Source organism: Saccostrea cucullata, unplaced genomic scaffold (genome assembly GCF_032062105.1).
Source record: "Saccostrea cucullata isolate Sc308-1 unplaced genomic scaffold, CSIRO_AGI_Scuc_v1 ctg388, whole genome shotgun sequence".
Classification (NCBI taxonomy): domain Eukaryota; kingdom Metazoa; phylum Mollusca; class Bivalvia; order Ostreida; family Ostreidae; genus Saccostrea; species Saccostrea cuccullata.
Genome location: NW_026928889.1, coordinates 233,621 through 294,430, shown reverse-complemented (window position 1 = coordinate 294,430; position 60,810 = coordinate 233,621). Strand labels below are relative to the sequence as shown.

The window sequence follows — 60,810 nt, the reverse complement described above, 5'->3', positions numbered from 1 at the left end:
CATATATTAAATTTTTTTTCTGTGTCCATGACCTTGAATTTATAACATTAAAAAAATTTAGCCGGTAAAAAAAAAATGTCAGATGTTTCAGCTCTTTACCACAGGATTTATTGATATTCAAATTTTTGGTTTTTATTTATCTGTGTTATTCACGATATATAGAAGCAAGTAACGGAAAATATTTTTAATATATATACCTTTCCTCTACGTGAAGCAAAAATATCCTAATGAACAAAACTTCCAGTTGCTCACTAAACTGATTTCTGGAATAATAAAAAAAAAGTCCAAAACATGATTGTCTTTCAAAGGTAAATGTTTAAATTCTACATCTACATGAGAGTTTGAAACTTAGACTTAAAAAAGTTTTCATTTATTCAAAGCTGTTGCTGATTCAGTTGTATCTAAGACTAAGCCCTTCATATCGGTATCCATGTGCATGGTGCCAAAATTGTTTTTCGATGTCGGGAATCGAACCTGGGCCGCCTGGGTGAAAACCAGGAATCTTAACCACTAGACCACATTCGAAATTATAAAATATTGTTATAATCCAAGAATTGCCATTCAAACATCATTGAATAATTGAAATTGATGCTGAAAATGCTGAAAGAGCATTCTCTTCCTCTTGACTCGGTAATGAACGACACTTTGAATGGGAGGTTGGAATTAGAGAAGACACATAAAAACTTCATACATTTAAATAAATTGTTAATAAATTTATAAATTATTTCCAAATACATTTATTGGAAGATAAAAAGAATTATTTTCAGTCTGACTAAAGCCAGTCCCTACTATTAGACTTGTGAAATAGCAGGGGCTGGCTTTAGTCAGACTGATTTTTTTTTAATGTCTCATTATCAAAAATGACACTAATACTGTATCAGACACGTAGTAAGCGCTTTTAAAATTCTGTTTTGCTTGTTAATGCAGGTTAATTATTGTACATTTTAAAATGTTAATAAAAATATTTTCATTATAAGGTAATTTCTGACCCAAATTATACTCAGTCTCGGCATTTCAAATCGGTATCCAAAATTGTTTTTCGATGCCGGGAATCGAACCCGGGCCGCCTGGGTGAAAACCAGGAATCCTAACCACTAGACCACATCGGAAGTTGTCGACAACACAAACAAAGCACGTGTTACCATTCGAACATCACTGAATAATTGGAAAGTGATGCTGAAAACGGATTAGAGAAAACACTACCTAAAGAAAGTGCTAGTATATAAAATTATTTGTTCCTAAAATACATGTATTCAGATAAGGATTTATCAAATTTATTACTTTTAAAAATATAACACTGAATAATTGTGGAGGAGAATGTTTCATTTCTTTGATAATTTAAAATCATGTCATGATGTCATAGTTGGCAGCATGTGATGCATTTTGTTCAAGTTCTTGATAAGGCTAGCGAAAATAGTTATTGAATGATCCAAGCATTCCAAGACTATGTCTCAAGCGAGGTAATTCATTTTACACATAGAAAAAACAGATGATTTTTTTGTCAGCAAGTAAATTTACAGTTGTCATCAACTCACTGATTGAGGTGTTTCCTTAAAGTATCGTGCCTCATCCTTTTTGTTGATGTTATATAGATCCTGCGGCTTACTTATTATTGAATTAGAAATCGAGTACACGTATACTCATTTAAACTCCAGCTGAGTAGTTATAAAAGAATATACATGTATACAAATTCAGCTAGCTTAAATGAAAAGCAACAGAAGAATAAAAACAAGCCCCCCCCCCCCCAAAAAAAAAAAAAAAAAACACAAAAAAAAGCGTGTATTCAAAAAGGTATGGAATTCCATATACGACAGCAAACTGCTTACTGCCAACTGTCAGCTGCTTACTGCCAACTGCCACACATATTTGAATAAATTTTATATAAATATTGATATCTATGTGAATTTTCAAAAAACAAAAAAAAAGCCCAGATCCAGGAATTTTTCCAAGACGGTCACCCTGGTAAAAAAAAAAAATCCAACCCAGAAATGTTTTATTTCTTGACAGGAGAAAAAAAAACGTAAAGTCCTTTCCTAAACGTGAAAAACGGACGAGGGCGGGGCTTCTTATGCTTCATATCTATCACATTTTTCATACCAGCTTAACACGGATTTGCGTTTTCGGGAGGGGGGGGGGGGTCCAAGGTCCCTAATAGTTGCTTTAGTTTATACATTAAATAACTTTTAGTTGGTTTAGTTTGTACATTAAATAACTTAACACATTTCAGAGGGGTGGTTCGGACGCCCCCTTCTGTCTCTAGATCTGTGCTGCATGTAAAACATAACTTATTTGGAAAAAGAAAGAGATATAAATCTTTAATTTGAGAAGTGTTCACTATAGAAATTTACAGAAATTTGAAATTTATTTTCAAAATGCCCCCCCCCCCCCCCCGACACAACAACAAATCCCTTTTCCAGTTTTTATTCTTTTAAAAGGTTTTGTTATCTCATGTGGGGGTGGGGGTGGGTGTTAAAGATTAAAAAAGGAAAATAGTCATTTTAAAACCAATTGCAAATAGGATAACTTTATCAGTTATCTCATACGTTGAATATAACATAAATTAAAACATACGGTGAGATTAAGGAGTCGTTTAAATCCATTTTCATGAGTATTTGAAAATCTGATGATGTGTTCATCCTGATTTCAATAGATAATGTTTACCCTATTATGAAATTTGAAAAAAATACCCCCTTATTAAAGGAGTTGTAAGTAAGAACACCCCCCCGGAAATAATTTTAGGAAAGGAGTTTACGTTTTTTTTCATGTCAAGAAAATTTCTGGGTTGGATTTTTTTTACTGGGGTGGACCCCCCCCCCCTTTCCATCCCTACCGGAAAAAAATCCTGGATCCGCGCCTGGTTTATTGACAATTCATATAATTATCAATATAGATATGAAAATTTATTCAAATACGTATGGCAGTTGGTAGGAAGCAGTCAACAGTTGGCAGTAAGCAGTCAGCAGTTGGCTGTCGTATATGGAATTCCATAAAAAGGCGACTTACAGGAGTATTCAATATCAAAGCAAGGAGCTTGGAGATATTATAACTTATTTTTATTTCCAAGATGCGATGTATTTGTATTGGGTAGGGTATAATTATTATTTTTTTTTCCAAACACAACCGTTTAGTATATTTTACAGTTGTAAAGGTTCATCCTCCATGGGTAATTGTGTCTATGAAACATCCTCTTATGAATGAATCTGAATTAATTATTATATTTATTACTAATTATGCGTATATAAAATCATGCCAAATATCAAATTTAAAAAAAAATTCTCAAGGAATATCCAGTGACACGGTGATGCACTGTCTTGAAGGATTTCTCAACCTCTCATTAGGAATTTGCAGGGAATCGAAGCCTGGCCGCCTGGGTGAAAACCAGGAATCCTAACCACTTACAGTGCATGAGCAGTCAGTTTTGTTAAAAGACTTGGTCATATCCAGTACATTAAGAAATATTTTATTATCAAATTAGTAAGTTTATATACCACACTAGCCAATTTTTACATTTTTATCGGGGGTGGGGGTGTTCCCCTTCCACTTTTTTCTATTGTAATGTCCATTGAAAGACTGGTGTGGTGTCCCCTTCCCCTATTTTTGTTGTATTATACTGAGTTGAGGCTATCAACTACCAAAAATTCCATGTGAAGTAAAAGGTCATCAGACGTTATAATTGAAGGGGCACAAGTATATATATGTATGGTAGCCTCTTTTCTCTAGATACATTTGTACATTTTCATATTAAGTGTTCTTCATAGGTTTATATATACTATATAATTATTCCTAGTTTATGTTTTAAAAAGATACGTTTTAAATAGGGTGTCGCTCTTACTGTATAATTATCTGAATTAGCAATCGATAATATCGACAAAATACTTTAAAATAAAGTTATACCCCGGTATTTTGTTGCTGTAATGCACTTTTGGGGATAGAGAAAACAGTGAAAAAACAAATGAACTTTCTTGTTTAACTAATAAACAAAGATTTTGAGAATCAATCATACAATGCTCCGATTTAAAATGTAGAGCAATCAAACGCACATTTTATACTGATTTGAATGTAGCAGTATTTGTTTGGTGAATTAAACTCACAATAAATCCAAACTTTAGACGTAATATTACCGTTAGTCACTCTGTCTTTATCACTTGATCTTACTGGACATGAGTCTCTGATTAGTCTTTTATAGTTTACAAATTTGCCGCCTGTTAGCATTGACTGAACATTTGCATAATGTAAAGCAGAGCGCAAAGATCGTTTTATCAACGTTGTTGAAAGGGCCATAATTTCAGTTATCGAACTTTGTCACAAACGTACATTATGCAAATTTTACTACTTATAATCAGTCGCAATGGAAAAATGTATATTTATGCTATTTTTCGGAGCGTGGATGGTGGGGGGGATATTACCAACAAGTTAATTAATTGTGCTTGTTAATTATACTGTCATTGAATGATACTACACTCTGCTGCAATACAATGCAACACATTGTAATGTCTTGCAAATTGACCAATCAAAATAAACTTAAGCAATTTGTTTCGTCATTGAATTCCAAATATGAATGGAAATCCACACTATTTCTATTTCGTCTTCAGGAAAATGGTTTTCTGTTTTTAATCCACGTTTTCTTTAATACTAATATTTGTTCTCCTTGATAGGAATCAAAATTAACTACCAGTAATTGGGTTGAAAGACTTTTCGAGAAAGTTACGTACAATGTATTGACGATTTTTTATTAACCGACAAGTTTCGGTATGCGCAAAACACCCAGTCGAAAAGAAGGCTTGTCTTTAACTGATGAATGATATTTTTAACTTGTTCATCTTAATGAGAATTTAACTGCACTCATTGGACTAGAATGCAATTATCAATCAAAAGAAATTAAGTCCAATTCAATTAAGATATGATTGAAAAATCAACACTTTTTAAAAAAAAAATATTTTCTATTCTGGAAAAATTTTTTTTACTAAAAAAGACTGGATAGGAATTTCTTTTTGATTCACAATTCTTAACTATTTGTTTTCTTTAATATGAATCAAAATTTACAATCAAAATTATATCATAGGACTTTTCGATAAAGTTACATATTACTATTTTTTTAATCGAACAACTAGTTTGGGTATGTAAAAACCTCCAGAAGAAATGAAGTCGGATAAATGATTAGTTTAGGTCAGTATTAAGATAGAATTCTCGTATTTGACAGATGAGTAGAAATCTTGAGAATGGTGTAGATATGCAGCAGGAAGGATAAAGAAATTTCGTCTGATAACAGTAATTAGAGCTGAGTTCTCATCAACACAACAGTTACTTTTGTTGGGTTTTTTAATACCGAAAACTTATTGGGTACCGGTATATGCGAAACACCCAGAGGAAATTTTGTGTTGAGTGAATTTCTTTTAATTGCAAGCTAATTCAATCTGCTTTAAAATAAAGATATAACTGCACTGCATTGCATTATACTGCTGGACCTACTGTGAACTACTGTCAATTCAAAACATACTTGGTCAATATTAGTTTGAGTATGATTTAATGAAGAATAAGTTGAAAATGTAATCATTGTCATATTAAGTGTTATATGATTATTCCTAAGTTTATTATAATTCTTAGATACATTTTAATAGGGTGTCGCTCTTACCGTTTATCTGAATTAGCAATTGATAATATCGATAACATACTTTAAAATAAAGTTATATTTTGTTACTGTGATGGACTTGTTGGGACAGTGGAAAAAAATACAGATGAACTTTCTTGTTTGACTAATTAACAAAGATTTTGAGACTCATGCAATCAATTTGCAAACAAAGGGCCGATTTAAATTGTAGACCAATCAAACGTACATTTTAAACTGATTTGAATGTAGCAGTATTTGTTTGGTGAATTAAACTCACAGTAAATCCAAACTTTAGACGTATTATTACCGCTAGTCACTCTGTCTATATCACTTGATCTTACTGGAAATGAGTCTCTGATAAGTCTTATATAGTTTACAAATTTGCCGCCTGTTAGCATTAAGTGAACATTTGCATAATGTATAGCAGAGAGCAAAAGATCGTTTTATCAACGTTGTTCAAAGGGCCATAATTTCAGTTATCGAACTTTGTCACAAACGTACATTATGCAAATTTTACTACTTATAATCAGTCGCAATGGAAAAATGTATATAAAGGCTGTTTTTCGGAGCGTGGATGGTGGGGGGGATATTACCAACAAGTTAATTAATTGTGCTTGTTAATTATACTGTCATTGAATGATACTACACTCTGCTGCAATACAATGCAACACATTGTAATGTCTTGCAAATTGACCAATCAAAATAAACTTAAGCAATTTGTTTCGTCATTGAATTCCAAATATGAATGGAAATCCACACTATTTCTATTTCGTCTTCAGGAAAATGGTTTTCTGTTTTTAATCCACGTTTTCTTTAATACTAATATTTGTTCTCCTTGATAGGAATCAAAATTAACTACCAGTAATTGGGTTGAAAGACTTTTCGAGAAAGTTACGTACAATGTATTGACGATTTTTTATTAACCGACAAGTTTCGGTATGCGCAAAACACCCAGTCGAAAAGAAGGCTTGTCTTTAACTGATGAATGATATTTTTAACTTGTTCATCTTAATGAGAATTTAACTGCACTCATTGGACTAGAATGCAAGTATCAATCAAAAGAAATTAAGTCCAATTCAATTAAGATATGATTGAAAAATCAACACTTTTTAAAATAATATTTTCTATTCTGGAAAAAAAAAATTTTTACTAAAAAAGACTGGATAGGAATTTCCTTTTGATTCACAATTCTTAACTATTTGTTTTCTTTAATATGAATCAAAATTTAAAATCAAAATTATATCATAGGACTTTTCGATAAAGTTACATATTACTATTTTTTTAATCGAACAACTAGTTTGGGTATGCGAAAACCTCCAGAAGAAATGAAGTCGGACAAATGACTAGTTTAGGTCAGTATTAAGATAGAATTCTCGTGTTTGAAAGATGAGTAGAAATCTTGAGAATGGTGTAGATATGCAGCAGGAAGGATAAAGAAATTTCGTCTGATAACAGTAATTAGAGCTGAGTTCTCATCAACACAACAGTTACTTTTGTTGGGTTTTTTAATACCGAAAACTTATTGGGTACCGGTATATGCGAAACACCCAGAGGAAATTTTGTGTTGAGTGAATTTCTTTTAATTGCAAGCTAATTCAATCTGCTTTAAAATAAAGATATAACTGCACTGCATTGCATTATACTGCTGGACCTACTGTGAACTACTGTCAATTCAAAACATACTTGGTCAATATTAGTTTGAGTATGATTTAATGAAGAATAAGTTGAAAATGTAATCATTGTCATATTAAGTGTTATATGATTATTCCTAAGTTTATTATAATTCTTAGATACATTTTAATAGGGTGTCGCTCTTACCGTTTATCTGAATTAGCAATTGATAATATCGATAACATACTTTAAAATAAAGTTATATTTTGTTACTGTGATGGACTTGTTGGGACAGTGGAAAAAATACAGATGAACTTTCTTGTTTGACTAATTAACAAAGATTTTGAGACTCATGCAATCAATTTGCAAACAAAGGGCCGATTTAAATTGTAGACCAATCAAACGTACATTTTAAACTGATTTGAATGTAGCAGTATTTGTTTGGTGAATTAAACTCACAGTAAATCCAAACTTTAGACGTATTATTACCGCTAGTCACTCTGTCTATATCACTTGATCTTACTGGAAATGAGTCTCTGATAAGTCTTATATAGTTTACAAATTTGCCGCCTGTTAGCATTAAGTGAACATTTGCATAATGTATAGCAGAGAGCAAAAGATCGTTTTATCAACGTTGTTCAAAGGGCCATAATTTCAGTTATCGAACTTTGTCACAAACGTACATTATGCAAATTTTACTACTTATAATCAGTCGCAATGGAAAAATGTATATAAAGGCTGTTTTTCGGAGGGTGGATGGTGGGGGAATATTACCAACAAGTAAACTAATTCTGCTTGTTAATTATACTGTCATTGAATGATACTACACTCTGCTGCAATACAATGTAACACATTGTAATGTCTTGCAAATTGACCAATCAAGATAAACTTAGCAATTTGTTTCGTCATTGAATTCCAAATATGATTGGAAATCCACACTATTTCTATTTCGTCTTCAGGAAAAGGGTTTTCTGTTTTTAATCCACGTTTTCTTTAATACTAATATTTGTTCTCCTTGATAGGAATCAAAATTAACTATCAGTAATTGGGTTGAAAGACTTTTCGAGAAAGTTACGTACAATGTATTGACGATTTTTTATTAACCGACAAGTTTCGGTATGCGCAAATCACCCAATCGAAAAGAAGGCTTGTCTTTAACTGATGAATGATATTTTTAACTTGTTCATCTTAATGAGCATTTAACTGCACTCATTGGACTAGAATGCAATTATCAATCAAAAGAAATTAAGTCCAATTCAATTAAGATATGATTGAAAAATCAACACTTTTTAAAAAAATATTTTCTATTCTGGAAAAAAAAAAATTTTTACTAAAAAAGACCGGATAGGAATTTCCTTTTGATTCACAATTCTTAACTATTTGTTTTCTTTAATATGAATCAAAATTTAAAATCAAAATTATATCATAGGACTTTTCGATAAAGTTACATATTACTATTTTTTTAATCGAACAACTAGTTTGGGTATGCGAAAACCTCCAGAAGAAATGAAGTCGGACAAATGACTAGTTTAGGTCAGTATTAAGATAGAATTCTCGTGTTTGACAGATGAGTAGAAATGTAGATATGCAGCAGGAAGGATAAAGAAATTTCGTCTGATAACAGTACTTAGCGCTGAGTTCTCATCAACACAACAGTTACTTTTGTTGGGTTTTTTAATATCGAAAACTTATTGGGTACCGGTATATGCGAAACACCCAGAGGAAATTTTGTGTTGAGTGAATTTCTTTCAATTGCAAGCTAATTCAATCTGCTTTTAAATAAAGATATAACTGCACTGCATTGCATTATACTGCTGGACCTATTGTCAATTCAAAACATACTTGGTCAATATTAGTTTGAGTATGATTTAATGAAGAATAAGTTGAAAATGTAACCATTGTCATATTAAGTGTTATATGATTATTCCTAAGTTTATTATAATTCTTAGATACATTTTAATAGGGTGTCGCTCTTACCGTTTATCTGAATTAGCAATTGATAATATCGATAACATACTTTAAAATAAAGTTATATTTTGTTACTGTGATGGACTTGTTGGGACAGTGGGAAAAAAATACAGATGAACTTTCTTGTTTGACTAATGAACAAAGATTTTGAGACTCATGCAATCAATTTGCAAACAAAGGGCCGATTTAAAATGTTGACCAATCAAACGCACATTTTATACTGATTTGGATGTAGCAGTAATTGTTTGGTGAAATAAACTCACACTAAATCCAAAGGTTCATTCTCTATAAGGCCATTTTCCGGCCTACGATAAAATCACTTTATAATGTGATTTTATATAACTATAATCATTCTAGTTCATGATTTTGATGTTTGTTTTTCAACATCGATCATCTAAGTCACATGATTTAGAGATAAAAAATGGCTGTCAGTTGAAGAAAAATTGAGGGTATGTCTATTTAAATCGAGTTTCTATGCATGTTTTTGAATGTAAATGATCAAAAATTGTTTAATTATGTCGGAAATACATCAGACCCAAGTAATAAATTCGAAGATTTTTTAAATTTAAGGTTTAAGATATTTTTTATGACAAGAATTCTAATGCATCCATATTTTGCATATTTTGAACGTAAATCTTTACGAAATCCACACTGTATGGTGCTGAAAAAGTTTGATTTGCAATTTATTGAAAAGTATTATATTATATATGATTATATTGTAATTGTTTATCATTTCTATAGATGTGGTACTTATTTTACGCATAAAATAACCATGTTAGAAATGATGTTTCTAAGTTTCTATTGAACTCTAAAAGTTATGTATCAAATGTTGAAAGCACTGAATGGATTTTGATTGTGATTAAAACTGAAGTAGTAATTAAGAAAAGAAATTCAACAGTTGCAAAAAAATAAAGAATTAACAGCATAAGAATATCAATGCAAGGTCATGATGACTATCCATATACATGTAAATAGTCAATACATATAACTCAGAGCGGTTGCATTAAGATATACATCTTTAAGTAAAATGAAATAGCGTCGTAAAATGGCTTTGCTTTTATTCAATTACTCGTGCTGCACGATATATTCAATTTCTTTACCTGGTTGAAAAATCCTTAAATGGGGTAAAGCAACATTCATTTATAAATCACATAATACATTTAGGAATCCCCCTCCACTTTACCAGTTTATTTTCTAAGACAGGATTAATGTTATCGTAACTTATGTCGATGAGTCCTCTCAATATTAAGACCCAGTTAACAAAATATGGATCAAATGATACTCGGACGGAAGTGTCCATATAAAAATTTTGTGTATACCCATAGGAAAAAAGTCAATAATACAAATAATAAATGCATGTTACCACTTCAACAAAGATTGTTTTCATCATTTCTAGAGCATATACCGTACTCATAAGGAAATGCAAAGAATATTTGCAGAACTCATAACGAAGTTCAAAGAAGTAGCATATATACATGTAGATATACTAAACTATCATTATAAATATAAAAGGTAACTCATATTCACACCTTATATTCGATAAAATGTTCTTATTTCTTAATTTTTATTAGACATTTCAAAGAAACGTCTCCACATGTAATTTCATGACATCTAGTCTTCTCAGTCTGATTTTTAGATTTTCAAGTAAACAGTTCACTTTTTTTAGTAAATATGCATGGCTGATATAAACCTTAGTAAATCAACAGAAAATTGTAATATAACCAAAAGTTAATAAAATGAAATAATTTACATAGCTGATATCCTTCATTATGAGTAGTTAGCTTTTTCTGCAAATATCATAAAAATGAAGTGAAAAGTTTTTATTTAGATGTCATAACCACCTTTAACCAAATTCATAATTTGGTAGTCACTTTTTATGTTTATAAGAAATTTACATGCAAATTTTGGTGTTGGTTAAAGGTGGTTATGACATGCGTAGGAGTTATCTAACACAGCCAACCTCTTGAGTTTTCCCATTACTCTAATGCGAATACGGGCCGATAGTACCTTACTTTGTGACCCTATATCATTAAAATTACTATTGTATCATTAACCAACCAATATTTAGCATTAAATTGGAACAGAAGCCTAGTGATTCATGCAATTTTTAAGCAAAAAAATACTATCTGAAAATTTGAAGTCATTGTAGGCCGGAAAACGGCCTTATAGAGAATGATCCTTTAGACGTAACATTACCGTTAGTCACTCGTCTTCATCACTTGATCTTACTGGAAATGAGTCTCTGATTAGTCTTATATAGTTTACAAATTTGCCGCCTGTTAGCATTGACTGAACATTTGCATAATGTAGAGCAGAGAGCAAAGATCTTTTTATCAAAGTTGTTCAAAGGGCCATAATTTCAGTTATCGAACTTTGTCACAAACGTACATTATGCAAAATCAGTCGCAAGGGAAAAAAGTATATAAAGGCTGTTTATCGGAGGGTGATAATACCAACAAGTCAAGACATTGTGCTTGTTTAAATAATAGTATCACTGAATGATATTGCACTCTGCTGCAATACAATGCAACACATTGTAATGTCTTGCAAATTGACCATTCAAAAGAAACTTAGGCAATTTGTTTTGTCATTGAATTCCAATTTGAAATAGGCAAAATTAAACCCCCACTTGCCCCCCCCCCCCCCCCCGGTTTCTACGACCATGCATGCATGTTACATGTTGGTGTTGTGTATTAAAAAAAAAGGTTGAAAATAAAGAAAGAAGCAAAACATCTACACACAAAATAGGATTTTCGAATTTGGAGCACAGGTACTTGTGGACAGGACCCCCCCCCCCATTACCTCTGGTATTATAAAATATGTAAAGTATGTCAATTATATATGTTGTAATCCCCGACTGCTGTATCATCATTAATCTTTTGTTAGTTGCTACTATCAATTTTGAATTTCTTCTTGTATGTTTTTCTCATTACTTTTATGCCCTGATGGGCCCCAAATTGGTAATAATAAAATCTTATCTATCTCATCTTATAAAATAGAGTATATCATAATACCAGGGGTATGACTTTTTTTTAGTAAGTCGTTAAATCTATTTTTTTTTTTTTGATTTTTCATATGGAATACGTTGTAAATAAGTACTAGAAACATAATTCATGAGAAAAAAAAACTTTAATCCAAGGGGGAGGGGGTCCTGTCCACAGTACCTGTGATTTGGAGACAGTTTTTCTTTTCTTTTGGCAACTCACTTTTTAAAGGTGAGTGGATTTTTTTCCTGGTCCCTTCTATTGGAACGCTGCTGAATGTATACCCCGGTTTTAACCACTACAAAATAGGTCATTCCCTGCAATCCTGTATAATAAAAAAAAGTACTGCACATTTCTATACATGTGACTTTGATGGCAAAATTGAATAGTTTGAGAAATATAGGTCCCTTACATGTAGGAGGTCAAGAGGAGTTATTCAGAGAAATGGTGTACCCTTTAAGAAATTCTTTGTAATAATTGTAGAAAAGTAATGTATCCATTTTGGCAGGTGCCAATTTTCACCATTTCATTTGCCCCATTTATCTACCCCCCCCCCCCTTAAAATATATTTATCGGCTCATCGTGCTTATCGCATTTCCTTTTATATAACAAAGTGTTGTTTCTTTTGTTTTTTTTTTAAAGAGAAATCCTGCGTGGTACCTTTTTTGTGTGTATTTTTCTCTAACAATAATATTTTCAGTAATGTTTATATGCTCTTGATTAAGGTCTAACGTATTAACTGAGCAGAATTTTCCATTAAATTGTTGGCTTTGTACTCAGTATGAATTTAGTACAGAGGACACTATGCTACTAAATAAAGTGCCCCGCCACAGCATGATACGCCCGTCAAATATTGTTCAATAATCATAAATTGGTTAGGATGCAAGAAAATCAGGTAGCCTTGATTAACAGATTGACACAGATTTCAATGATCTAATTTCCATTTCTTATCATACATCTCTAAGAGACTAGCAGTGTAGGGATTGATTATAACAAATCATCATATAACTCAAAACTGGTTGTGTTAGAGCATAACAAATATCCATCTGCAGCTTACTTAAACTTAAATTGTTTATTGCATATTTTATGTAATAATAGAAATGCTACAGTTTAATAAAAAAAATCAAACATAAATTATAATTTCTTCAGACTATAAAATTCTACGTGAGACATGACTGCAATTTGTTGCAAATATATAAAAATTGAAATATATTTTTTTTCCTATGAATACACGTATAATTAGTTTTAATTATATTATACAATACTAATTTAGTTTTAATCATACACTAAAACATAAATTTGTTTTAATTACATTACACCAGTTGGAAGATCTTTATCTGGACTAGCCATCAAGAACTCTTAAATAACACAAGCAACTATGAGGCCATTTCTTTTTGCCCAACTCCCAAGAGATAAATTAAGATAACAGCTGCATCAGATCTAGAGATGCTCTTAGCTCCTGACAATAAACTCATTAATTTCTCTCTAATTTGACATGCAAGTTTCTGCTATCAAAATTCTTCTTGACCAGTGCTTGATAATTATGCCCATGGGACAAACTGAATTCCTCTCAAAGCATAAACATTTGTTACAGATTGCTGTTAAAGTATATAATGAAAAAATAAGTTTTTACTTAATTTAACATTTTTTAATAAGGATACAACCATATTTTTACATTTTTTAGGATTATGAAATTTAAAATTTAAAATACTTAGTTTTTTAAAAAAAATCACTTAAATTAAAGGTCACAGTGACCTTGAAATAGGCCGCGACACACCTTCTACTTTAGCTGTATACTTTTGCCAAGTTTGAAAGCTCTAGGTCTCAAAGTTTTCTAGTTATGAGCCGGACAGGATTTTTCCATATTTGGCTATAGCATCTTTACTAAAGGTCAGAGTGACCTACTTTTTGTACGCGACACACCTTCTACCCAAGATGTATCAGCTGAAAAAGTTTGATAACTCTAGGCCTTATAGTATTAAAGTTATGAGCCGGACACAAGAAAAGCTAACAGACAGACAGACGGACGGACACGAAGCCCATAACATAATACGTCCCGTCTTAAGACGGGCATATAAAAACAAGAGGCCCATGGGCCACATCGCTCACCTGAGAAGCTTTGACCATTCTGTTCTTTACCAGATTTCACCCTTGTTATACATAATGCATCCCCACCCTACCCCACTGATCATAATTTAGACATTTTGAAATCTACACTACCCCATGATCCTTCCATGGGCACATATGTTTCAGCTTTTTTGGCCCAGTGGTTCCTGAGAAGAAGATTTTCAAAGTTTTTTCCTATATATTTCTATGTAAAACTTTGATTCCCTATAATGGCCCCGCCCTTCGACGGGGGTCATGATTCCTACAATTTAGAATTAACACTACCCCAGAATGCTTCCACATAAGTTTCAGCTTTTCTGGCCCAGTGGTTCTTGAGAAGAAGATTTTCAAAGATTTTTCCTATATATTTCTATATAAAACTTTGATTCCCCATTATGGCCCCACCCATCCCCCGGGGGTCATTATTTGAACAATTTAGAATCTACATTATATCAGGATGCTTCCACATAAGTTTCAGCTTTTCTGGCCCAGTGGTTCTTGAGAAGAAGATTTTCAAAGATTTTTCCTATATATTTCAATGTAAAACTTTGATTCCCCATTGTGGCCCCGCCCTTCCCCTGGGGGTCATGATTTGAACAATTTAGAATCTACATTATACCAGGATGCTTCCACATAAGTTTCAGCTTTTCTGGCCCAGTGGTTCTTGAGAAGAAGATTTTCAAAGATTTTTCCTATATATTTCTATATAAAACTTTGATTCCCCATTATGGCCCCACCCATCCCCCGGGGGTCATTATTTGAACAATTTAGAATCTACATTATATCAGGATGCTTCCACATAAGTTTCAGCTTTTCTGGCCCTGTGGTTCTTGAGAAGAAGATTTTCAAAGATTTTTCCTATATATTTCTATGTAAAACTTTGATTCCCCATTGTGGCCCCGCTCTTCCCCCGGGGGTCATGATTTGAACAATTTAGAATCTACATTATATCAGGATGCTTCCATATAAGTTTCAGCTTTTCTGGCCCAGTGGTTCTTGAGAAGAAGATTTTCAAAGATTTTTCCTATAAATTTCTATGTAAAACTTTGATTCCCCATTGTGGCCCCGCCCTTCCCCCGGGGGTCATGATTTGAACAATTTAGAATCTACACTGTACCAGGATGCTTCCATATAAGTTTTAGCTTTTCTGGCCCAGTGGTTCTTGAGAAGAAGATTTTCAAAGATTTTTCCTATATATTTCTATATAAAACTTTGATTCCCCATTGTGGCCCCACCCATCCCCCGGGGGTCTTTATTTGAACAATTTAGAATCTACATTATATCAGGATGCTTCCACATAAGTTTCAGCTTTTCTGGCCCAGTGGTTCTTGAGAAGAAGATTTTCAAAGATTTTTCCTATAAATTTCTATGTAAAACTTTGATTCCCCATTGTGGCCCCGCCCTTCCCCCGGGGTTCATGATTTGAACAATTTAGAATCTACACTATACCAGGATGCTTCCATATAAGTTTCAGCTTTTCTGGCCAAGTGGTTCTTGAGAAGAAGATTTTCAAAGATTTTTCCTATATATTTCTATGTAAAACTTTGATTCCCCATTGTGGCCCCGCCCTTCCCCCGGGGGTCATGATTTGAACAATTTAGAATCTACACTACCCCAGGATGCTTCAACATAAGTTTCAGCTTTTCTGGCCCAGTGGTTCTTGAGAAGAAGATTTTTTAATGACCCCACCCTATTTTTGTCTTTTCTTGATTATCTCCCCTTGCGAGGGGATATGTCCCTTCATTTTAACAATTTAAATTCCCCTTTACCCAAGGATGCTTTGTACCAAGTTTGGTCAAAATTGGCCCAGTGGTTCTTGAGAAGAAGTCGAAAATGTGAAAAGTTTACAGACGGACAGACAGACGGACAGACGGACGGATGACGGACAAAATGTGATCAGAAAAGCTCACTTGAGCCTTCGGCTCAGGTGAGCTAACAATTTTGGAAGAAAGGTGAATGTAATGCCTGAGAGCACAGGTCTTTTTTATTTAATTACAGGAATGCAAAAAAAATATAATTCTATCTGTATCTGTTAATTCAAATTTTTCCACATAATCTCTCTAGTCTTCACTAGTTCTTGAGGTAGTTTGGCTTTTTAAGTTATTTTGTAGTTTTAATTGAAAAAATTTACTTATATATCTAAAATCCTTCAATAAGACTTTATAGAAGAAACGAGTACACAGGCTGTGCTATAATTACAAGGTTTCAATCTTACCCACCAGTACCACACACATTGAAATATCACAGCATTAGTCTAACACTCCCAGAAATATTTTTACTTTAACCAAAGGAAAATAAAAACAATGTCTATATCAGACATGTAGCTAAATACTGATTACTCTGGCTCATACATCTTCATTCATATCATTTTATTTCTACAAAATATTAAGAGAACATATATTTTCAACTTTCAATACAAGCCCAATGCTTGGATAATGGCTGGGACTTACTCCTCATTCATATATAATAATGTACAACTAAAAAACATTTTAAAAAAAGATACATGTAACTTTCCATCAAATATATACTTTCTATCAACCATACATGTATAATATGAAAAATGTTGATGACTTCACACTTAATGATTTAAATTTATCTTTTGGAATCCACAAACAATTAATTGATGTAAAAATGTCAGATAAATGTTATCATTTTCATCATCATGTACATAAAAGTAAGTTCTCATATTCTAGATTACCATTTAATTAAATCTAAATTTTAACATCAACCATGTTATTAGAAATTATTCAAATGAAGAAATTCTTTTTCATGTCCCTTGTACACAGTTATAATTAAACATTAAAAAATAATTCTTTGAACAGTACTGCATGGGAATGTTCCTCTCTGATATTAAAATGATGAAAAAAAAAAGATGAAGATTATGAGTGATGATGGAATAATAAGCCTTCAGGTTGCCAAAGGCTCAAATGTTTGGTACGGCAATGCATGATTTAAATGATGTGGGGACTCTTGTCTTCAGTGTGTCACGGCATTGAGTGGTTCTGCCTTGATGCTGTTGAAGTCTAATCCATTGTCTGTGTCATCATCAATTTCTCCTATCACAGCTCTGTCAAGAGAAAACGAAGCATATTGAACACATAGGATTCTCTCTCTTTTTCTATTACAGAGTATAATATTCCAAAATACAAGTTAGCCAGTAACAATTTGATACAGCTATAGATAGAAGATTTATATTTGTTTCAATGTAAATGTAAGGAAACCGATAAATAAAATATCAATATTTAATTTTAAGCAGATATTTAAATATCTAAAGAAAATTGTATGCCTTTCTTCTAATTCCAATTCATCTCTCTTGATTTTGAACTTAACGCTTAAGATGGACACACAGGGCCTTACTGCAATGGCAAGTTGAAAATGTAAAATGACTTTAATTCACATAACTGCCCAGATGATGTACAATCCCAGTGTATGACTTGTTCCACCCTCTGTGATGTACCGTATAAGTGAAAATTTTAGCGAGATGCAAATTTAGCGGTTTGTCCTTAAAATATGGTAATTTAATTTTAGCGAGAAGTAATTTTAGTGATTTTAAAATGCTCACTAATGAAGCTAATTAATACAAATTAAACATAGTTTATTTTTAACGATATTTAATTTTAGTGATCTCAGAAATCTCGCTAATAATGCCAAAATCAAATCCTCGCTAAAAATTCTGCTTATACGGTATTTACATATTACACAATCCAGACTTAGTATGACTTGTCTTATCCCCCGTTATGTGTTTACATATTACACAATCCAGACTTAGTATGACTTGTCTTATCCCCCGTTATGTGTTTACATATTACACAATCCAGACTAAGTATGACTTGTTCCACCCTCTGTGATTGACTGTGAATCACTTACATGTTATCTCCCTTGATTAATCCCAGTGTGACTTGCTCCACCCATTGTGACCTACTTTCTACACATTATCTCCAAAAATGGTGTAAAATTCCAAAAGTTTCAAAAATTCCAAATTCCATTACTGACTTGTTTTACCCTCTTTTATGTACTTACACATTATCCCCCCTGATGATGTATAATCCCAGTATGACTTGCTCCACTCCTTGTGATGTGCTGTAAACTCTTTCATGGCTCTCATCAAGAATTAAGTTGATGGTCTGATCAAAACCTTTCAACGTTCCCTGTAAAGAAACAACAAATTTTAGACCAGATCTTTTATATGACAAGATCAAACTCTTAACTCCCGGGAACAGTAAATAAAATGAATTTGGAAAATTTGAAGCTGGAAAAGCTTATTCACTACTGAATGTGTGTTTGTAAAATGACATTTAATAAAAAAAATGTGATAAAGCTGAGGTACCTTAATTATCTTTTCATTTGATGAATTTAATATTTTATAAATTTATTTATTGAGTAATATTCCATATGCGTCACTGAATACAGTCTTTTTATAATAATTATGGACTACTTTTGATTTGATGCAATTATCAAACAAAAGGTAAATATACTTACTACAATTATTCTTCCATCAGCTGTTACTATGGAAACTGTCCCTAGTTAATTAGTTAAGGGCATAATTCAGAATTCTTACTCAATAATACACAACGTGAGAACTACATGTACACTGAAACGCAGTAGTCTGTTATATTTTGACATGGTACCTGGTAAAAGATCCAGGAGTACTCAGCCTCAGGTACTTTGGTCTTGCTTTATTTTATATATGTTTGTGTAAAAAGAGTAAATTAACATACATGTGTGACGGTTGATATCTTTAGTTGAATATGGATTAATTTCAGTTAAGTGTGTAGTTTTGCTTTACATCACAACCTATGAGCTGTGCTCAAGGTAAATAGTACACGCCTCCTAACTGCAACCTTTTTGACTGGAAGTTTCTCCTAATACCTGATTGGTTGCTCATGCAACAGACTATTTCCGTGTCAATGTTGATAATATGAGTTGACCAATCATGTTTACGCTGGATGCATCTGTTGAAAGAGATCGTGACGTAATGCAAAACTTAACACTTAACTGTAATTAATAATAATTAATATTCCAGTAATTGAGTATTACTTGTGTACATTAAATTGACTGATATTAAATTAGCATAAGTCTATATTTATTATGTACATAAATATACCTATTAACATATTGTTAACATAATACTCATTGTTATATTGATTGTGCATCACGTACAGTACGTCCCGGTCCGGGTTAGCCTGATGGTGTTATTACTACATATGTATATATGACTGTTGTAATTTTTAATGGACAGTGTTGATTTTCATACTGAAGACAGTTGACGTATTTTTAGGAGAGAAAGTGGTCTCCATTTGACCTGTTAGCATTAAATTGTTTATCATGAATGTTTTGTTAAATTGTTGTAATCAATAAATGCTTAAAACTGAAATCGATTTCTGTCAATTGATTCGGGACTTTTCAGGGCAACCTTCTGTTACACATGTATGGTAAAGGAAAGATGTCTAGCTGCTTGTGTACATGACAGTTGACTTGTTTTCTTCTTTTTTTAATTAGTGACATTGCTATAATTCACTTAGTCAGTGCACCAGACTTCTCGAAACATCAACATTTTATTGTAAATTGCTGTCTTCACATTGTACAAATATTCATACATTCTAGAGGCATTCCGGTATATTTTACATGTACATGTAACGTCAGTTATCTCAGAACATTTTTTTTTTATTTCCCCCCTTACCAAAGTAAAATTATTGCAGCAATATTGCTGCTATATTGCGGCAACATTGCGGCAACACATTTTTGTCACCAGAAACAAGCTTTTTGGGTTAGTGAAATATCACCGCTAGCGGCAACAACTTCTGGTGACATTCCGGCAATACTGTGAGAAAAAATGAAATATCACCGCTAGCTGCAACAACTTCCGGTGACATTCTGGCAATACTGCCAGAAAAAACTTTCTGGCAACATCTAGGATTACCCATGAACCATTTGTTGAGCATGCTCAGTCATTTACTTCCTCTTTTTAAATAAAGTGGAGGGAATTCAAAGGCAAGCATGTTTTGCTTCATTACTGACTTGTATCAAGTTGATTAGAGTTGTTAATTGTGTACAGTGGGATTAGTCAAGATGAGTAGTAAGACTGCATTATGTGGACTGACTAGAAAAAAGAATTTAAGCAGAATTATAGGAATATGTATACTCTAGCTGTTTCCATATCATCAGACTTGGTGAGTCAAAACCAATATTCTTTTTGAGATGTCAATGATTCAATGGAGATAAAAATTGGAAAAATTATATGTGTTTCAATTAGTGCTTGTGATGCATGCATACTAGACTTGTATGTCTATATATCCTAGAGTAGCAGGAAAAGATGAATTAAAGCATGTTATTTGAAAATAAATGCAGAGTTGCTGGACATTTTCACAGTGGCATATTAATATTGTTTCTATAAACATTTTTATACCTGTCTCGATAGATCGGGGGTACATATTGTTTTTGTTCTGTCTGTCTGTTTGTAAACTTGAACCTTCACCATTACTTTTGAACCAATGAGAGATAAAGATTTCATATTTGGTATGTCTACTCCACTAATTATGTTCTTTCAAATGACATCAAGGTCAATGACCTTGTGACCTTGACTGTGACCTATATGATAAAAATAGCTTTTTCGAATATTCGTCATAACTTAAAATTAATGAAAGATAGAGACTTTATATTTAGTATGCATAATTCACTAATTAAGCTTTTTCAAAAAATACCTGAAGCTGAATGACCTTGAGACCTTGGCTGTGACCCACATCCTTAAAATAGATTTTTTGAATCTTGGACATAAATCTTGAGCAATAAAAGACAGAGAACTTGTATTATGTATACACACTTCATTAATTAACCTCTTTCAAATAACACCAAGGTCAATGACCTTGGGACCTTGACTGTGACCATATACTTAAAATAGATTTTTTGAAACTTCGACATAACTTTTGAGTCATAAAAGATGGAGAATTCATATTTGATATGCACCCTTCACTAATTAAACTCTTTCAAGTAACACCAAGGTCAATGACAATTTGACCTTTACTGTGACCCCTATGCTAGAAATAGCTATTTTGATCCTCTGCCATAAATTTTGAACTATAAGAGATAGAGACTTCATATTTAGTATGCATACTCCCCTTCAATTAAGTTCTTTCAAATGACACCAAGATCAATGATCTTGTGACCTTGACTGTGACCCATATGCTATAAATAGCTTTTTCAAACTTTATTGCCACAAGGCGCATAGTGTTTCACAAACATATCTTGATTTTCATTATGATGATCAATATAATTTTCTATCTGTTCAAAGAATAGCAGAAGTAGCTATTTCTTATTGACCCTGTGGCTTGCTATTGTTTAAATTGTTATATTCCTCAGCACAGTTTGTTAATTGTTAGATTGATAGATCATTATTTCCATTAAATACCAATTAATATCTTAACTTACATACGAAAAACGATATAGCCGCAATATTGTGGCAATAATGCCGGAAGATGTTGGCAGAAGATCAATATTTTGGTCATGATTTGCAGCAATATTGCCGCAACCCTTTTCTGGCAATATTGCTGCAAAACTAATTAACATACGAAAAACGATATAGCCGCAATATTGCGGCAATAATGCCGGAAGATGTTGCCAGAAGATCAATATTTGGGTCATGATTTGCAGCAATATTGCCGCAACCCCTTTCTGGCAATATTGCCGCAAAACTAATTTACATACGAAAAACGATATAGCCGCAATATTGCGGCAATGTATTGCCAGAATGTTGCTGCAATATTGCGGCAATAAAGCCAGAAGATGTTGCCAGAAGGTCAATATTTTGGTAAGGGCCTTGAATTCTTTTTGATGTCTCAAAAATTTATTAAAATTTAAGCATGTTAAGCATAGCAATGTTTTGTTTTGTTTCAGTTTGGACTAGTATTTTAGTGAAAGACTGGTGAATTATACAAGCTTTATAGTTCTTGAATGTTTAGAGAAAATTTAAACTCTTGTCTCTATACCAGGGCTAAGCCTAATGAAAGGACTCAGTGTATTGACCATCACAGTGAAGAATCAACACTGATAACCACAGATAAAGGATTCAATCACTCCATTTTTAAAATGGCATTAATAATGATCATGGAAAAATTGTGATTCATAAATAAATTACTTAATCAAACAAATCAAAAGGATACGGTTAACATAAGACTCCAGCGCCGAGGACATACTGCTTTGCTGGAAACGCTTTCAAAACGAATACAATAGTACGAGTTATCTTCTCCTTTTCTGAGGAGGGAGAAGCAAATATTGATCAATCAAGGGACCTTTAATCTACACAAAAATAACACTTATTTTTGGCATAGATGGAAATGAAAATGCTTTTAAAATGTAAAACATATGATTCTTAATTAGCTATATTAATGAAACGAGAAAATTTTAATGTATATTTTACATTATGACTGTGTAACAATTAGAAAAAATTAAAAGCAATAACACACCCCTTCACTGCACATGCGCGAGAGAAAGAAAAATGTCTGCGCCCTTGAAAATGTGAGCCTACTCAGAGTTCTGCTAGAAAATAAGAAATACTGGAAGCCAGTGGAAGGAACAACATGGCAGCGTTGTTTCTCAAACAGACATCATGTTTACTGAATGCAGTCAGTGAAAATCTTAAAAGCATAATGTGTTGCTCAGAAAGGTAAATAGCGGTGCGTCGATTTACCCAAAAGGACCCAAAAGGACCCAAAAGAACCCAAAAGGACCCAAAAGGAACCCAAAAGGACCCAAAAGGAACCCAAAAGGACCCAAAAGGAAATTAAGAACGACCCAAAAGGACTTGAAATAAAGAGATTAAATGGATATATAATGAATACTTTCATATTTTATTAAAACTAAAACTAGTTTTTTGAGGGTAAAGTGCGTGTTTGGGTTGAGGTGGGAGCCCCCCCCCCCTCCTCCACCCCCACCCATCCCCGATACCATATGCCTAGAACATGTCATTAAATAAACTTATTTCTTTATTTATCAAATATCATATAATAAGATATAATAAAACAGAAGGAGAAATAGAATAATACAGTGCACTTTGTTAAATTCAGCTAAAAGAAATCAAAGCATATTTGACCAGATTTAATGATTGATGTGTTATAAAAGTCGTATGTTATTTCTTTAAGAAAAGTTGCAACAATATAAATGTATGTTTTTGCCAATTTTTAGGTAAATTTATAATATAATATTCATAATTTAATTCAAATTATTAATTTTCAATGTATTATAATATATTAATTCGAGTCCTTCTGATTTCCTTTTGGGTCCTTTTGGGTTCCTTTTGATTCCTTTTGGGTCCTTTTGGGTTCCTTTTGGGTCCTTTTGGGTCCTTTTGGGTAAATCGACGCACCCGTAAATAGAAGTGAATATTTAATAATTTATTCAACCAATTTTGGCAGGTCCAGTCCAAAGACTATTTCTACCTACGTAGCTATTAATAGCTACCTAGGTATTTAAAGCTACCAAAAGTAGCTATTTCTACCTACTTTATATAATTTCTGGGTTTTGCGAACAAAATACAAAACGGCGCAACATGGTGAATACCATATTTTTTGATACGGTCACACTAATGATGAATACGACAAAATTTTGGCCAAAAAATGATTACTTCCTGAATCGGCAATTTTACATTAGTTTCTATGCAAAATTGATAATATGCGAAGTTTTCATTTTTTGGCCAAATTTTTGTCATATTCATCATCAGTGTGACTGTATCAAGAAATTTTGTGCTCACCATGTTGCGCCGTTCCTGCATTTGGCCACAAAATGCAAGTAAAGCAGAAAGTAGGTAAAAATAGCTACTTTGGGTAGCTTTAAATACCTAGGTAGCTATTAATACCTACGTAGGTAGAAATAGTCTTTGGACTGGACCTGTTTGGCCCACAGTGGAGCATGATATGATGCACAGAATCAAAAATTACAGTAATTGAGTAAATCTAATAATTAATTGAAAGCAAAACAATAACAATGAATCTTTGACCAATGATGTGATTACATGAGAAAATCATGGGCGCTTGGTTTCAGAATGGAGTATTTTGTGAATTGTGTGTGTTTCTATGTCTGTCTAAAACCATTCATTAAAATAAAAATAAACTAAAGAAATCACTGAAATAAGCATTTAAAAAAATCTTGTATCTGTATGTAAAAAACAACACCTGACTTGGCAGTTGACATCTTGAATTCCAGAGGTTGCTCAGCTCTGCTGCTCACAATTTTTTTTCAACATATATTACTCTTTTCCAACTGATGTTGATGTGGATACCCTAAGATCTACCTTAAAAAATGATTGAATGACTCTATTTTATCATTGGCTAGGGCTGGGTATTGGCAAGAAATTTCGTATTGCGATATTTATAACCGTATTGCGACATGTATTGCAATATTTTCAACGATCGTAATTAAAATGGCATTATCTCATTATATTAACTTCAATTTACATGCAGAATGTACATACATGTAACTATGATAAGTAACCAAAAGGGAAAAGAATCAAGTTAATTAATTAAACTTATATATTGAAATACACCCATGCAAAAGCTTCTGTCTTAATCTTTTGCTAAAATCATGTTAATCACAAACCTTTCTGACAACTTTTCTTAATAAATGATAGAATTCTAGTCAAAACATTCTCCTGGTTTATATATAGGTATTACAAAAACGTCTTGCAATACAAAATTTTTAACACTATTGAAATATTGATATTTTTGCCCAGCCTTATCATTTGCCAATTTATGTTTGCCCTATAATCATGATAATAATAAATAAAACATGAAGTAAACCTAAACATCCTCAATACCTAGAATTAGAATGTTGAAAGCAACAGAAATGACAATTTCTATGTATTAAAAGTGTAGAGGTTTCCTGAAATTGCATGGAAACTAAGTTTAAGCACAATAAAAAAAACAACTCCTGGTCATCCTAATACTAATTGAACAACTGTTGACCGTTCTTCTCGAGGTATTGGACCCATCTTAGACAGACATTCTTTATGTTTCAGCTCCAGACTTTAACTAAAGAATACATTATATCTACTACAACAAAAACTATGGCATCCAAAAGAAAACAATTTAAAATTCCAACTGCTGCTGAAGTAACAGATAATCCCAATACTTCATCAGTGAGCTCGTTCAGCAAATTTCAAAAAATGAAGAAAGAAGGAAAAGTGACTGATGCATGTGACCTTGATAAATCATTAAGAGCTGACAAGAAATCTGAATCAAACTTAGTTCAACCAAAACCTAAACCTGCAATGTCTGTCATCCAAAGTAGGAATGAGTTGCCACAGAGTTCAAAACCTGTGTTCAAAAGTGTGAAAGAGCAACCACAGAGTTCAAAACCTGTGGTCCAGATTGGGAAAGAGTTGCCACAAAGTTCTTCAGAACCAAGCTCTTCAAAATCTGTGATTGAGACTGATATACCATCAACATCCACTGCTGCCACTGAAACAGGCATACCAACAGCTGTTAAATCATTGAATTCTAACAGTATCATTGTTAATTCAAGACAAAGAGGAAATCCAATACTTAAGTTTATCCGCAGCATTCCCTACGAGTTTGGAGAAATAATTCCGGACTATGAAATGGGAAAAACTGCTTGTGCCTTGTTTCTTAGTCTTCGTTATCACCAACTTAATCCAAACTACATTCATGAACGCTTGAAACAATTACGCAGGTACTATGAGCTCAGAGTGCTATTGGTGCAGGTCGATATCAAGGAACCCCATCATCTCGTAAAAGAATTAGCAAAAATTTGTATCTTGGCTGACTGTACCCTAATTTTAGCATTCTCACCAGAGGAGGCAGGGCGCTATTTGGAAACTTACAAAGTTTACGAGCACAAACCACCAGAGGCCATCATGGAAAAAACGGAAAAGGACTACATGTCAAAGGTCACAGAGTGTTTGACCTCTGTAAGGTCAGTTAACAAGACAGATGCCATGACCTTGTTGAACACGTTTCACACGATGGAGGGCGTGCTGAAGGCAACCCAGGAAGACCTGAGCTTTTGTCCGGGATTCGGTCCACAGAAAGCCAAAAGAGCTTTTGACCTATTCAATGAACCTTTCCTTAAATCTAAGAAAAAGAAATGAAGGCATGAAATTTATATGTATACCTATTTTTAAAAAATGTACATTTCATATGATTTGTTTCGTACATGATCAGCTCTGAATGAATGAAATGTATAATATACTGTATACAGGGTTTATTTTCGCCCTTTCACACTGTAAAACAAATTTGCTCCGTTTAAATTCGCCTAATGGTAGTTTTGTTTAAGAAATTATACTGAAATTTTTGAATTCGCCCCGTTTTAAATTCACCCAAATGAGGTAAGGTCGAATGAAATGTATAATATACATCAGTGAACATTGCTTACTGAATTTTGTATTGTCATGTAAAAATGTAAAGATATTTTGGTATCATCATTCTTGTATCTAGTATTTATGCATGCAGCTATATCCTGAATAAATATTCTCTTTGAAATAGTATATGTTTGTTTGTTTCAGAATTAAATTTGAATACATGTGTATATTGTAAGGTTATATCTTTTGCTGAACAACGTACAATGAAGATATAGAATGAAAGAAATATGTTTGAACTGAATCAGACAATTATTTTTTTTTATTTAGATACATGTATTTAAAAGTCATGGTAAAAGAATTGCTTTAATTAGATACAATTTTCATATAAATTGCTGAAATTGACTTTAAATGTTGAAATTTCATATGCAAACATTGTCTGCAATTTATCCATGAGAAAAAAACAACAACATAAAAACCAAAAATTGTATTAGCACCTTCTGATTTATTCCAAGGTGTTCAACAACAACCCCCCCCCCCCCCAACTTGAAATATAATTATATTTTTGCTCTTTGATTGAAGTTTGAATTTTCTGAAGTATGATTTTGTTCATTATTACCTGGTAGTTATCACCTAAATTTTTAATACCAGAAATGTGCATTATTTCACAAAACTGTAAATGTCCTGAATAGTTTTCTTAAAAATATGTATTTTCTTTATTTTTATTGTAGATCATTTAGACTTTACACATACAGACCTAAGAGGAGGTTCAAGACATTAAGGAGACCACATTATTATGTCCCTATGGGGCGCCCCATTCTACCATCTGATGGAAAGTACACCACTGAACCACTACCATTTATCCGGAGTGGTGGAAGAGATCTTAATGGTATTAAATTGTTACAATTAATTTGAAATATTCATTTTCAAAGTTAGATCTGATCGCATTATATTTGATAAAATAAATGTTTCAAGGAAAAAAAGATCATCCACTATCATCTGTCCCCCAATTGAATCAGGAGACATGCATTTTTTTTTGAGTGGCATTTTATCTGTTTAATGGTTGCACGTCCAGTTTATTAAAAGAGTTCTCTCTCTTGTCCTGTAAAAGAAATATGTGTTCATTTCATGAATTAATGTTTACACAGGAAAAACTGTTAATGCCAAAATTGGAGGAGGACCGAAAGTGAACTGGTACATGAGGGATGACAGGTACCCGGACACAAAGGGAGATCAACCCCTGGAGGAGAGGGTGCTGCGTATCCAGCCTGACCCGGTCAGGACGGCTCACCTAGCCCTCGTGGGAAGTGGTAACCATAAGCGATACATCATCGCCACCCAGAACATGAAAGAGGGGGACCTGGTCAAAATCAGCAAGGAAATACCTACCATCTCAGGTACAAAGATTCTTTAAATGAATGGAAGGATTGGCATTCAATAATATATGTTGATGGAAAGCTTCATTGCACAGATATTGAGATAATTAAAACAAGAATCATCCCAAATTAAAGAATGATCCCATTAAATATATTTTTCTGTTTGATAAAAATTTAATGTTCTGAGGAAAATTTTACTTACAATAACCCTGTAACCTTTCTTCCTCCACACGTATGAATAATAAATGGTTGATGTCATAGAATGCATTTTCTGTTGGATAAAAAATGCTTTATTTGTCTTTCAGTGCGAGCCATGGAGGGAAATTCACATCCACTAGGTGCTCTTCCTATGGGAACAATTGTTCACAACATAGAAAAGATACCTGGTCAAGGGGGGATGATTTGTAGAGCTGGGGGTTCAAGTGCCCAACTACTCAGAAAAGTTGGTGAAAGTGTTGTATTAAGAATGCCATCAAAGCATGAAATAGTTCTGGACCCCAAATGTATGGCAACAGTAGGACAAGTGTCTAATGCTGGACATGATGACATTCCGTGGAAGGGGGTGGGGGAGAAAATGCGGTCAGGATACAGGCCGCGGACAGGGTGGAGGCACCGTAAAACTGGGTATCACGGGAGGAAGATAAAACCTAAAAAGACATTTACTGTGAAGCCCAAAGTGCCAGATTATGACACTTACAAAATGTCGGGGGTGTGATTTGTGAAATGCCATTATAGTAAAAGCTTGTTTGCAGGTTTTGTTGAAAATAATAAATATGATACATATAAGTAATTATTGTATTCTTATTAATGATATGATCCTTTATTAATTGAGGAGAGATATTATCAAGATATAATTTATGGCTAATGAACCACCATACTCACCTGAGTCACCTGGTCCTGCTCCTGCTATTCTGAAAAAGATTATATACCCTTATTTGGCCACTAAGACATCCAGGAATCATGATTTGAATTTGTAACTGCTCTGTCTGGGAATAACTGCATATTTATGAATGCATCTTATAAAAGCCTTGTCCTTTTTTTGCACATATATACGTTTTATAGATTTTTCCCCATCTACACACTGTGATTACTTGTAAAAAATTGTTTTCCTTATTTTTTTAATGCAGTACTATCAACAAAGTTGAATTTTCACTATAAGTATTTATGTTGGAAATTTTCAGATAAATACAAGTTCATATTGTTATTTGAACATCAAGGGTCTAAAGTCTCCTTAGAGATATCTTTTTATTTTCAGTTTAAGAGGAGCCATCGGTCCTTAAACGATAGGATAAGTTTTATTTTTTTTCAGAAGAATTACTTTTTTATAGTACAGTATTAATGCAACTTTTAATATCAAATAAAAACTACGCCTTTCTCAAGCCGTCTCTAAGAGACATTTTGATATCTGGAAAGACACGAGTTTTCACGCAGTAAAGTGTTCAGGTAAAGGATGTATTCGCTTAACAAAAGAATTGACCTATAGGAGAGAACAATTTCTCGGAAAAAGTGACATTTAAAAATCAATCTTTATTTGTTGTTTTCTACCGTATATATGTCTAGATTTTTTAAATTTGTATTTTTTACCTAAAATTTATTATTTACAACTTTACAATAAACTTCCAAAGTTGATCGATACACCATTTTGTCCTTTAAAGCGTTGATTTTTGCATGAATTTTGGCCTTGAAGTCCATCAGGGCAGGCTTGCCCCTAAATAAAATTGTGATATTTTGATAGATTAGGATGTAAGGAATAATTTATTTTGAAAAAACCTACAAAAAATTAAGGAAACCAGATTTTCATAATCTGCTTTAAATTTATGCCATATTTCCTTATAGTCAGACTAGCTCAGTTGATATATGCGCAAACTTTTAAACCTTGGATACTCTCTTTTTAAAGTCGGGGGATCGAATCCACCTGGTACAACACTTATAAAGTTCTTAATTTCGCCTTTTCAAAGACTATTCAAATTTTTTTTTACAAACTTATGTATTTTTCCTTCGATTTTCTATGCCTTATGCATGCCCATTCTTGATATAAGGAACACTAAAGAGATATTAAATCGTAACAATCCAATATACAGTTGTCAGTCAGGTGGAACGAACCCCAGTATAAGCACACTTTCTCCGAGGACAAGAATAACTCACTGTGTGTTACTCAATAGGGTATTCTTGGCAGCATTGAGCTGCGATGAATTTCAATTGTATGTATTCCTTAGAATTTAATCACATTGATTTTGGCTACATATTTCAGTAATTGCACCCCTTGGATTTCATTTAAGCCTTCATAATTTGAACGTATTAATGACAAGTTTTTATCATATCCACGGATAAATAGCCTAGGCATAAAGAATAGAATTGCAGAGACGGTAGACATTACCTTTATGCACAATGAGATGTAATATATATTACATTTGGAGATAACAAACTCAGAAAATCAATAAAAAGGGTTCCTCTTATCTCTATTCACTGAAATAAAGATTTGGGAAAAACAAATTGTTATATGTATTCAGCCTAATGTCATTAATCAGAACGGAAATCGACAAGCTTTTTGTAGAGAATAAAACCAAGCCCGGTCCTATAGGTCAGATCCCTATTTATAATGAAGTGATCCTTTAAACAGGAATGAATTAAAAAAAATCAAAACTTTTTGTCATTTGAGTGATTAATATTCTACAGATGCCAAAAAAAAAAAAAAAAAAAATCAACCGTGCCAAGAGTCGAGTCTAGTTAGTAGAGTATGCCAGGGTATCAGCGAATATTAATATATGCACAGCTTAACAAAAGAGAGTATGATGAATATGCGTGATAGATAACGTATAATGGATGTATCCAATTGGAAGTATCAAAGGATTTTGAATCAAAGAGGAGCTGTCGTCTTATTTTTGAAAAAAAAAACTCTAATAGTTCCAAACAGTCTTGTACTGGTTTTCAACTTAACCAACAGGTCAAATAAAAAAAAAAGTAAAAATATTCAAAACTGAAATATGATTTTGAGGAATTTCTTCCTTAGAACGGAAACTATGAATATAGACCTAAGTTGGATTACACATTGTCTTCGTTTGTAAGGTTCATTATATAAATTGTATGTTATGTTTAAGATCTCAAACAATTAAAATAAATTTGAATTACCATACCTGTATTGGATTCTGAAACTCCATAAAAATCCTTACAACCAAAGATACATATAGCGGGTTCCATGCTCATGCAACCAAGCCTCTTTCTTTACTCCTCACTTAGATATTAACAGTGGTGAAGGAGAAACTTCAAGAGTACTTTGCAACAAGATATTCGAGGAGTGGTGTAAATCAGACGTGGATACTTAAAAATTTCAAAGAACTTTTGGAAAATTTCAAATCACAAGATTTTACCAAAATTTACAGCTTAAAAACATGAGTTTTCAACTTTATACAACACCATTTCCCGACGATAAATTACAGTCCAGGCTTTTTGATAACATTAACATGACACATTGTTCTACCAAAATTTACAGCTTAAAAACATGACTTTTCAACTTTATACAACACCATTTCCCGACGATAAATTACAGTCCAGGTCTTCCAACAATCTATTGGAATTCCCATGGTACCAATTGCACCCCGTTATTAGCAGACCTATTTTTGTATTCATATGAAGCAGAATTTATCTAAAATCTTATACGTGAAAAGAAGAAAACGCTTGCTGTGGCCTTCAACTCCACATTAAGATACATGTATATCGACGGCGTATTGTCAATTAACAATAATTATTTCCATTCTTATATCGATACGATGTATCCCGCTGAGCTTGAGGTAAAAGATACCCCCGTCTCTGACACATTTGTTTCATATTAGGATATTTTACTTGAAAAAGACATTAATGTTAATCTAATAACCAAGCGCTTTGATAAACGTGATGTCAAACTTTTCAATCGTCAACTTCCCTTACTTTTGCAGCAATATTACCAGGTAATACCTTTATCACCTGCATACGGAGTTTATATCTCTCACTTGATTCGATGCTCAAGAGCTTGCTCTACGTATGTACAATTTCTAAAACGATGTAAATTATTGACAAACAAGTTGATGAAATAGAATATCAGCAGTCAGGTTTAAAAACATAATTTCGTAAGTTCTTTAGTCGATACAATGACCTTGTCAGTAAATACAAATTATCATTGAGTCAAATGCTGACTGACGTTTTTCATACTAAACCATTATTTACACTGAACTGAGATTTTTCTGTTATTTTCCGATCATGACAAGCAGCACACGGCGGGTGTGACGGGTCAGCAGGGAATGCTCAGTGTTCAATGGCACCTGATCCCACCTCTGATACTGGTATTTCGGAGGTCCGTGTTTGCTCTGCTCCTATTTTGTATTGTTTATTAGACTTTTTAACCTGAAAAGTGATCGTTTTCTCCATATATTTCATTCGAATTTAATGTACAGTTGATCTCAAGCTATAGCTGACAAGGCTACTGTAAATAAGCTTGGAGATGTAAAAGAAATTTTGATGAAAAGAACGTTTACAGAGCTTAGCCATCCTCTGTGTTTGCTAGGTTATTTAAAAATCTTCAGAATCTATAAAAGATAGCTATGCCCTCGGATAAGTACTTGTAACCATTAGATCTCTTGTTAATTTTACTCATTAATAACATTTATTTAGCTTTGTAACTGCTTGAAATGAACATACAATTTGTGAATCATTAATATTTCTGATTATATACTTAATTAAAATATGGATTTGGTTAAAAAAAGGTAGGATGATTTGTTTTGAATTCATTACAAAGTATACATATATATATACGGTTTTATGGTAATTTGGGTAATTCATTTTGTAACATTAATGAGAACAAAAATTACTCTAAAATAAAAATCTTTACACACTTCATTATGTGTTAATAACATCAGGTGATGAATTAAAATTCTGTTTTTTTCTTTAATGACGCACGTGGATTATATTTATGCATCGCCTATACTACAGCAATTAAGGTAAATGATATCAAATTATATTTTTCTCTCTCTTCACACTTCAGGATTCACAGAAATTTGTATAATGTATGGGCATAAGCTCCAGAGAAATAATATATGAATGTTCTTTTACGCGTAATAGTAACCGTATGTGTTTGAATTCTTGCTCTGGCATATGTACATGTATATCATCTCGATATATTACAGTGAAATCGACTTTAAGGACATTGCAAATTCTCAATATATAATACTTAGTATTCCACAATCATAATTATGCAATTGTTTTACAAAACTGATTCAATATAAAACAAGTTGTAAGTATGATTAAGCATCAAACAAAAGCAGGTTACTGACAAATACGTTGGTGTTTCCAACATCTCGTTTTAAGTCAGCATATCTCAATTCTTATATTCCTTTAAATGAAACATATGAAAGTAATGAACAGTGCTAAAGCCCAAAAGTACATGAAACAATGCAAAATTTGAGCAGAGCAAACACAGACCTCCAAAATATTATAGGTGCATGGTATCAAGCGTCATTTAAAATAATTGCAAATTCAAACTATCAATGGGTCCCTTTGACCTAATTCCACTTTTAGTGTTTCCAAAGTGTTTGATCTATTCATGTTAATTTTGTGTCTTTACTTGATTTATGACATTAATCACTGTTCGTTATCCTTTTTTTAAAAGTTGAAACACTCCCTTCCATTGACAATTTATACCTTCAATAATCAAATTAAAGATGTCATTAATTTCAGCTATAAAATGTCATAAAAATGCGATATCAGAATATTCCTTCGAAACAAGAAATCAAATTTTTGTCGCATTATTTGTGAGGCATTTTTTTTCACATGTACAATGTCAGTTAATATAAATGTTGCCAAAACTTAGCTCCAAAAGAACTACTAAAGCTCAAACAATTAGATTCATTGCTGAGTTAAATTCCCGAGAAACCAGAAAACTGACAAGTACTAGACTAAATGAAATCCTGAAAATTTGGCTACTGGTTTTTTAGTCGAAAGCTAAAATGCATATATCAGCAGTATACATGTATCTAAAGCATGATTAAAATTAATTCAAATTTGAGAGAGAAATTTTTTTTTTAGAAAAAAGCTGTTAACTGTAGATGTAAATTTAAGAGATGAATTTATGAATAAATTTTAACTCTGGGGCTGTGAACATTAATTCTATTCTACTGTAAAATGAAGATGTTGTTTTAGCTCTGATTTAAGATGATTGGAAACATATCGATCAGTAGGAAGTTTACAAATAACGATACCAACAAAACTTAAAACAATCTTTGTTATTAACCTCCTGAAAATGTTTCCTTCGTTTACAATTTGTATTAGTTCTAGTTCACGAGATATACAAATTTTATCTGTTAATCATCTACAGACATGTTCTACTTTCAGACTGATAATTTAAGACAAGCACAGATCTATACGTATACACCTGTTTATCAATGTTTCCTAAATTCTTAATTTTTTGTGCTGTTATATATATGTCATCTGTCTGCTGTGTTGCAGCGCCACAATGGGACATTTATGATTTACTTGATAAACTCGGATTAAAAAGTTTCAGCGGATTATTAGAAGCCACTGGATTTATGTATAAACTGTCCGAAAACTCGTCTGGTTTGTAGCTATTTTCATCCCGAATATTTTTTCCTTGCATGAATAGAAATTCCTTATTATTGTCGTCTAGAAGAAGAAGACCTTTTGTAACCACAAAGAAATCCTAACAAAACAATAGGTTCATGCAGTCCTAGGCTTATTTTTCATGTTGATTAGGACTGACGAAGCTACAGGTGCAATGCGTTTGTTGACAGAAAACATATCTTTTCAGAATACGTTAATAATTGGTGTTTACGTGTGAAAGGCTGAGGCACGCACACATTGCTGACAATGCCAAACCTTAAGGGTTATTTTATCGCTTTTGTATTAAACATGCTTGAAATAGGCTCAACTTAACATAGAGCAAACCTGATTGAATCCATTCAATAATGAAACATGTGTAGGAATGTAATAATGAAAATAAAAAACAAACTCTAATTGTTTTAGGTAACCCCTTCGGTCAATAAAAAATATGAAAAAAAATTATTGTGAATTTTGACAGTTGAAAATTGACAACTGATATTAGAGTAGAAGGGAAAAACATATAGAAAATTTAGACTTTAAAAACCCCAAAGATATGGGTACACCACAACACAAATTAAAGAAAAATACATTTCAATTCTAATGCTTCTGTTAACCTTAGAAGAGTGTAAATTAAACATACACATCTTATTTAAAAGATATTTTGTCTCCAAGGTCCCTTCACGGTGTATGTGCCAAATGAGGACGCCTTCAGCAATCTCCCGCCATCAGTGGTGAAGAAACTCCAAAATGACGGAAACTGGCAACTTTTGTATGACATCACTTCCTATCATATTACACGAGGGAATCTCTCTTTTACCAACTGGACGAACAACAGGTTGATCCCAACTTTACAAGGAGGTTCTTCAATACGCCTAAACATCTACAAAAATAAAACTGGAGAGGTTAGTGTAAGATTTACAAATAAGAGAAAAGCCATCAAAGTTCATCCATATATTTGTCATTGTCTTATTTCTGTTTGATTTTTAAAATCAAATCTCGGAAAGTTGTATGCATGTTTCAATCACATTCTTTGAAATTGATCAAACGTTTTTCAACGAATAATATATAATATATCTCGGAAAGTTGTATGCATGTTTCAATCACACTCTTTGAAACTGATGAAACGTTTTTCAACGAATAATATGTCACAGCGCAACATAAACAAAAAGATTACAGTTAATCGTATAACATAAAGTCACACCCTTATTTTATGAAAACACAGGCTAAGTAAAATAGATATATCAAGTAAAAATATAGATATACAGATGTACCCAGTTAGCTACCTTTTAAATGCAAAAAAATTCTCTCTGTCAAAAAACATTTGAATCAAATGAAGCTGTGCGTATCTGAAAAAGACATATATGCCGAATTCACGTTTCTGTGTACACGCTTAATTAGCAAAGAACTTTTTTTTTTTTTTTTTTTACATATTATGCACATATCGTAAAACAATCAGGAAGCTGTAGGACAAAGTACTTCTCAGTGAAAGATATATGCTTATACTAATTCATTTGAATGACAGCTTATTCTAATAATACCTACTAATTGATTTAGAGGAAGATTTTTTTTTTGAAAAAACATTGACAGCCATCTTTGATGTCAGCTTCCGGTGCAACTTTGATCAAGGCAGACCAAGTAGCAACGAACGGCATCGTTCAAGTAATAGACAAAGTACTGTATAACCTCCCAATAGACTTGGCATCCAATTACATCCAGGGCAATAGCAGAATGAGGAAATTAGCCATGTTATTGCAGATCAGTGGCTATCAGGACCAGTTAAACAGTGCGTATGGCAAAACATTAGATTGACATTCGGTAATACTGGTTCAGATTTAGAAAGATAAATAAATTAGATAACATATTAAAACATTAATGAATAAATTGTATATAAACAAGAAATAACTTCTTAATAACCAAATGTATACCTTATAAGAATTTTTTTTTGAAAATACCCTGACAATTTAGCAATTAAGAACTGGTGCAGATCTCAAACTTCTTAAAAATAAAGTTAATTTGTGAAAAGACCGTGAAGATGTTTCCTTGGACACTTCAAATATGAATGAAACATATGGAGATAACGAACAGTATTCCAGATCAAAATTCCATAAAACAATACAAAATAGGAGCAAAGCAAACACGGACAATAAAGTGCCAATGACCAGAAATTATTTCAAAATGATGACTTTGAAAGAGATTGTTGAAGTCAATTTATTTAAGGAATCACTGTCTAGTTAGGAGGGTATGTCAGGGCATCAACAATAGTGGGAAACATGGGATAATTTGCATAACGGGCGAAGCCCGTTATGATAATTTATCCTTGTTTCCCACTATTGTTGATGTCCCTGACATACCCTTTTAACTAAACAGTGATTCCTTATATTTTCATTTCATTGTGAAATAAAATTGTAGATTTAGACTTTAAAAATGTAGATAAATAGATTTAAATCACATGATGACTTCCATGCCAATTTCAATAGACCTCGCCAACCGACGTCAAACACAAAGGCAGCCGCACGAGATTTACATGCATATTTGGCCTCCTTAGCATCAGACACAGAGGCAGATGCGCACGAGAATTGCATGCGTATTAGGCCTCCTTAGCTCCTGACCTATCGACCTGCCTAATTTACATTCCGACAGAATTATCAAGAAATAAATTCCGACAACTTTCAAAGAGTTATCACAGAGAAAAAAAAATTAGAAATGGAAATATTTATTAGTAGCCTGCCTCTGTTAAAAAAAAATGATTGTACTTGGAACAATCTCTTGTTTAATCATTAACTTAAGAGGCATAAACAAGTTAGGCATATGATATACATGTAGTGCAATATATTACTATGTAACCATCGAAGCCATCTCGTTTGTTACACAGTTTTGTTGTTAGGTGATCATTATTGACTACAGTGAAACACCAAATTATGAAACTGATGTACCAACTTTTTGTTAGATATAAAATGCTGTATCTTATACTACTTAAACTCAATTGGTACCCCTACTTAGAGGAATAAAGACATGTTGCAAATGTGGCATAAATATGAAAGCCAAATAATCTCTTGAAAAATTTTCATAGGCCTTCATTATTCGAGGAGTATTCTATTTTGTCGGTAATCTAATTTTTTGAACTATTTGAAACATAGAGCGATTTCTTTATAAAATGTAGATCATTATCTTACAAATGAAAGGTATACATGTTTTCACTTCTATCTCTACTACGTTTACTAGAGACATAAACCGTTATAGTATACAATAATTGAATACTATGTCACCCTGCCACCTATTTATATTAGTATTATCAATATAATTGTAATCATTGCACAGGTTAATAAAGAGGACTGCAAGTAAATCAATTCCAATGAGGAGAAAATCTGCTCTTGAATGTCTGAATACAAGTATTATCTGTAAGCCTTTGGAACCCGTGGTTTTTGTTAATATTTGTCATCATTGTTAGATGTTGTCACAATTGATTATTGCGAGTTGTTTTCTTTTAGGACAGAACTTAACACTTTTTCTTCCATCGGATAATGCTTTTGTTGAAACAGGAATGAACTTTACAAAGTTCCTCACAAATGTTACACTAACTGAAGGTAAAGCTTTTGGTTGTAATTTTTTGGGTATTCCATAAATTTGATGAAAAGTATTTCTAGGCATATTTGTGTTAAAACCTCACTTTTATTCTTAGGCGTCTATGTTTGCGAGGCATTTGATTTAAAAAAAAATCATTTAAATATATACTTTTGGATAAAATAAAGAAAAAAACTACACTGATAAATTCTGTCACTCCATAGTTTATGAATATAGTCTTAAACAACGTATTAGATTCACAAACCGTCTGGACTTTGACAATTTTTTTTTTCAGAAGACATCTTTTCACGAACACCTAAGTATGAAACCCATTGAAACCCATTGGTCACACTATGCGACGTCAAATATTAAATAACTTAAATAACAATTTCGTATACAAAACTCAAGCAGAACATATACATATACATGTACATGTATTTCGTGTCAACTTTTTTGAGGAGAAAAATTGATTTTAAAAAGAAATAAGTTTTTACATGTGATACATAACGGTTTTATTTTGTTTGGATATTATTTATTCAATACACAATTTAAGATAGATAATTTTAATTTGAACTTCTTTTTTCGTTAGCACTTTTTAGGAATCACACAGTGAATGATACAATGTATACAAATGGCTTACGGATTCTTGATGGGGGATTCATTAAAAACAGTGTTGGATCAGGGATCAACATCAAAGTCAATCAAGGTAACCATAGATTTAAATATTTTTTTTTTTGCATATGAAGTTAATTTTTACATTAAAAATAATTTTTATGAAATAAAAAAAAAAATTAGTTAGACACTTGCATTAAATTTCAAAAGCAATTTATTTTAGCTTTACTTCTGAAAACTATTATGCGCAATGGCATATATATTTTGTAAATAAACAAAAAACTTGTAGATAGCTTATTTTTAAATGGCATAATCATCATAAATGTCCCAATTACTGCAATTAATTACAAATTTAAGGAAAACGATATAAACACTAGTAAGATAATGTCCCATCCTTCCAATCTTAATGTTTATGTCAATTGCGAATGATAAAAAAGAGAATGGTTTCGATATATAAAGATTTTAAAAACATTTTAATGTTCTAATTACACTAAAATATTGTATTAATATTTACAGATGTTTACGTAAATGGAGTTAAGATTGCTGAAGAAGACATACCATTAAAGAATGGTGTGGTACATATAGTAAATAAATTACTGTTTCCTATAACGATCCAAAAATGAATAAAACTATGTTTAAAATGTGTCTTAGTCTTTTGTTTTAAGGTTATATGCTGACTGACATTTTTCATACTAATTGTTAGGCCATTATATGCATACTGAATTGTCGATGGATTTTCCCGTTATTTCTCGATTATGACAAGGAGCAAACGGGGGGGGGGCATGACTGGTCGGCAGGGATACTCACTCCTCCATTGCACCTGATCCCACCTCTGATGTTTTGGAGGTCCGTGTTTGCTCTGCTCCGATGTTGTATTGTTTAATGGACGTTTGAGCTTGAATATAAATACTGTTCATTATCTCCATATATTTTTCTGAAAAACATCACGATTCTAAAAAAAAAGTTACGTCTAAGATGATATTTACAGGATGACTATAAGTTTCTGTTCGAAAATCTTTATGTAGTTTTTATAAATCCAGTTTTCTAGCAATTGTTTGAAATACAGTAAATTTATTCGCAGGCCTGTTTTGTATTTAAAAAACGAAGAGATGATTGTCCAAAAACCTTAAAAGGAAAGGGGTTTCTTGCTGTGGACTTCAATGAGGCTTTATCAACTTACAATATTTATTTATATTCCTACTTTAATTGGATGAATTCATTTGAACTTAAAATGATAATAACCAAGTAGTCTGAAACATCTCATTCATATTTGGATTTTTTGAAGAAGAAAATCTAGAGAGCAACATACCGATAAAACTTTATACTAATTGAAGTAATATTGAAGTAATATACCATTGTTGTTTGTAAATAGAGTTTATTTCCCCAAGTTGATTTTATTCGAACTGCAAACATGCTGTGGGAACAAACATTTTCAAAAACGAGGAAAGCTAATGACGAATAAGTTAATGATACAAGGATATCAACAGCCCAACATAAAGTCAAAATTCTGAAAGGTCTGTTGCAAAAAAAGATCTAGTTTGTTAATGCAATTTATCATTAAGTTGACAGTTGACTGTCATTTTTCTTTAAACTAAGTAAGCATTTATATTCACGCTGATTTGCCTAAAAATTTTCTGTTGATCAGATCACGACAAGGAACACGTGGTGGGTTTGACCGTCAGGGAGAGGATTCTCGATGATACACCATCTTTAACGATTTTTGAGGTCATTGTTTCCTTCGATAAAGAATTGTGTTAACGTTGTTCTGATGCACTTTAGAGATCCATTACTGTTTTTATATTTCTTTTTATCCCATGTCTACCCCTTTAACCCGTGGATGTCACTCATTGGATTTTTTTTATATCCCACAATTGTGACGTCACAATGGATTTTGCATGAGGATGATGAAGAAAAATTAAGTAGATTCCTACATAAATGCAGTGTCCAACATTAATAATGATTAATAGTGAACTTAGGATAAAAAGAAACTCTCTTGATTTGTGGTTGGATATGATTTTTATCCAACTTGTTATGAGTATTTTAAAAAATACAAAACTTGTTGGATAAGAAATCACAACCAACCAAAATTTATGAGTGATCCAATATAAATATTTCCTGAAATATACATGTGTATTTTTAAACTCTTCGCGTTTAGTTCAAACTGATATTAGCTGGCCATTAGAAGATTTCTTTGCAAAAGCACTCAAATACAAGGCAAATCATATCGCTTTGTTTATTATTTTACCTCATTTGACGATGAGCTGTATGTAAGAATATTATGCTTGTTTCACAAGGGTTCAAACGATGTTGAAGCCCTCGAACTTGATACTGGTGCAAAGAATATCAAAACAATGTAAAATGACCGGAAAAAGAGGTGACGAATTTGTAATTTCGACTTTTGAAAGAAATACAGATAACGTTCTTACAAAAAAGCAGCATTGGTGACAGTGATATCTCAAGTGATATCTTGATATTATTTCTTTTTATTGTTTAAACAGCAATTTCTGCAAGGCATTTGTTCATATAATGTTAATGCAATCGTACTCAAATTATTACCTACTTATGAAAACACTAACTAATTTGCGGGTTAACGTTTTCACCTGGAGATTGGTTGATCGAACTGTAATCAAGAAAATCACAATAAAGGTATTTCATCGAGCATTGACTCGATTTGTCACTCACTAGGGTCGAACTGGAGAAGTTATGCAGTGTCGCTTTTTCATGAAGCTCTTGAGAATTCGTTAGATGTAGATGTTGACGACCGTTAGTTCATTTTTATCATTTTAAATCAATGCAAGCAGACAGGACACTCAAAAGATCTCGGTTCACTTTACGCATAAAACAGCCCTGTAGATATACCAATTTAATGATTAACACTTTATGTTCCATATTTAACATCAAAATAAAGGTAGAGACTAAGTACTTTCATTTCCTTTTAAAAAATTTCTCCTTAAACTCCAGGTCTTGGAACACAGGCTTTATGGAATTGCTATGTTCTTAAATTTTAGTGTAAACAGTTTTATTTGAGTACTTTCAGAGAAGAGAAATAATATGAACGCACCCTCTGATCTAAAAAATAAAACGTGTCTTTTAATCCTCAGAAACAGTTCTTTCATTTACTAATTGCTAAATTTAGATCGGAGGTTGCGCTTTATATTAAATATTGAAAAATAGTTTTCAAAATTGCCTGTTTTTGTAGACTTTTTCAGAAAATGATGAAATTGACGTATTTCGTGACGTCATAATGCATTGACTAGCAAGAAAATTACGTCATTTTTGATAGACATGTAATCTTCAAATATTAGAAATGTTCAGCAAACCAACGTGTACGCACACGTGTACCTGTAGCACCAGAAATCTGTGCATTACGTCATCACTTTTGCTAATGACGAATTTCTACACGTATCCTCTTACGCAGGTTACGTGTAGATTGCCAAGTACACATAAGTCAAAACTTGTAGCTTATAATTCTTTAACTGCTGTTTATTTTTCGGAAAGTGTGCGTTTTTCTAAAACCTGAATATTTAATGCAAATACTGATAAAAGAACTGAACGTCAGTAATTGAAAAATATTGAATTTATATGGAGTTAAAATCACAAGTCCAGATTTTTGAAACAAGCTTTGACCGATTAAAAACATAAGAAATCTGTACAATCTTATACATGCATATATTTATGTAAAACGGTGATATACGTATTAAAATCGTTGTTTTTTGGATGATTTTTAAATGTAAACCACTTTTACGTTTAAAAACTTACAAGTACAAGTACAGGTATACTTTGCTAAACAAGAAAAACAAAATGTTAACATATACGTGTAATTCTAATTTTAGTTTACACGTACATGTACAAGTACAAGTGAGCTTGCTAAACCTCTCTATCTAATGCATTGTTAACTAAAATTAAGCAGTTTCACTTCTTCAAGAAATTCACAGGGCCAAAAATTGACTTAAGTGAACTTTGTTCTTTCCATCCTTTACTTTGATACTTCTGCACTAAGTCATTATAGTACATGTACTGTTTATTGCCTAGCCTAACAAGGTCATGCTATCAGGCCAAAGCATGAATTTAATATGGTAATTGAATAATAATTACAATATGTAAAATAAATCAAAAGATTAATTGAACAGTTTTCGAAACAAAGTCAAAGGCCAACTAAGATTTGAACAGATAATTGTTTTCAGAAATAATGTCGGCAATGGTGAAATCTACATCCGATGCTGATCATTCAGCAAGGTTCACATTTATTGATATCATCTGTGATCATTTCTCGGTCTTTTGATCGATGATAATATTGTTTGTTAAATGTTCGTGAAATCTTTGTGAAATGACACGTAACTAATGTAGCATGAAACTGATTCTTATAGAACTCCTACATTTACATACTTTGTCATTGTTTATTGCAAAACCAGTCTGATTGTAAGCATAAGTACTCCAAAATTTTTATGTATTATCATTATCTCTTTTTTTAAATCAAGACTTCCAAACAATTTGTGTCAATTTCGTTAGGTACTTATTCTGTCCCATTGTAAGTAGACTTTTATATAAAAATATTTAAAACCGTTTTCATCAATAAACAAAATTTCTTGCTGCCATCATTTTTACTCAACGGAGACGATTAATCAGTACATATAATGTTATTCATTGCTACGTTGATTCAAAATATCCCTTTGAACTCGAAATAAAAAGACAACACAGAGTCATTTTAACAACCGAATAAATACAAACATTTATATTAAAATGTTGACATTAACTTTTATTAACTTTTCCTTACAAAGAAACAATATATCATCACTTGCATGTAGATTTTATGTCTGATGCTGGCTGGATTTTTTCATACTTACTAATGGACCATTTCTTAAACATAGATTCGTCCACTTATTTTTGGTCCCCCGAGTAGCGCAGTGGTTAGAGCGTATGCTCTAGAGTCACAAAGTAAGGAGTTGATCCTTACGTCACGGGTTCTAATCCAACTGTGGGACGTGGAAACCGGTCGTTCGGATGAGACCGTGTAAACTAGGTCCCGTGTCGCAGCAGGTGCTGGCACGAAAAAGTTTCCTCCCTGCTCAATGGCCGTAATTAACGATTGTAATGCAAAATTTACATCCCTCCATCGTTAATTGGTGAAGGTCTCCATGTGAGTGAAAAATGCTCGAGAGGGACTTTAAACAACAAACAAACAAAAACGAATTTTTCCATTTGACCAATCAAAGGAAAGAGCACACGGCGAGTGTGATTGGTCTAGAACCTGATCCCAACCCGATGTTTTTGGTGGTCTTTGCTTGCTCTTTTTCCAGTATGTATTGAAATGGGCTTTTGAGCTTCATAACTATTTGTTAACATCGCATTATATGTTAATGACACTTATTTTGTCCAAAGAAACAATCCTTTAATTCATCAATCGTTTATTTATCTTCAATAATAAAGAAGATATATGTTGATCTTTCGTTTGAATTCGTTCACTCATGTATCATGTGAAGATGAACATGTGAAAGCATTATTTTGCCCTGGTAAATGTGGCATTAAAAGATCACAGTAGTCCAATGTTAGATCACTTGCTTCGTGATCAACAGGTGCGACTCAGATTCTCATTTGCCTCATACCTAAGAGTTTAATATTGACTGTTCCTAATATCTTTTGACTTGGAAAGGATTTGCATAATAAAAATCTCTCACTACTACCTACGACCGTTATCATCGCATACCATACAGAGGTCAAAATTTATCGCCCATCACATAAAAAGCAGAGTATTTCTCATCTTGGGTAAAGAATGCATTAATCAGACGCTAAAGAACATAAAAAGAGACATTTTTTTTTAATTCTAAAAACTTGTTTTTCCTTAATTAAAAAAGAAAAAAAAACAAACAAACAAACAAACCCAGACGAGTATGTGGAGACTGTACGCTAAAAATATGATCCTTGTATTTTAAAATATCCTTCTGATAAAACTTTAATTACCATTACAGAAAAAAACCTGTGGAAAAAACATTTATAGAGAATGTCAGAAATTCCCAGTTGAATTTAGTATAGACAGGAAAACACCGTTCATTAAATACAGATAATCAGAACTATGTAATCTACTTTAGTAGACAGTTATAATGAAATCGGACTAAAACCGTGGAAGGAGTAGCGTTTTCAAAGCATCAACAGAAGGTTCTCCTTATAGTAACCATGACGTCTAATAAAATAAAACTCCAAGGTGCAGAATTATTTATCTCAGTACTGTGTACTTTTGGTCCTTTACACCGGGAATCAAATGAATCAAATTAATGATTAAATTAGCTTTTTTGTAAAGAACTCGGTCGTAAAAACGTATATATTATTGAAAAAAATATTGTACTTTTATTCATTGTATTAAATAAATTTTGGAAATAGCTCAAATATAATTTTGCAAATGCTTTTATTCAAGATAACTGGCAAGATTTAATAACAATAAAAAAACCCAAATATATTATTGTTTTTAGTAAGCTGCAAATATTTTATGTTTACTTGAATTTCAAACCCAACTTCTAAGAGTAACAGTTCTTTCAAGGTATTCCATTCTGTCACTACATCCACTTTTCCACTTCAGCGATTCGTACATAAATGATAATGATCTTTGAAAATGTTTTCCATAAAACGCATACAGAAAAAAGTTCATACTGAAACTGAAGTAATAGAGAATCTGAGAAATCTCCTGAATCAGGTGTTGTGTCATGCTGATATTGAACAAAGATTCGGATATTAGACTTGAAAGCTTGAATACATGACTCGGCAGGTTGAGAACAAGGAAAGTTGTAGATACGAGAAGCAATGTCCTGGTCACTCTCATTTGTTGCTTTGACCGCAGTGTCCTAAGCTTGACACTTTTGGCATCCCTGGGTGACAGGCATGCTTTTCGTTTCTCTTGAAATTTCACTGCCGTCCAGGCTACTCGAATGTTCATGTAACAGATCAGTACAAACGGAATCATCATGGTCAGGAAGGTGTCTAGCCAGGTGAAGAAATTCAGAAAATTGACGTATCTCATGTCAATTGTACATCGAGCGATTCCTTTTGAAGCAAACACTTCTAGGTCAGTAGTCCAAAGCGAAAAATTGTAAAGAAGCAAAGATGTCATTAGAAGCGTTAGAACAGTAATACGCTCTCGGACCTGGGTACAGAACAGCTTAGCATGCAAAGGATGACAAATGGCTACGTAGCGTTCCAGTGTGAAGCCAACAACGAACCATACAGACAAAAAGCTAGATATATACGTTAGATATGTAATGATTTGACAAATTCCTACCGAGGACAAAATATTTTCCATGGCACCGTCAAACCATGTGAGGAATAAGCAACTCAGGAAAATGTTATCTACACAAGCCAGAGCGAACAGGAATGTTGAAGATGAAGATCTTCGCAGCGAATTTGATGCAAAAATCAACATGGATACAAAATTTCCAAAAACTCCGACGATGACAATTAGAGGGATACATATATTCCTCATGGTTTTTATACTGAAAACGAAAGATTCCTCTGCTTCCATATGTTCTTGGACGAAGTAAGTTTCATTCGGAGGATGCGTATCCATGAATATGTTGTACTGACCTTTGGGAAGAGTGGAAGCATTGAGAAATAGATGTTTCATCGCATCCATCTATAATAAGTAATATCATATTACATCTTAATGAAACAAGACAATAACTATAATGGCAATCTAAAAAAATCAGGTGAACTTGAAAAGATTTGCATGTTTACATAATTTTTGAAAATTAATTAATACATATTAAAAATAATAATATATTTAGTATTGCAAAATAAATCTTTATAGTTTTAAACACAACTATTCCAGCCTTAAAGACCCAAAGTAATAAGTAATAAGTTAAAATTAATTAATTCATATTAAAAATAAACACGTGAATTGTATATTGATTCAAAAAGGACGACTCACCTGTTGCAAAGCAATGACTGAAAATATCACCTAATACGTGTTCTTGCTTTTTATCGATGAAAAAGAACACGTGAAGTTGAGGCATTATTTCATTGAGCTGCCTAACCAATGATATGGAAGTATGTTGTATATACTCGTATGAACGAAATCAGTCAAAGTAAAAAAAAAGGACCATTTATAAAATAAATAAATGGAGATATTTAAGCATTGAATTCATATTTTGGGACCGAAGACATCCCAAAATATGAATTCAATGCTTATATTTACATTCTTCTAATTTTTCCTCTTCATAATTGTTTATTTCAGTAATCTTTAATGTGAATTTAGCACCCTTCAAAACTGGTGTACGTCTATAAAAGACGTAAGAGCCGTTTGAGACGTTGCAAAATTAAATAACACAAACGAACATTGCGATGAAAAAAAGTGACAAATTTTCAGGGTTATAGTTTTTCGTTTGATTGAAATAAAGCATTGTACATTTTGGTGTACCTAGAGTATTGAAAGTGCATATAGTTCATACTGTTTATTCTAACGCGCGTTGACACGGTGTCGCGTGTGTTATAGAATTTTGAACGTTGTGAATTTCTAGTGGATTTCATAAGGAAAACTACACTTATGTAAATATAAAAGAATGTAACTCAACTCAAGCAAATTTGATTAGCCCACATGACTATTTTTTGTGAAAAATATTTGTTCAATTAAGCATAAAGAGTATATCATTTTTAATTTTATTAAAAATAAAAAGTTTTCACTTAAGATATCTATGATATTGTCAAGTATGTTGCATCATCATAGTTCCTTTTGGTTCCTTATGGAAAATACGGCCTCATTAGTCAAGTATGTTGCAGTCTGAGAGATTTATTTTAATTTTTAGAGATGGTACCGGGGATATTAGAAGGATAAAGATGAATTTTATTTTTAAGTATTACCGGTTGATATATTGGGAGTCAGTATGGTATCAACTTCCAACATTGAATCGATTAACCATCAAATTCATGCTTTAATCTTAAAACTCGTACAAATCATGCGAATCTGTGTAACGACTTCGCTCGAGGACAACATTAATTTCTGTAGATGACGACAAGGAGCACACGGCGGCGTGACCGGTCGGCAGGGGATGCTCACTCCTCAGTGACACCTGATCCCAACTTTAATGTTTGGAGGTACTTGTTTGCCCTGTTCATATTTTGTATTCATTATTTGTTTAATAGACTTTTGAGCATGAACAATGTTCATTATTTCATTAGATTTTAAGATGCAATTATTGGATGCCATTCTAGAAACTTTTATCTTACCAGGACATGACTATTCTACACTGTACTAAATCATGATTGGTACTCACTTGTGCCTTAGAAAAAAAGCATGTACTGAGATTAAGCCCTCCCCCGTTTTGCAGGCATACACTAGTCACTGGATCTTCATGAATGGGTAATAGTTAATTATTTAAGGACTCATTGCTTTTGAGTTCGTATTCCATGTTTCGAAGTCATTTGTTTTGGTTGGCTTTGGATATGAAAGCGAAAAAAGAATATTTGTGTCATTTTTCATTTTTTGTGCACAGATTTTGATCTTGAAAACGAGAACTGTAAAGCAATTTCGTGATATTTTTATCCATTTGTAAAAAAAAAAAAATGATCTGCGATTTTTCATTTTTTTTCCACCAATAATACACTATGCATACTTACATAGTTCAAAAATTAAATTGCAGAGAAAAATGTTTGCGAATAAGGAAAGGTTGAGAAATTCTTTGATATTTCTAACACGAGGATAAAAAATAATTTATAATGTCTTTGTGAATTGAAAAGAAACTTTCAACTAAGAAGCAGATTCTTGCCCCCGCTAAATATAAACAGGTCCGATGTTTGCTTGAAGCTAAATTGTGGGGTAATATTACCTATTTTTATCAATTATTACAAAAATCTGAAAGATAGGAACTCCAAACAATTTATAACCTTGGATTACTTATATTGCCCTAATTCTGTTGGTATGATAAGTATATACGGTCCATGATCAAAATCTTTAGATAATATGTTACCTTCAAAGGATTTTGTTTCTATTTTTGATCTTCTTTATTGCATGCCATTCAATTTAATCAATACATGTACTTTAGCTATAACATACCTCTTACTAGTAATTGAAAAATGATGTGGAAAAAGATATAGAATCATAACTTGTAAAATTATGATAAAAAATCTTGAAAAAAAAAATGGCAGAATTTTACCCAAATTTCCCCAGCTTCACTAAAATAAACCTATGATGTTGCAAATTGACTTCAATTGACAAGAAATTAAATTTAAACATTGATATTTTAACATTGAAATATTTATTTATTTCATTAATTTTGTATTTTGTCTATTGTAAGCAGATCTTGTTTTATGATATTGTACTTTTCAAAAATCCGTTTGTGTCAGCGAAAACCTGAGTAAACGTCACCTTTAAGTGACGAGAAATTAATATCAACATCGATCGTTGTATTATTTCAATTCATACTGATGTATCATATTCCGTACCAGATGATTTTTATTAACAAGTTTTGATTGACTAAAAAACAAAAACAAAATAATAATAAAAAAACAAAATAGAACAGAAATCCTGTTAACGTATTCACTCATGAAAGAACAAACAAATGGAAAATGTCAATACAATTTTTACTACTCGAAATAACGAAGCCCATTCAATATATTGCCGATGCACGGAATATAAGAACAACGTTAATGCATTTACTTCATCTTCAAGCTAGATTAAAAGTTGCTATTGATTGGAAATTAACACAATCGATATCAAAGCTTGAGCAACACTTTTCATAAATCATTTTGTAAATAAATGGAAGTCTCATTTTTATGCTTACCATTTCCTCTACATTTTTTTTCAAGTCAAGAAAACCTGAAATAGAAAGAACTATCATAACAACAACAAAAGGATTTTAAAGGACTCTTAGTAAAGCACGTTTGAATTGTAAAAGACACTTTAAAAGTTTAAATAATTGACGTTTTATTTAAGTGATTCACATTCCTCAAGTCTTTATAAAAAACATTGAATTTTGTAACTTAATTTAACGGACATAACGAAAAACGCCTAAATGATCTTTCAAATGACAGAGTTTCAGAAATTGTTTTAGTTTTGTCGAAAGATTTTGACAGACAAAGGGTTAAAGGCTGAAAGGGTTGAAATTTGAATTTAAAACTTGAGAGTATAAAAAACAAAACAAAATAATAAATTCAGTTAACTTGGCTCCGGTGTTTTGTTTTTATTTCTGAAAAAAAATCCTGTTTTATTCCTTTTTTTTTATTCTTATGAAAAAATATGTGACCCTCCAAAGAATCCCCTACTCTCTGTGATTTGAAAATAATGAATGCGCGAGGATACATTTTACAATATATTCGTAAATTTTCTTGATTAAAAAAAAGTTTTAACTTCTCATATCTCTTACACAAAATGCACTCACGTACTAAGCAATATCTATAAAAAAAACATATGTTATATGTGATCTTAAAAGAACTTTATCAGAAACGTATAAAACTAAGGGTTTGGTTACAAACTACTGGGCAATTTAATCCAATGACATTTTAAAAATCATCACAATGCAGATAAATAACCAAAAGAGTATTGACACAGAATTAGGTATTATGTTTTCAAACTTGCATCTTTAAATAGAACTCTACAATTACGTTTTTTTTTTCTCTTGTTCATTTTTCTTTGATAGGGGTAAATTAGGGGACATATTTTTTAAAGATAGCTATGACAAATATATATTTTAATATCCCTGAAACTTGTCAAAATACCTGATAAAAAATATAGATATAGTTTATCCTAAACTATCTTCGTACATGCAGTATCTAAAATACCATGCATAGAACGAAGAAAGATATGGAAATGCCCCTTGAAAAGAAAATCAAATTTATAGAACCAAATCCTCTCAAGAACACAAACGCTATAATTTCCTTTGCTATCTTCACCATCTGTCTGTAAATTATCCTTGAACGTGATAACACGAATGGACGTAAGAATAGACTTCCTTTGATATTGTCAGCGGTACAAAGGAGTACTTTTCCGAGGAGAATAGATATTTAATAGTCAGAAAAATAGGGTTGGAGGAGGTACATTTTTTATGTGCTTTGTGTCCTCTGAGATTAATTATGAATTTAGAACATCTTGCTTGAAAAGTCAACGTCTTCTGGTAGGTACCATAACAAAGAAACCCTAGAAAAACACATTTGCCATTTATTATACAGAATTGCTCATGGAAAGATACGTGACTACATTGAATGCGATATATAAATGTATTGTTCTCATGGATTGCAAAGGTACATGATAAGGAAATGAAACTACGAGATAACATAGGCAGGAATACTGACTACTTTGGACCCCCAACACACGTGTTATAGTCCAAAGTCTAATTATAATTTCACTTTAAAGAGGATAGGGGGTCAACAAATTATTTTTTATTAACCACCAGATATAACTTAAAGTTTGGGATATGACATCTTAAGCTGTCAACTATCAGTTTTAGTTTTAATATTTGATCATTTTATTATATCTTTATATGGAGCTCTTCTTCTAAAGGAGATCAAAATAGTCTAAAAATGGCCACAACCACCCAGCCCCTTTAGTGTCTGTCTCCCGATTGGGATCCATTGTGTTTCGCAAGTGCATCGAGAGCACGTTTATTTGATAAAAGAAAATTCGAAAAATTATGTTCTGAGAACATTAAAATTCTCAAGAGATATCAAAAACGTCACGAAGATATCGGCGATTAATTTGTCTTGTCATATATATGGGTCATTTTCAAAAAATGTCTACTTTTTTGTCTTTTGATCAAAAAAATAGGAAAAACATTTTTTAGAGTGAAAGTTTTTTTCCCGTTGGTTAATATACATGGTCATACAGCTTATAAGTTATTTTATGATCATCTCCCAGGTGTTTTATAAAAAATATTATATGCATTCTGAGTAAAATTTAACTGTAAAACCATGTCACATTAACAAAAATTTTATAACGTGCTTATTTAAATGATAGGGAAAATATTACCATGTGAAGATATGTACAAATTTTGCACCTCATATTAATTGATTGTTTTACTTATGCCGCCCACTAAATACTAGTATTGTGCATTTAATGTTCAGGAAGTGACATGTCCCTCCAGTTTATGTCATTCCTGTTACCAAAAAGAAAATGTTAAAATAAAAGTTATCTCACTTTCCTAGGAACTGTTTTCATGATCCACAATATATCATCATTTTCTATTGTCTCAAGTTTATGAGCGCCATGATTTGAAAGTGAGTAAAGAAAGGGTTCAAAGGTCGATACGTTTGTCTTATTGGTAGAGTATAATGAAACTATGTCCTATCTGTTACCTTCTTAATATGCAAGTACTCTTTAAATTGTTTATTCTGCTAAAACAATTAGATTAACTAAGCTACAAAGAAATTGTTTCAATGTCTCAATGATGCAAAAAAGAGTACGTTATACTAACTAATTGGTGATTTATATGAAATATGTCCATCCTGTTACTGTCATTCCTGTTACCATTAATATGGTAACAGTAAGGAAATCTGGACTTCATATCTTGAGTTTTAACAATAAAAACAATTACTTTTATTTTTCTAAGTAATATAAGTTTAATAACACATGTTAAAAAACTTCGTAAATCATATTGAAGTATGTTAGTGCTTCAAATAGTGCCATTACTACTTAAACATGCACTCTTGTAACAGAATGGACAGAAATTGTAACAGGAGGGACAAATTATCCTGGTATTTATATACCGATTTAAGTTTTATCATTTGTTGTTCTTAAAATTATGAAAAATTCTTAGTTTTGCAACAGCACAGAGTACCTTTAATAAACAAAAATTGAAGTGATAAATATTTTAATAGCACTTTACAATTAAACTTCGTAAAAGGATGGACATAAATGTCTTTTATTGTCTCGAATTTGCCAGATATGACAAAATCATGTTTTTATTCTACATTTATTTCTCTTTTCCTAACCAATAAAGTTAAAAAAATGTCAATTTTTCTTTAAAATGTAGATTTCATTGTCCATCCTTTACACTGTTTTGTCCATCCTGTTACTGTTTTGTCCTTCCTGTTACCCGAGTCCTTACTGTTACCAGTATATTTTCCTAGTTTAAATTGCTTTGGCAGAGCACCTGTTTAAATAACTTTCTGTAACTGTTTATTATAATCACAAAAATAATGTACAAGAATGTTTTTTTCAACTATAGCATATAAATATTCAGCAATAAGGCATTTCATCAAGAAAAACCCATAGATTTTGCTTCTGTTTGGTATATGGTAGTTTGACATGCTTTTTTTAAATGCTCATATATTAAATAAATGTCAAACATCTTGGCATTCAATGATATTTTTTTCATTTTTTGACGATATACAAAAGATTATTTGATAAAAATTTTGAAATAGAGTTTTACAGCTCTTTTTATGAAAGTAACAGGAAGGACATTAAAATTTAAATGACTAAGATAAAATGTCAATATTTTTTAAAAGAAATATTTTCTTTTATGCAATGCAGTGGATTTTAGGAGTTTATTACTATATCATTCAAATAAAGTTGAAAAAATCATAGTAAAACCACTTTCATTTTTCAAAAATATGTCATTCAAAAAATAGACATTTTTTGAAAATGACCCATTATATATGTGTCCGTATGTGAAGCCTAAAGGAGTCAAACTACTCTTCAGAAAAACTTTAATTATTCATTGAACGTTTTGAAATTCTAAAAAAATGTTTCAATTTACACGGTGAACTGTGTAGCATGCATAATTTTTGTACTATCAGATGGATTGTTTTTGGCTTAGCACGGTAAAAGATCTCAACTCCATTTTCTGTTTGAATTCCATTGCTAATGCATCAAATTCTTTTGATATGATATATGTAAGAAATAAAGTATCATTTTAAAACATCTGTCGGGATATAAATACGGGTTGGTCATGAGATTAAATTCCATAAAGCCCGAAGGGTTTAATTCACCGATTATGAATAGAAATGACATAGCCTTGTATTATTAACTAAATTATCAGTTATGTCATTGATATACAGGAGGAATTGGAAAGGACCTAGAACAGAACCTTGAGGAACACCTACTGATATTGGTTTAAAATTTGAAAAGAACCCATTTACAGCCACTCTTTGAACTCTATCATCTAAATAATTTTCAATCCATTTTAATAATGTACCTTGAATTCCATAAGATTCTAGTAGACCTTTATGCCAAACTCTATCAAAAGCCTTTGAAATATCACAGAAAATGAATATAACATCTTTGCCTTTGTCTAAATTAGATATAATTGTATTATAAATTTCCACTAATTGGTTGACAGTTGAGTCATTTGGTTGGAATCCTGACTGGTATTTTGTTAAGATATTGTTTTCTAATATAAAATTGTACAAATATTTAAAGATAATTTTTTCCATAATTTTGCAAACAACACTAGTTAGTGAAATTGGCCTGTAGTTATTAACTAAGTCAGGACTTATTTCCTGGTTTCCCTCTCCCGAACGACTGGATACAAATGGGAAGACTAAAACCATTTTAACCCCAGAAAAAATTTTTATGCATTCTGCGAAAAAAAAATGAATTTTTGAAAATTCAGCATTGATTTGAAAATTTTCTCTGAAATTTTTTGCAAAAATTTTCATCTTTATAATTAGGGAATTTAATTTGGTATTTGCGACCGTTAATGCTGAATTAACGGTCGCAAACTGAGTTTTACCGGCGACGAGTAATTGGAGCCGGTAAAACGGATGTTTGCGACCGTTAAATCAGCATTAACGGTCGCAAATGCCAAATTAGAAGATAGTTACAGTGTATTCCCATTCTAATGCAATATATGCATTCTGTTTGTTGCTTACATCTTATTTTGTTGAGTTTTGTGACATGAAATACGTCACGGAGCATTGTGTTTTTGCGTCGCTCTATTATGACGTCACAATGAAAAGCTTTCTGCCTCGGTAATGCTCGTTTTACAGCTTCAAACATCAGTGCATTAGTCAATAAAACTGTGTTTTGCAAAACAATTGCTTTAGAATATTGGTTTATACGAGGGGTGATCAAAAAGTTCGCGAACTAATTGAATAACTTCCATAAAAGAAACAATATTGGGTTTTAGTGTTGATTATATTTTAACTTAGTCCTCTCCGATTTTAATGCACATCTGCCACCGATCTGCTCATGCGCGAATCACGTGACCCCCTCCGCAGCGTTCTGTCACAAAAGCTGAAAGATTTTTTTGAGTTTTATATTTCTTTCCATTTAAGTTTATTTTTATAACAAGAACGGTTCATTTGTCAGAAATTGTCAAATCTCGGCAGCAGAATGGGTGGATAAGAATATCTTTTCCAAAAATAGGCATGGCGACCATCAAAACCGAAATTTTCTGTCTCGGTAGAGACGTTTATTCAAGATGGATAGAGAATGGATGCCTCCTTTTTAAAAGTAAACGATATCTTAGTTTTTAATAATTATATCATTGTTGATATATTCAACTATTTTTCAAAACGTAAATTGGCGGTATTTGATAACAATTTACATAATTAAAAACACAATTCTTTTCAAACTTGCTTTCACTGGGCAACTTAAAAAGTATCATTTTTAACCATCTGCCTTCCTCCACTAAAACCATCAATCGAAACATTGATTGAATTTATAGGGAGTCGTTTGTCTTAATAAACTGTGTACAAACTATTATACGCTACTTCAAAGAGATTTCTAAGATATACCATAAATTTTACAGTAGTTTGTTGAACGAGTACGACTGAGACAACCATTTTTCGTCACAAGTAACCTACATAGTGACGTCATTTTCACATTGTGACGTCACAACCACGGAGCAAAACTTTTTTCAGCATATACTATTTATAGAACTTGTGTATGGATATGTGTGTACCAAATTTTTTTCTAATCTGAATTTTGGTTTTGTAGATATAGAGATAGTTCGCGAACTTTTTGATCACCCCTCGTGTGTGTTTTCCCCTCATTAAATAAATTCTTTAAGATTATCCCCGATCCATAGGCATTTTATTATTTAAAAAATATTATTTTATTCAAATCACAGAAATAAGATGAGGAAAAGAAAATTAAAATGAAAACTTTTTAATTGTTCGTCTGAACTTTAATGTCCCTATCAGAATTTTATACTCATTGTTAACAATATCTGTGGTGACGCCAACACTTGCCGGTGGAGGGGCTACATATTTGTATACTCGGCATATACACTGTAGGACCACAGGGCACTTATGTGACAGCATCTATGCGGCCTTGATTCATAGGCTTCAGCCGAAGGAAACGAACCCGCAAAATAAGGATCAACTCATTGATGATTGCTCTACGTCTTTAGAGCAGACGCTCTGGTCACAAAAGAAAAAAAAGTGTTTTGAATGATATGTTTATCCTTTGTTTCGCTTCAGTAAGAATTAAATGACGTTTTCTTCTTATAATACGAAAATGTGATAGCGTGAGACAGACACAATAAGATTTATCGAAGTTAATATTAGAAAAAAGAGACACAAAGTCGCTTATCAAGACTCTGAATTTAGCCTTGACCTTAAGAACAGGAAGTTGATTTTAGAATGTGTCAAGATGATTCTCTCTTGAACCAGAAGCAGGAGTAATAGCATTGGCATTAAAAAAAATACTTACAGCTAAAATGTATGATCACAAATATGTTTCATTGGTCTTACATGTAGTTACTGTGTAGCACGATCTATTATAGCTTATCAAATGTCAAAACAAACCCCTTTGTGCCCCCACCCCCTCGAAATGTTTCCTAGCTACATGTTATTGCCTGCAGCAAAAAAATCTAGCTTTACTTCGTTTCTTTTTAATAGAAAAAGAACCATACCATAAGACAAATGTATATTGTACACTAACTACGAGAAATCAAAGTGGACCGAATTCAAATACATGTAAGTGTTGCATTGACATTCTGCGTAAACAGTTTTGTTTTACATTAATTTTTTGCTGTTATCAATCGCGGGTTAAGTGATAAAGGATAGGAACATTTCATAAAGCTTCAGCAGTTATTATACAGTGTAAATATGAAATCAAATCTCCAAAGTATTGAACGATCAACCGACAGATTTCCGATTAACCTATGACATAAAAGTTACTTGTTTCGTTTCTGTGAAAATGAAAACACGTTTTCTTGTCACTACAATTATGAAACGTGCAGTCTTCGAAGACATTGTATTAGAGGAAAATAATTAAATGCAGAGTGTTTATTTAAAAAAAAAAACAAACAAACACTAATCTGCTTTTCATATTAATCAAATAAATTTTGTATATGACATTATTTGAAAAGAATAATTTTGTTCCAAACATAACAACATAACTTTTATGCTATGCAGAATCTTGTTTGCAAAATACAGATTTGATAATTTTCTTTTTACTTTGAGAATAATTTCTAGATTGATAAATATTTTGGTAGAAATATTTTAGTGAAATAACGTTTATTTCATGTTGAACGCTATTAAAACACCTAGTATATGGTTGATCATTTGTCGGGCTCAAAGGATCGGCTGTGGAAAGTAGTGTAGCCCCATTTATGACACCCTGTGTTTAACTATTAATTAATATGATTGTATTGCGTATATCGACCAAAAATATCAATTCTGAAAGATCTTGATCAAATTCAAAAGTATGCTAGTATATGGAAGGAACAAATATTTACCATTTTTATGCATATATAGCCATATTTGAATTAAAAGAAAAACTTTTCGATTAAGTAAAAAAAAAACTATGTTATCGCAAAAGCATCAAGAAATTAAACTGTTTGATAGGTTCTGCCTAAATAGTAAATATGAAATTCTAGAGGAGCCAAAACCATCAGTTCATACATACACATAATCGTCAAACTTAAAATCTGAAAGCTAGTGAAATAATGAGGCAATTATTGATGATTATGTAACAAATATCCTTTGTTCTACATTTTGCCTGTGTTTGTTATTCTTCCCACCTACATTTTTAAATGAACTTGTTTGCTTCATTACTGTCATTTATTTTTAAAATTCTTTTTTGGAAATAGTACTGATGAAGTATATAAACAAATTCAAGCTCAAAAGTTCATTAAACAAAATGAATTTGGAGCAAAAGCAAACACCAACCCTAAAACATAAAAGATTGGATCAGGTGCCATGGAGGAGTGAGCACCTCCTGCCAATTGAAGATAAAAAAAAAGCAATGGTAGTGTGCACTAAATTTATTCCAGCTTCTGGATAAAATGATAAGCAAAGCTTTTTTAATCGGATCTTATAAATCAGAAGTTACTATATTTGAAATAATGAAGTTAAAATGCTCGACTTTTATGCACATTTGGTATAAAATCAAAGGAAAATTAAAGTTTCCAATGGATAATTAAAGGAAGAATTGATTTTATATATGTATACTTATATATTCTGTTTTACTTCAATATTCGAAATTGAGACCCATTTATTTATCTTGTGGTTTTAAAAGGACAAGAAATGTTCATAGGAATATAGTAATTAGTCACGTCTTCATAACTGTGAGTGGAATAATTAAAATTGACAATTTTAGGTATTACTGAATCGACAGTTCTCTACAATTAGAATCTATTTGAGTCGAGAAAGTGAAATTGACGCAAGTAATAACCCGGATTCGATAAATATGGAAAACTAATAATAACCTAATAATACACAATCATGTCAGAATTAATGATTTCTAATCAAGCTGACATTATTATGTCAGAACAAATTATGTATTAAGAACATCGTGATAAAATTGCTGATACATGTATAATTGAAATCTATAAATTTCTTATAATTGCAAAAAAGCATATCAATTAAAATTATAATTTCACGTATCACTTTATGATAAAAAATGAATTTAAAAGTCAAATTTTGGTCTGAATTTAACAAATTAAAAAAAAAAAGGAATAAATAATGTATGAACTAACATTCGGAGACAGAAGGAAAGAAATATGAGGTGACATTGGATTTACCTTTTAGAAAATAATTTTTCTGAGCTTTTCTATTCCAGGATTTTTATATCAAACTAAAAAAAGTTGCTGGTCCATCGATTTTTGACATTTGGTAATTTTAACGTTGAAAAAAAAAGCCGACTATTATTCTACATTTAGATATAACAATACGTCGTCAATATATATATTGACGACGTATTGTCAATTAACGATGGTTATCTCAATTCCTATGTCGATACGATATATTCTGGTGAGCTGGAAATAAAAGATACCACAGAGTCTGACACACCTGTTTCATACTTGGATGTTTTACTTGAAAAAGACGTTAATGGTAATCTAACGACCAAGCTCTATGGTAAACGTGATGACTTTAACTTTACTATCGTCTACTTCCCTTACTTATGCAGCAATATACCTTCATCACCTGCATACGGCGTTTATATATCTCAGTTGATTCGATACGCAAGAACATGCTATACATCTGAACAATTTCTAAAAAGAGGTAAATTATTGACAAAGAAGTTGATGAAACAAGAATATCATCAGTCTCGTTTAAGGACATACGCAAGGTACCTTACCAACTTATGATTTTTCAGGATATTCTTTATGTAAGATTATAGTGGCATCCCATCCGATGTTCATAGACAAAAAAATCAACATGCATTACCAGGGGTATTTGGAAGATATCAATTTGTGAAAACCTTTGCATTTTTCAAAGAAAAATATACAAAAAGTTACAAAACATAATTTCCAGATTTTCCCCATCAAAATTTGTTTTAGAAGAGATGTAAAAATCCATATACATGTATAGACATTAAAAGTATTTCACACAGGTCCTTCATTTAGTGGAACTCCGGGGAAGAGCCCAATAAAGTTCAAACTAGGTTGCGTATGAACTTAAAGTCATCATTTCTTAATTTTTTTTGGTCGATACAATGACCTTGTCAGCAAATACAATTTATCATTGAGTCAAATACTGACTGACGTTTTTCATCTTTCTTGTTAGTCCATTATTTATACCGGAATTAACGACGGATTTTTTGTTATTTCCCGGTCATGACAAGGAACACACGGCGAGTGTGACCGGTTGGCAAAGGATGCTCACTCCTCCATGGCACCTGATCCCACCTCTGATGTTTTGGAGGCCCGTGTTTGATCTGCTCCTATTTTGTATTGTTTTATGTACATTGATATCGGGTGTTGTTCGTTATATCTCCATATCCTTAATGTGTCTGAATATTGCTTTAGAGCTCCAAGTTGCAAGCGTATGTTCTATGAACGAACAGTTCATCAAAGTAAACAATTCGATTAAACAATAATTTCAACAGTCTCAAATAACATCATTTTGTAAATACTATGATCTATACATGACCTTGTCAGTAAATAAAATGTATAAAATCGACTACTATCTGAGGTTTTTCATATTACCTGCTAATCCAATGTCTTCATAATGTATTATTAAACGATTGTTCTGTTTTCTCGATCATGACGAGGAACATAAGTTGGAGTGACTAGTCAGCAAGAGATGCTTACTCCTCCATAGCAACTGATCCCACCATTGATGGTTTTAGACTTCTCCCGAATGATATTGTTTTTTTTTGGTTTTTGAGCTTGACACTATTTCCATGATTGATTAAAACATTTTTCAGAAAAAAAAATCATATCAGCTGATGTCTACAACAAAAAATATTGTTCTGCAGATATCGCGTGCAAAATACAAATTTATCAGATAATTTGAATTTAAAAATACACACTAATACATAAAATCTCTTTTATAGTGTTTTAATGAAATAATTTTTTTTCCAATGTGTCAATTCATGTCAATCCATGTCTCGAAAACTGCAGAAATCCCTCTTCTTGTCCCTCATTTGTAGGGCAACAAGTACGGCTGACTTAAGTACTGTAGCACTATTATCATTACATTAAGCGTTCAACTGTATAATTATTTTTTTTCTTTTTTGTCGACCACATATATCGATTCTAAGAAAGCTGATTACAATTTATCAATCGAAATGAAAGAGTTACATTGAAAATACATACATGTATATTCATAATATTTTCTTTTACATGTACATATAGCAACATTTTTATAACAATGTTTTTGTAAGTGTTGCGAAAAACATCGGAATAGATTGTGTTGTTGTCAATAGTGAACACCCTAGCATTGTTAAAATCTGTGAAAACATCAAAGATAAGGATGTTGTTGAATCGTTTTCTTTTCACCCTGTAG

General features: G+C 32.1%; 4 protein-coding genes and 1 non-coding gene across 6 annotated transcripts; 2 read left to right on the top strand and 3 right to left on the bottom strand.

The window, feature by feature from the left end:
* Positions 1 to 1,037: 1,037 nt before the first annotated feature.
* Trnae-uuc (transfer RNA glutamic acid (anticodon UUC)) lies at positions 1,038 to 1,109 on the bottom strand. The gene has a single exon. It is a non-coding gene; the product is annotated as a tRNA-Glu (tRNA).
* Positions 1,110 to 16,629: 15,520 nt separating this feature from the next.
* LOC134279066 (U6 snRNA-associated Sm-like protein LSm8) lies at positions 16,630 to 22,555 on the bottom strand. Its single transcript, XM_062761406.1, has 4 exons — positions 22,434 to 22,555; positions 18,757 to 18,797; positions 18,298 to 18,425; positions 16,630 to 17,344 (listed from the first exon to the last, which is right to left on the bottom strand). Exons 1-4 carry the CDS (start codon positions 22,462 to 22,464, stop codon positions 17,254 to 17,256), a joined length of 291 nt encoding a protein of 96 aa, XP_062617390.1. The 5' UTR covers positions 22,465 to 22,555; the 3' UTR covers positions 16,630 to 17,253.
* A 209-nt stretch (positions 22,556 to 22,764) lies between these two features.
* LOC134279065 (DNA excision repair protein ERCC-1-like) lies at positions 22,765 to 28,747 on the top strand. Of its 2 annotated transcripts, XM_062761405.1 has the most exons (5): positions 22,765 to 22,803; positions 22,834 to 22,936; positions 27,313 to 27,470; positions 27,730 to 27,978; positions 28,263 to 28,747. In XM_062761405.1, the coding sequence occupies exons 2-5, from the start codon at positions 22,851 to 22,853 to the stop codon at positions 28,670 to 28,672; spliced, it is 903 nt and encodes a 300-aa protein (XP_062617389.1). In that variant the 5' UTR covers positions 22,765 to 22,803; positions 22,834 to 22,850; the 3' UTR covers positions 28,673 to 28,747. The 2 variants fall into 2 exon arrangements, with proteins under 2 accessions (XP_062617389.1, XP_062617388.1); XM_062761404.1 differs by lacking the exons at positions 22,765 to 22,803; positions 27,313 to 27,470; positions 27,730 to 27,978; positions 28,263 to 28,747 and adding an exon at positions 25,283 to 26,486 and having other exon boundaries at positions 22,838 to 22,936.
* A 5,612-nt stretch (positions 28,748 to 34,359) lies between these two features.
* On the top strand, positions 34,360 to 39,338 carry LOC134279063 (periostin-like). Its single transcript, XM_062761402.1, has 6 exons — positions 34,360 to 34,539; positions 35,215 to 35,444; positions 36,130 to 36,325; positions 38,031 to 38,126; positions 38,693 to 38,809; positions 39,232 to 39,338. The coding sequence occupies exons 1-6, from the start codon at positions 34,368 to 34,370 to the stop codon at positions 39,336 to 39,338; spliced, it is 918 nt and encodes a 305-aa protein (XP_062617386.1). The 5' UTR covers positions 34,360 to 34,367.
* Positions 39,339 to 45,162: 5,824 nt separating this feature from the next.
* LOC134279059 (FMRFamide peptide receptor frpr-18-like) lies at positions 45,163 to 46,243 on the bottom strand. Its single transcript, XM_062761397.1, has one exon. It carries the CDS (start codon positions 46,220 to 46,222, stop codon positions 45,212 to 45,214), a length of 1,011 nt encoding a protein of 336 aa, XP_062617381.1. The 5' UTR covers positions 46,223 to 46,243; the 3' UTR covers positions 45,163 to 45,211.
* Between the last annotated feature and the right edge of the window lie 14,567 nt (positions 46,244 to 60,810).

Coding starts and splice junctions, on each gene's coding strand:
- LOC134279065 (XM_062761404.1), top strand. CDS start 25,331: ATGGCATCCAAAAGAAAACAATTTAAAATTCCAACTGCTGCTGAAGTA.
- LOC134279063 (XM_062761402.1), top strand. CDS start 34,368: ATGTTTCCTAAATTCTTAATTTTTTGTGCTGTTATATATATGTCATCT. Junction 34,540..35,214: donor ACTGTCCGAAAACTCGTCTG/GTTTGTAGCTAT, acceptor TTTGTCTCCAAG/GTCCCTTCACGGTGTATGTG. Junction 36,326..38,030: donor CTATCAGGACCAGTTAAACA/GTGCGTATGGCA, acceptor GTTTTCTTTTAG/GACAGAACTTAACACTTTTT.
- LOC134279059 (XM_062761397.1), bottom strand. CDS start 46,222: ATGGAAGCAGAGGAATCTTTCGTTTTCAGTATAAAAACCATGAGGAAT.
- LOC134279066 (XM_062761406.1), bottom strand. CDS start 22,464: ATGTCCTCGGCGCTGGAGTCTTATGTTAACC. Junction 18,798..22,433: donor GCTGGAGTCTTATGTTAACC/GTATCCTTTTGA, acceptor CTAATTAACTAG/GGACAGTTTCCATAGTAACA. Junction 17,345..18,297: donor ATCATCAGGGGGGATAATGT/GTAAGTACATAA, acceptor TTCTCTTGACAG/AGCTGTGATAGGAGAAATTG.